The sequence below is a fragment of the Desmodus rotundus genome, chromosome 7 (assembly GCF_022682495.2).
Source record: "Desmodus rotundus isolate HL8 chromosome 7, HLdesRot8A.1, whole genome shotgun sequence".
Lineage (NCBI taxonomy): Eukaryota > Metazoa > Chordata > Mammalia > Chiroptera > Phyllostomidae > Desmodus > Desmodus rotundus.
In genome coordinates this window covers 65421142-65493230 of record NC_071393.1, presented here as the reverse complement: position 1 = coordinate 65493230, position 72089 = coordinate 65421142, and the positions used below count along the sequence as shown (strand labels likewise).

Below are 72089 nucleotides of genomic sequence, written 5' to 3'. Positions count from 1 at the left end.
GATTGGATTCTTTTTCAGGTTACTTCAGTTCAAATAAAAAATACTTTTTGCATACCTAGTGTTTGCAAGGAACCATGCTAAGTGCTATAAGGGTTAAGTCATATGCGGTTATTGCTTTTCAAGGAACTTTCAATTTACTGGGAGCAAAGCCAAATATTTCATTTTCCTTTGCAGTTAAGTTCCATGTAAAAAAGGCAGAGATAGAATTTTCTTGTGTCAGGAAAGTTTTCTAAAGGAAGAGTGTCTTTGAGACAGACTTGAAAAATGAACAGTACATAAACAGTCACTGATGAGGTGAGAAGAGTATACTTGATTAGAGGGTTTCCTCTGAGCTGAGAAAACAGACTAGATAGAGACAAAAATTTAGGAAAGTGAGGAGGTGGAGGTAGCATGGCTGAAGCATAGTAACATGCTTGGCTGGAGACAAGAATTCATGGGTAAAAATTAATGTGCAGCAGACTGTTACAGGCTTTGAAGGTACATTTAATTTGATAGAGTCAAATAGTGAATGATTTTTATGAGGGAGTTGTATTTTGGAATATTAATTTAGTGGTATCTGTGGATTAGATTGAAATGAAAGGAGCCAGCTAACTAGAAGCTAAAGGTTTTGGCAACTTATTTATTCTTAAACAAAAAATTTTATTTACTTATTTTTAGAGAGAGGGGAAGGGAGGGAGAAAGAGAGGAAGAGAAACATTGGTGTGAGAGATGTCAATTGGTTGCCTCTTGCACGCTCCCAACTGGGGACCTGCCCTGCAACCCAGGCATGTGCCCCGTCTGGGAATTGAACTGGTGACCTTTTGATCTTCAGGCCATTGATCAATCCACTGAGACTCACCAGCCAGGGTGTATTCTTATAAGTCTCATTTATCTCATCTGCAAGACAGGCTCAATCATGCCTGTGCCATGATGTAGTTTTGGTTAAATAGAACAGTAAACGTAAAGTACCTGGTATGGCTCTTGATACATGGTGGGTACGTTGCAACAACTGTTATTAGATTGGTTTGAATTATATAAGCTCTCTTATATATTAAATTATATAATATAATAAGTTCATATGATATATAAACAATTCAGATAGGAATAAAGAATCACTTCAGTTAGTTCCATTCCTATAATATTAAAGCTAAACTAGTTTTTATTCTCCACCCCCACCCCAAGGTCCTTTGGAAAACTCAGTGGATGGATACATTTAACCAAACAAGGGTGACTGAATTTGTCTTCTTGGGACTTGCTGATAACTGGGTACTGAAGATATTATTTTTCATGGCCTTCTCAGCCACATATGTGCTAACTCTATGGGGGAACATTCTCATCCTGGTTACCATAGTCTTTACTGAACGTCTCAATATCCCCATGTATTTCTTCCTGAGCAATTTATCATTTATTGACATCTGCCACTCATCTGTCACTGTGCCCAAGATGCTGGAGGGTTTGCTTTTAGAGCGAAAAACCATTTCCTTCGACAACTGCATTGCACAGCTCTTCTTCCTATATCTCTTTGCCTGTGCTGAGATCTTTCTGCTGACCATTATGGCCTATGATCGATATGTGGCCATCTGCACTCCATTACACTACCCCAATGCAATGAACATGACGGTCTGCACACAGCTTGTCCTTGCTCTCTGGTTGGGGGGTACTGTTCATTCTCTCGTGCAGACCTTCTTGACCATTCGTCTGCCTTACTGTGGCCCTAACATTATCGATAGCTACTTTTGTGATGTGCCTCCTGTCATCAAGCTGGCCTGTGCAGATACATACCTCACAGGAGTGCTGATGGTGTCCAATAGTGGGACCATCTCCCTCACCTGTTTCCTGGCTTTGGTCCCCTCCTACACAGTCATCTTAGTTTCTCTTAGAAAACAGTCAGCTGAAGGGCGCCGGAAAGCCCTGTCTACCTGCTCAGCTCACTTAATGGTGGTTGTCCTCTTCTTTGGACCATGTATCTTCATCTATACTCTGCCTGACACCAGCTTCCCCTTTGACAAGGTGGTATCCGTCTTTTACACAGTGGTCACCCCTTTGCTGAATCCCCTCATTTACAGTTTGAGGAATGAGGAAGTAAAAATTGCCATGAAGCATCTTAGACAGAGACAAGTTTTTTTCATGAAATCATATACGTGATGGTCTTGGGATTGCAGATATAATTATGGCCAAATCTTTAATCAGAGAGCAAAAGTAAAGAAACAAAAACATTAGGTGAAATGGCATGGGGCAGGGCAGAATTTTGCATCAGAGAGAGGGACTTGTTACCGTATTTTCGGACTATGAGACGCACTAGACCATAAGACGCACCTAGGTTTTAGAGGAGGAAAATAGGAAAAAAAATTTTGCTCCACCGCCACCCGCCCCTCCCACCCCCCAGCAAGCCAGGTAAGCTACATTTCATACTATAAGATGCACCCCCATTTTCCTCCCAAATTTGGGGGGGAGTACATCTTATAGTCTGGAAAATACGGTAACTATTACATAACTGAAAAAAAAACACACCCATGGTAGGGCATGTAAGGAAAAAGAACCTGGAAACCTTTAAAGAAGGCTTCTGATTTCACAAATAAAAAAACACAGTTTGGGGCAGAGACTCATTTTCAAGAGCAGGTACAGTTGCGAGAGAACCTATTTTCTTGATTTGTACTGTTCTGTGGGTTATTGACTCTGAGAACCTAAAGATCACACATGTATATTATGCAGTTTAGTGATTTCAATCTTTAAAATAGTTTTTATTGTTATTCAACTACCATTGTCCTCATTTTCCCCCCACCACTGTCCCCCATCGCATCCACCCCCACTACCCACATTCAATCCTACCCCGCTTTGGCTTTGTCCATAGGTCTTTTATACAAGTTCCTTGATGACCCTTCCCCTTCTTTCTCTTGTTACCCACCCCCCCTCCCCCCGCTCTGGTTACTTGCTCTCAAATATATTTTCAGGCTTATACTTCGGAAGATGGCGGCAACATAGGTGGGAGCGGAGTCCACTTCCCCTCAACGCCAGGGAAATACCTAGCTGATCTGAGGAGCAGAGCGAACAGCCAACAGTATTCCAGCATATACGAAGATCAGAGACCAAAGATAGAGGACACTGAAAGATCTGACGGTAAGAAGAGTGCTGAAGGACAATAAGGTCCACGGGACCCAGGACCGCGCGGTACAAGGGCGGCAGAAGCGCCAGCCCTGGCGCAGGGGCTGCGGCAGGAGTCTTGGGAGAGGGCCAGGCTGCGCTGTGAGCAGCCAGGTGCTTGATTAGACCAGGGGGGCTTGAAAAGGAGGAATTTCTCAAAAAGAAAAAGAAAATAGAGACACTCAGGGGCTAATTAGAGAACTCTCGGTAGTAGCCGAGGGCCCTGGCGCCCCTCCCCCTCCACCCCTGGACTGCTACGCTCACCTGAGGTCCGGTCGCGCGCGCGAGCAGATTAGCCGGGACCCACACTTGAAACCCCGGAGGGGCGCCCACACCTGAAACCTCCGAGATAATTTGGAGCAGAGACTAGCTGCTCCACCCACAGGCCCAAAACCTCGGAACCGAGTGCCGCGTGATTCAGTCCCAGGGCGGCCCCGCCCGCCCGAGAGACTCAAGCCCAGGGCGGCTGGATCGGGCCCCCAAGCACAGAGCCTGTGGCTCAGCGGGCTGCGCGCGCTCACCAAGCACAGGGCCGGCTGGGTGCCTGTTTTCCAAATACAAAGCTGCTGGCGAGTGTCCTAACCCCAAGGCGGCTGAATCCGCCACCTGCGCGCCAGCGTTCCAAGCCCTGGCGGCTCTATTGGTCCGCCGGCTGTGCGCTCAGGGCACAAAATAGCGTCACAACCCAAAGCGGCTGGATTCCCCTGCTGCGCGCGCACGCGTCACAAGCCAAAGCGGCTGGATTGGCTGATCAACGGACTGATTGACTGCCAGGGACCACACCTACAAAACAGCAAAGAGTGTGACCCAGGAAGAGAGAAAAGTGAAACCAATCCTTCCAACCACCCCCTCCCGTTGCACAGACAGGACACCAGCAGAAATAACCTGACCGGTTTAAAGCCAACAGAAGATTTTTTTTTTTTTTATCCTTTTTCTTTTTTTTCCTTTCCCCCTGAATTCCTTCTTCCTCTCTCTTTTTTTCTTTTTTTTCATTCCTTCTTCCTCCCATCCTTTACCATTTTTATGTCTTCTTCCTGCCTTCTTTTATCTATTTCTATGTTTTAATTTTTTCTAAAATTCCTTCTTATCTTGCCTCCGATCTTTCTTTATTCCTTCTTCCCTCCTTCCTTCCTTTCCTCCTTTCCTATTTCCTTTTTCCCTCCTTCCCATCTTTGTTTTGGTTTGTTTTGTGTGTGTGTGTGTGTGTTGTTTTTTTTTTCTTTTCTTTCGCCCCCCCTTTCTCTTTTTCCCACAGGTGAGACAACAAAACCTGGAGTGCTGAAAAGACTAGAGTTAGACTGTGTTAAACACATAAACGTCAGCTCAAGACCAGTGAGCACAGGAGAGTAAGGAGACAGCACCACCGAATCCCATTGGCATTCTACCATAGAAGTTCATATCATAAATCCAGGGAGTCAGAACAAAGCAATTTAAGACGCAGAGGCCAACAAGAAGAGCCTCACAAACAATGGGAAGACAAAGAAACAATTCCCAAATGAAAGGAAAGGAGGAAGTCTCAGAAAGAATACTAACCGAAAAAGAGGCAAGTCAACTATCAGATACTGAGTTCAAAGCAATGGTCATCAGGAAACTCACTGAGCTCTCTGAGCTCAAAGAGAACTACCAGAAACTACAAGGAAACTACAATGAACTCACTGCAAACTATATCAACATGAAAAAGGAAATAGAAAATATCAACAAGAGCCAAGCGGAAATGAAGAATACAATTTCTGAATTGAAGAACATAGTAGAAGGAATTAAAAGCAGACTTGATGAAGCAGAGGATCGGATCAGCGAGCTGGAGGATAAAGTAGAAAAAAACACCCAGAAGGAGCAAGAAAAGGAAAAGAGGCTCAGAAAGAATGAAGAGGCAATAAGGGAAATGCAGGACAACATGAAACGTAACAATACCATATAATAGGAATACCAGAAGGAGAAGAAGAAGATCAAGGGATAGAAAACCTGTTTGAAAAAGTAATGATGGAAACTTTCCCTAATCTGAGGAGAGAAAAAGTCACCCAAATCCAGGAAACACAGAGAGTCCCAAGCAAGAGGAACCCAAAGAGGCCCACTGCAAGACACATCATAATTAAAATGGCAAAATTCCAAGACAAAGAGAGGATCTTAAAGGCAGCAAGGGAGAAAAAGGAAGTAACATACAAGGGAGCCCCAATAAGGTTAGCAACTGACTTCTCAATGGAAACGCTCCAAGCCAGAAGAGAATGGCAAAAAATATTCCAAGTACTGAGAACCAGAGGCCTGCAACCAAGACTACTTTACCCAGCAAGGCTCTCAATCAAGATAGAAGACCAAATAAAGAGTTTCCCAGACAAAAAAAGTCTAAAAGAATACAGCTCCATCAAACCAGCTCTGCAAGAGATGCTAAAGGGACTGCTTTAAGGAAAGGAAGGAAAAGAGAAAGACAGAGGAACACAGGTAGGAAATAATGGCAATGAATAACTACCTATCGATAATAACCTTAAACGTAAATGGATTAAATGCTCCAATCAAAAGACATAGAACAGCTGAATGGATAAGAAAACATGACCCACACATATGCTGCCTACAAGAGACCCATCTCAGGACAAAAGACTTACACAGACTGAAAGTGAAGGGCTGGAAACAAATTTTCCAAGCAAACGGACAGGAAAAAAAAGCAGGGGTAGCAATACTCATATCTGACAAAATAGACTTCCAAAGAAGGGCCATAAAGAGAGACCCAGAAGGTCACTTCATAATACTCAAAGGAAGAATGCACCAAGAAGACATAAACATTGTAAATATATATGCACCCAACATAGGAGCACCCAAATACATAAAGAAAATCTTGGAGGATTTCAAGAAAGATATTGACAGAAACACAATCATAGTAGGGGATTTTAACAACCCACTATCAAAAATGGACAGGTCTTCCAAACAAAAGATCAACAAAGATATTGTGTCACTTAACAACACCTTAGAGGAAATGGACTTAACTGATATATACAGAGCTTTTCATCCCAAAGAAGCAAAATACACGTTCTTTTCAAGTGTCCATGGAACTTTTTCAAAGATAGACCACATGATAGGACACAAAGCAAGCCTCAACAAATTCAAGAAAATTGAAATCATATCAAGCATCTTCTCTGACCACAAGGGTCTGAAACTAGAAACCAACGCCAAGGGTAAAAACCCAAAACACTCAAAAGCATGGAGACTGAATAGCATGCTATTAAACAATGAATGGGTCAAGAACGAGATTAGGGAAGAAATCAAAAACTTCCTGGAAACAAATGAAAACGAACTCACAACAACCCAAAACCTATGGGACACAGCAAAGGCAGTCCTGAGAGGGAAGTTCATAGCAATACAGGCCTACCTTAAGAAGTTAGAAACAGTTCAAACAAACAACCTAACCCTATGCCTACAAGAACTGGAGGAACAACAACAAAGACAGCCCAGAGCAAGCAGAAGGAAGGAAATAACCAAGATCAGAGCAGAATTAAATGACATAGAGACTAAAAGCACAATTGTAAGGATCAATGAATCCAGGAGCTGGTTCTTTGAAAAGATAAACAAAATCGACAAGCCTTTAAGCAGGCTCATCAAGAAGAAAAGAGAGAGGATCCAAATAAACAGAATTAGAAATGAAAGTGGAGAGATTACAACTGATACCACAGAAATACAAAGGATCGTAAGAAATTACTATGAAGACCTGTATGCTAAGAAATTTGAAAACCTAGATGAAATGGACACATTTCTAGAAAAATATAATCTTCCAAAACTGACTGAAGAAGAAGCAGAAAACCTGAACAGACCAATATCAGCAAAGGAAATTGAAGCAGTCATCAAGAAACTCCCATCACACAAAAGCCCTGGACCAGATGGTTTCACAGGAGATTTCTACAAAGCATTTAAGGAAGAACTAACCCCTATCCTTCACAGACTATTCGAAAAAATCCAAACTGATGGAAGACTCCCAAACTCTTTTTATGAAGCCAACATCATCCTAATCCCAAAACCAGATAAAGACACAACGAAGAAAGAAAACTTCAGGCCAATATCGCTGATGAACATAGACGCTAAAATTCTCAACAAAATATTAGCAAACCGCATCCAGCAATATATTAAAAAGATCATCCACCATGACCAAGTGGGATTCATCCCAGGGATGCAAGGATGGTACAATATTCGCAAATCAATAAACATAATACATCACATCAACAACAGCAAAGACAAAAATCACATGATCATATCAATAGATGCAGAAAAAGCATTTGATAAGATACAGCACCCATTTCTGATAAAAACACTCAGCAAAGTGGGAATAAAGGGAGCAGTCCTCAACATAATTAAGGCCATATATGAGAGACCTACAGCCAACATCACACTCAATGGACAAAAACTTAGAGCTTTCCCACTAAGATCAGGAACAAGACAAGAATGCCCTCTCTCACCATTCCTATTCAACATAGTATTGGAAGTCCTAGCCACAGCAATCAGACAAGAAAAAGCAATAAAAGGCATCCAAATTGGAAAGGAGGAAATGAAACTGTCACTGTTTGCAGACGACATGATAGTGTACATGGAAAACCCTATAGACTCCACTCAAAAACTACTCGACCTAATAAATGAATTTGGCAAAACAGCGGGATACAGAGTCAATACCCAGAAATCAAAGGCATTCCTCTACACCAGCAACGAAACTGCAGAAACAGAAATCAGGAAAAAAATCCCATTCGATATAGCAACAAGAAAAATAAAGTACCTAGGAATAAACCTAACCAAGGAGGTAAAAGAGCTGTACTCAGAAAACTACACAACACTGAAGAAAGAAATTAAGGAAGATACAAACAAATGGAAGCATGTACCATGTTCATGGATTGGAAGAATCAACATTATCAAAATGGCCATACTACCCAAAGCAATTTATAGATTCAATGCAATCCCTATTAGAGTACCCATGACATATTTCACAGATATAGAACAAACATTGCAGAAATTCATATGGAACCATAAACGACCTCGAATAGCTGCAGCAATTTTGAGAAAGAAGAACAAAGCAGGAGGGATCACAATACCTGATATCAAACTGTATTACAAGGCCACTGTAATCAAAACAGCCTGGTACTGGCATAAAAACAGGCACATAGACCAATGGAACAGAATAGAGAGCCCAGAAATAAACCCAAGTCTATACGATCAATTAATATTTGACAAAGGAGGCAGGAGCATAAAATGGAGCAAAAACAGCCTCTTCAACAGATGGTGTTGGGAGATCTGGACAGCTACGTGCAAAAACATGAAACTTGATCACCAACTTACGCCATACACGAAAATAAACTCAAGATGGATAAAAGACTTAAATATAAGCCGTAACACCATAAAAGTCCTTGAGGAAAACATTGGCAGGAAAATCTCCGACATTCCACGCAGCAACATCCTCACAGACACATCCCCTAAAGCAAGGGACATAAAGGAAAGAATAAACAAATGGGACCTCATCAAAATAAAAAGCTTCTGCATGGCTAAAGAAAACAGCACCAAATTACAAAGAGTACCAACAGTATGGGAAAACATATTTGCCAACGATACCTCAGACAAGGGCCTGATCTCCAAAATATATAAAGAACTCACACGACTCCACTCCAGGAAGACAAACAACCCAATTAAAAAATGGGCAAAGGACTTGAACAGACACTTCTCCAAGGAAGACATACAGAGGGCCCAGAGACATATGAAAAGATGCTCAGCATCACTAGCCATCAGAGAGATGCAAATTAAAACCACAATGAGGTATCATCTCACACCAGTCAGAATGGCCAACATAAACAAATCCACAAACAAATGTTGGAGAGGATGTGGAGAAAAGGGAACCCTTGTGCACTGTTGGTGGGAATGCAGACTGGTGAGGCCACTGTGGAAAACAATATGGAATTTCCTCAGAAAACTAAAAATGGAACTGCCCTTTGACCCAGTAATTCCGCTGCTGGGATTATACCCTAAGAACCCTGAAACACCAATCCAAAAGAATCTGTGCACCCCAATGTTCATAGCAGCACAATTTACAATAGCCAAGTACTGGAAGCAACCGAAGTGCCCATCAGCAAATGAGTGGATCCAAAAACTATGGTATATTTACACAATGGAATTCTACGCAGCAGAGAGAAAGAAGGAGCTTATACCCTTTGCAACAGCATGGATGAAACTGGAGAGCATTATGCTAAGTGAAATAAGCCAGGAAGTGAGGGACAAGTACCATATGATCTCACCTTTAACTGGAACATAAGCAATAGAAGAAAAAAGCAAACAAAATATAACCAGAGACATTGAAGTTAAGAACAATCTAACAATAGCCAGGACGGGGGTGGGGGGTGGGGGCGGGGATAGTGGGAAGAGGGTATTACAGGAACTACTATAAAGGACACATGGACAAAACCAAGGGGGAGGGTGGAGAGGGGGGAGGGAGGTGGGTTCACCTGGGGTGGGGTAGAGGGATGGGGAGAAAAGGCATACAACTGTAATTGCATAACAATTAAAAAAAAAAAAAAAAGAATTACGCTTAAAAAAAAATATATATATTTTCAATATGTTTAGGCCTTATTTATATTGAATTACATTTTTGTGCTTTTCATAGTAATTTTATTTTGACAACATCAAGGTCAATATATATAAAGTATGCATTTTAAAATGAACCTAATCTACCATAGTTTTTGGATCCACTCGTTTGCTGATGGGCACTTAGGTTGCTTCCAGTACTTGGCTATTGTAAATTGTGCTGCTATGAACATCGGGGTGCACAGGTTCTTTTGGATTGGTGTTTCAGGGTTCTTAGGGTATAATCCCAGCAGTGGAATTGCTGGGTCAAAGGGCAGTTCCATTTTTAGTTTTGTGAGGAAATTCCATACTGTTTTCCACAGCGGCCTCACCAGTCTGCATTCCCACCAACAGTGCACTAGGGTTCCCTTTTCTCTGCATCCTCTCCAACATTTGTTTGTGGATTTGCACAATGGAATTCTATGCAGCAGAGAGAAAGAAGGAGCTTATACCCTTTGCAACAGCATGGATGGAACTGGAGAACATTATGCTAAGTGAAATAAGCCAGGTGGTGAGGGACAAATACCATATGATCTCACCTTTAACTGGAACATAATCAATAGAAGAAAAAAGCAAACAAAATATAACCAGAGACATTGAAGTTAAGAACAATCTAACAATAGCCAGGGGGGAGTGGGGTGGGGACAGTGGGAAGAGGGGATTACAGGTACTACTATAAAGGACACATGGACAAAATCAAGGGGGAGGGTGGAGGTGGGGGAGGGAGGTGGGTTCAGCTGGGGTGGGGTGGAGGGATGGGGAAAAAAGGCATACAGCTGTAATTGAATAACAATAAAAAATTTAAAAAATAAAATAAAATAAACCTAATCTAGGTAAAATTTAATTACATAAATTACACCAATTTTAATTGTAAATTTTGACAAGTTTTTACAAAGGCTTATATACACCCATATAACTACCTCCCTAGTCAAGATACAGAATATTTCCAATACTCCAAAAAGTTTCTTCAGCCCCTTCTCAGCAAATCTTTCCATCCTACACAAGCATCCAAGAATCTAATTTTTGTCTCTAAACATTAGATTTGTCTTTTCTAGAGTTTCATATAAATTACATCATGCAAAGTGTACACTTTGGTGCCTTTACTTTTTGCTCTGCATGCTGTTTCTGAGGTCAGTCTGTATTTTTCTGGTATCAGTAGTTTGTTCCTTTTTATTGTTGAGTAACATTTTATTGGTAGACACAATTTGTTTATTCATTCATATATTGATGGACATTTGGGTGGTTCCAGTTTTTTTCCTACTTTTTTTCTTTTTAAATTACAGTTGACATACGATACTATATTAGTTTCAGGTACATAGCTCCTTGTTTAGATATTTATATGACATAAAGACAAATATTAACTTATAACTGATAAAATGTAATCACTCCAATAACTCTAGTACCTATCAGACACCATCTATAGTTACTGAACATCATTGACTATATTTCCTATGGTGTACTTTACATCCCTGTGGCTATTCTGTAACTACCAATCTGTACTTCTTCATCCCTTTACCTCTTCCCCCATTCCCCCAGATCCCCCTCCCAACTGGCTACCATCCCAATGTTCTCCATATCTATGATTCTGCTTCTGTTCTGCTAGTTTGCCTAGTTTGATTTTTAGGTTAAATTGTTACAGTTATGTATTTATTGCCATTTTAATGTCCATAGTTTTGATCTTCTCTTTCTTAAATAAGTCCCTTTAACATTTCAGGTAATAAAGGCTTGGTGATGATGAACTCCTTTAGCTTTACCTTGTCTGGGAAGCACTTTATCTGCCCTTCCATTCTAAATGATAGCTTTGCTGGATAGAGTAATCTTCATTGTAGGTCCCTGCTTTTCATGACTTTGAACACTTCTTGCCAGTCTTTTCTAGCCTCTAAATTTCTTTTGAGAAATCAGTTGACAGTCTTATAGGAACTCATTTTTAGGTAATTATCTGCTTTTCTCTTGCTGCTTTTAAGATTCTCTTTTTATTTTTATCCTTTGGCATTTTAACTATAATATGTCTTGGTGTGGTCCTCTTTATATCCATCTTGTTTGAAATCCTTTGATTTTAGCCCAGTGAAATTCATATTGAATTTCTAACTTGCAGGCCTGTAAGATAATAAATTTGTGTATTTTTAAGCGTCTCAGTTTGTGGTATGTTATTAGAGCACCAAAAAGGAAATTAATTCAGATTATTTATATGGGATTTTTTTGGCCAATAAAGGAAGCCTATGTGCCTTATGAAGAACAAAGACTACAAAGCTCTGCCGAGAAAACTTGGAGGGATAGGCATTTATACATGCTCCTCCATGGGAAGAGAAGCATTGTCACAGGGGGTGGGGGGAGGTTATCAGAGTGTAGAGGGAGATAAGTGGTGAGGAAAGGAGACTTGGGGCAGTGAACACCCAGTATAATATAGAGATGATGTATTATAGAATTTGTACACCTGAAACCTATATAATTTTATTAACCAATGTCACCCCAATAAAATCAATAAAAAATAAACACAAATTTCACTAAGATATTAAAAACAGTATTAGTATATTGGACCTTCTTAAACAATTATAAATTTAATATACTTGTAAAAAAACACAAGATTTTTTTAGTAAGTTTTCCTAATATATAAAGTTTATTTGAAGAAATAAACAGGTGAAAATAGCTAAGAGAATATGTGTATTTACATAATTTTTGAGCTGTTGAGTTACTGAATTAACTAGTATCACTCATTAGACTAAAATATATGAGTTTATTGTGGAATGGGCAAGTCCGTATCAGGAAGACTGCACAACACATCACTTAATAAAGAGGATGATGATGTACTGTGCCCAAAGAGAATAGGATTAGATCCCACTACACATGGTCAGAGAGCTGCCATATAAAATTAATGTAATATCAGCTTTAATGGGGTAGCAAAATAGTATAGAGTACACTTAATACTAAAAATATATCTAATCTTTCTTTGCTTAATATGAAAGAAGTTTAGAATTGATTGGGGCCTTTGGGTCACTATTCTACCAAGTTCTGTTAACTTGTAGAAATAATGCTTATGAGCACTCTGGAGAATTGGCTGGCAGACAATATGAACATCTGCACATCAACAGAGAATGAGTGATTCACTAACTCTGGCTAAAGGGTAATAAACAGTTGAAATATCAGAAAGTATGCAAAAGGATGAAAAATTAGAAATGGTTTATAAATAAACCAGGAGATGCTCATAAAAAACCTAAATATCATTGCTTAAAAATTGATAGATAAATGTAGCATGTCAATCCCTTACAATTTTCATATGAAATCAAAGTCAAAATCAGAGTTTTATATATTCATGGTAAAATGAAGTCAAGATATCACTGTTACACACACTTGAAAAAATTAGAAAAATGAAGTAATTATGCCTTTACTTCTGGACTTTCATACCCATGGATTTTTGTGCCCTTTAGTATCTTTTATACAGAAATAAATCACCAATGTTTTATTTGTTTATTTGTATTATGGCAATATTAGTTATTCTATTGCACAGAAGATGGTTGTGGCCAGAGGAATTTATATAACTATTGAATACAAAGTTGCAGAACAGATTTCTGTGTGGGTAATGATCCATGTCTCTCCTTTAAAGTAAGTCAACCAGAGAACCAAGAGTCAAGATATTTTCATGTTATTCTTCTATGTATTCAGTGAGTAGCTAAGTACACTTTATCTTTTCCCCAAGTCTTAAAAGTTTTTTCTGTGAAAAGAAAAATGAATGTTTTATTTTACCTCCCCAGAGAGCAGTGAGGACTAATGCAATTGGAAATGGGCAGTATTAGAAATTTGCTTGCAACTGTGGAAAACAAACAAGCATGGCATTGTTGTTCTATGGTAGTTTAACCAGCTGTGTAGTTTAACCAGCTGCCACCCTGAGGACTGCCACAAAGCATCATCTTGTCTGTCCCGTTGTATGTGTGACTCTGCATGACTGATTCCTGAACAAGGCGGTTCTATTTGGGCTCTTGAAGAGGCTATGTCTCCTATTGCCTGCCATTGCCTCTCACAAAAGTTTTCCACACAAATTCTCTAATTCGGGTCAGTATTCCACCAACCAGTTCCAATGGATGTAGCTTTAGCCTATACAAAGAATCATCTTTGGGAAGGAGACTACTCCATTAATTTTTAGATTTGTCTGTTGCAAGTTAACTTGTGCTACCCAGAAACCCTCAAGGATGCTTTTCTAATCATGCTTCTGTACAACTGAAATGGTTTGCATGGCATGACTTTCCCTCCTAACACATTCCCTGGCAAAAATACTATAAAAAATGAGATGGGTCTTGTGACTTGCAGGTTTATTAATCACAGGCTTATTGTTAACACCTTCACCGATTGCCAAGGAAATCCCAGCTGCATCTAAGCATGCCGTTCTCTCTGATGGAGTCAGAGTGAGTGGTTGGGTCCCAATATGCCCTGCTGTTGGTGTATGGTATGTGAGACAGTGTTGCCTGGACTAGCTTTCTCACATCTCCAATTGTCCCAGTGCATTTAGCACTCTTAGAACACTTACCACAATGTTACAATGTGTGTCCCTGCAGGTAGATTGAAGATGCTGGATTATAGGCTATGTTTTATTCAACTTGGTATTTTCTCCCAGAAGTTAATACAAGAGTGGGTGACTATTAGGTGTTTAGTAATAAGTGCTTAGTTGGATGAATTCTCTACATAATTATTGGAATACTTTCATTAGAACATAAGTTATATCATGCCTTTTCTGTACTTAAACCATTCTGGTGGCTTCCAACTGTACTGAAACAGATTCTAAACTCCTTGAGAGAACAGGAGAATGTATTTATACCTCTCAGTATCATCTCTCACCATTCTCTGCCTCACAGCCTAAGCTGTAACCACACTGGTCTTCAACTTCTGGAACCAAGCCAAGGTCTTTCACAGCATAGGTCTTCACACCTGCCATTTCCTCTGCCTAGAGTGTTCATCACCTCTCTTTTCTTATGGATAGCTCCTTTTCATCTTTCAGACCTTAGTTTAAATGTCATTTCCTCGGAGAGGCTCTTCTTGACCACCCCCTGTGAAGAGAGTCTCTCTTCTAACTCTAACAGCATTCTCAGCATTTGTCACCATCTGTAATTAAAATTTATTTATATTTTTGTTTTCTATTTTTACTAGACTCTAAACCACATGAAGGAGGAACTATATGACTATATATATGACTATATTTATGACTATAAACCTAGTACTTAGCACATAATAGATGACCAGTAAATATTTGTCAAACGAGTGAATAATAGGACATCCCTATTTCATTGCTCTGATAGCAGGCTTTTTGTGGACACGTGAGGGTATCAATAATTTCAGTGGTTCAAAGTCTTTCTTCTAAGTCACCAAAGTCATATGCAAACTCACTTTGTCTGATTTACCAGCATTTGCTAGGCTGTTTAGGAAAGCTTCTGAATGAATGATGTAGGCAAGTGCTGCCTAGAAATCTGAAGGTTTCTTTAGACTTTAGTTATTGCCCTAAGACAAAAGCAGGGAGAGACAGCATGTTATATTGAAAGTAGCATGAGTTTGTGTTGATGCACTGAGGTTAACATCCTGCTTTTATCATCTCCTACCTGGTGACCTTGAACATGCTATTAGCTTTCTCTGAGCTGTGATTTCTTCATGTATAAGTAAGTATAATACCTACATCACAGGGTAGTTGTGAGAATTAAGTAAATGCAAAGTGCCTAGAACAATTTCCAGCATATGAAAGATATTAAAAATCATAGTTACTGATATGATTGTCAATATTGGGCCAGGAGATAATGTTATAAATCATACACAGTCATGTGTCAATTAATAATGGGGATACATTATGACAAATTAATTGTTAGGTGATTTCATCATGTACTTACACAAACATGGATGGTGTAGCCTCCTTACACATCTCGGCTGTGTGGTACATATAGCTTATTGCTCCCAGGTTACAAACCTGTACAGCAGGTTACTATACTGAATACTATAAACACAGTGGTATTTTTGTATCTAAACATATCTAAACATGGAAAAGGTACAGTAAAATATGGTTAAAAAGATAAAAGAATGGTATATCTGTATCAGGCACTTACCCATGAAAGGAGCTTGCAGGACTAGAAGTTGTTCTGTGTGAGTCAATAAGTGAGTGGTGTGTGAAGGTGAAGGACATTACTGCACACTCTTAGATTTTATAAACACTGCCCCATAGCCTCTCCTGCTTCCTCCTAAAAGGGACTGAAATTGAACATTAGAGCTGTCAATGCTGCTCCATGAACAAGGATGTGGGCTGGATTAGAGATACTGAGGAGAAACTGTCTGGATAAATCATAGATCGCCATAATAGTCTCTGTCGGGAGAGAGTGAAAGGTGGCCTGGAGATCACTAGGACTAGGAAATCAAGATGGAGAGATGAAGGAACACAGAGACTGTGTGGCAATGTGATTTTGACTATTACAGGTTGGTGCATTAGTCATATTAAAGAACTTTGTGGCATTCATAAAAAAAGCGGGTGTTTAACATGGAGAGGCTGTAGAACTGAGGATTCAGTAATTTGACTCTGGAAATTTGTTTTTGTTACTTTGACCCTATCTGGCACAAAAGGCTCTTTTTGGCATTTAATTGATGAAAGAAATAAAACTAATATATTCTTTCCATGATTACAACCTAAAAATATTTCCAAAGTCTGGGATAGGCTGGCTTCACACTACCACACAATGCTTTTACTAAAGTGGCAGTGATACTTAACACCTGTTAAGGTAGCTCCTGTGGACCTGTGTCTTGTACAGGACCTGAGGTCCTCATTGAAGACTCCACAGCAATGTGCTCTGAAGACCATCAAGCTGGATCTGGGAGGCTGTAGTGCCCTCTGAATATTTAGTGTTGGGGGACAGCACCTCTGTGCTGAAACAGGTCAGTGGCTGACTGATTGGGATGTAATCTGTACTCTCAAAAGTAAGGTGTTGTGAGTGAGAGGGACTATATTACCAAACCCCACAGTACTGCTTCCATCAGAGAAAAAAAATCTTCCTGAACCACATACCTTCCATTTCTTAGAGGAAATTATAATCTTATGGGACCACTGTTGTGTATACAGTCTGTTGTCGACCCAAACATTGCTATGTGGCACATGACTGTAGTCTGATCTTATCCTTACTAAGGATAAGTACCTTATCCTTAGTAAGGCATTTTGACCTGGAGCACAAAGCATCTTATGGGCATAGACATTTTTGTTTTGTTTCTTTCCTCTCCTTCCTACCCATTAACTTGTTCAAGGCATTCTTCATGTCTTTATTCCTTAGGGTATAGATGATAGGATTCAGCAGTGGGGTGACAGCAGTGAAAAACATAGACAACACCTTGTCCTCTGGGAGGCTGATGGATGGACGAGAATAAATGAAGATGCAATGTCCGAGGAACAGTGTGACTACAGTGAGGTGGGCTGCACAGGTAGATAGGGCTTTCCACCTGCCCTTGTGGATCTGCTGCCTCAGACTCACCAGGATGATGGTGTAGGACACCACGAGAACCACAAAACAGACCACAGAAATAAGCCCACTGTTGGAGATGATGAGAATCTCAATGATGTGGGTATCAGTGCAGGCCAGTTTGACCACCTGAGGTATATCACAGAAGAAGTTGTCGATCTCATCAGGACCACAGTAGGGCAGCCTGATGGTGAGGGAAATCAGGGCTGTAGAGTGAATGGTCCCTCCTGTCCAGAGGCTCACAGTCAGCAGCACACATACTTTCCAGTTTATCACTGTCATGTACTGTAAGGGTTTGCAAATGGCCACATAGCGATCATAGGCCATGACGGTGAGGAGAAAGATCTCTGTGCAGGCAAATAGGTGCAGGAAGAACATCTGAGTTACACAGGCATCAAAGGAGATGAGCTTCTTCTCTGACCAGGTATCTGTCAGCATCTTGGGGACAGTGACTGTGGAGTGGCAGACATCAATAAAGGACAGGTTGCTGAGGAAGAAATACATGGGGGTATGGAGCCGGCGGTCATAGGTAATAGTTATGACAATGAGGATGTTCCCAATAAGTGTCAGGACATAGAGAATGATGAACATGACAAATATGGCCACCTGCATCTTCTGATTTACAGATAAACCTTGAAGTTGAAAATATGTCACTAAAGTAGTTTGATTGAGCAGGATAGCCTCTTGCATTTTCTTTATTGGACACTCCTGTCAAGAATTAGGAAAAAAAAAACAACAACAGATCTGAATCAATTATTTGGTCACTTAATTTCTTCTATGCCCATGACTTTTCTTGTGCATCTAGAATTTATGGTAAAATATCTTATTTTAAAATCCCCATTGAGCATCTTAAATCATGCTGGACATATAGTAAGCGTTAAGTGCACACTTTTTTTGAATAACAGAATAGAGAATCTTGATTTACAAAGAGATTTAAAACAACCTTGGATAGGAAGAGACAAAACAAGTTATTTTTCCTTCATTGTGGTAAGATATCAGTGCTTAGATTTTTACAGGAGAAGAAATTAAAATTCTCTTTACTCCAAGTAAGTAATTTGTCCTCCAAGATCACATAAATGCTGGCCTTGAGCACAATTTTCTTGACAGTTCTGTGACTGAATTTTCTACTAACCCAAACTACTTGCTACCCTTTTGGCTCTGTCATGATGCCCTGATACAGTAATTTCAGTGATCCAGTTTTCAGAAGACAGAAGCTTTTCACCAGGCTACTGGCCAACTGGCAATGTGGCTAGGCATTTTAAAAACAATTCTTTAGAGGAACTTAGATAAAACCGTGGAAGCCTTGAAAAGTCTAGAGAGGGTAAGGAAGGCTTGCTTTTCCTCCACACTTCAGATGAGAATTGACTTGCTCATTCTCTAGCTGGAGGTCAAGGTTCAGGTCAAATAGTATCATTGTCTTGATTAGATTATCCTGAGACCTTCTAAAATCTAGTTCTGTTGCCTGGCCACAAGTAAAACAAAAGTAGTTGTTTTATTTTCTTTTACATTAGACTACCTTTGTCCCAAGTCTCATTATTTTTAATAAGAAATATATATTATATAGATCACAAGATTTTAGCCTTTAATGCACTTGAGAGTTTTCCTATTCTATTTTTTTTTTTAATTTTACAAAGAGAGAAAATGAGGCACAGAGAAGTAAAGAAACTGGCCCAAGTTCACAGAGAACTGGAGTAATGGCTGGGTCTAAAACTCAGGTCTCCTAATTCCTAGTCCAGGCTTGCTCCACTCTACCAGCACTCTGACCTGTCTTTTGGTTCTGATAGGTGTAATTGGGGTGTTAAATAGAATGGGTCTGTGACCTTCCACTTCCTTTCCTGGGTGTCCTGGGCCAGCTTGGGTGGGCGTCTGTGGGGAGCCTCTCTTATTTAGCTTGCCTCCTCCATGCTGCTGCCTTGATGCATGGTCTTTCAGGGGCGGCCCACCCAAGCAGGCTACTCATCTTGGTTCCTTGAGTCCTATCTTCTGGTGCTACCGTCTTCCCATCATTATCACGACTCATGTTTTATATCTTTTCTCAAGATATAGATATCAACTCCACATATAAATAAATCAACTCCACATTGCTTATGAAAAAAGACTAAACACTTTTCTCGTCTGCTTCTAGTTCTCCCTTTCTTTTAAAATATTTCCTGTATCTCATCATGCTGAACAATGGACCTTGTTGCCCATATCAGAAGAAAGACTAATGGTAGTGTAATATCAGGGAACTAGAAAAGGACATCTGTGACAAAGAAGGAATTTTGGGGACAGGAGAACTCTTTCAGTTAACAAATTAAACTCATGGTGTCCAGTGTTCAGATTCATATTTATAGTAACACTTAATGTAGCTATGGATTAATTTTACTATTTAAATGTTTTTCTTAGTGTGTCCACTTAAATCTGTTGCTCCAGACAACAGTTTTAAATGTTTAATGATTTACAGTTGTTACCTTTGTAATTTGTTAAGTTTTAATAAGGATGATTACAAAATTGAAAGTTGAAAAACTGACCAAGAATGGAGCTATGGATTTATTTTAAATTCAATATGAGAAATTCTAGTTGCACAGATAGGAAAGGGTATGAAGAGTGAGAAGTAGGTCTGAAATGAAGACGTTTATTCTATTATCATAATTTTTTTTCTATTTCTGTGGAGAAGTGGAAAAATGCTTTGAAAAATGGAGATGTGTCCAACTGCAGAAGAAATTTCATATTAGTTTATGTCAACAATATGGTGCACACAAAGAAGACCTAGTGTCTATCTCATATTTGTCAGAAAATGTGGGAAAACAGGAGCAAAAACAGAATAAAACCAAAGTGTCTTTAAAACTCACTGTGGGTTGTTCTTGATGCTTCGGCACCTCCAAAGGAAAGTGAACTGTCACGGTCTTGTAGCTTCAATTTCAAGAGTATTATTTTCCAGTAGAAATATCAATTTATTTGAAGTTGGACAAATCAAATAACCCCCCTCACCTTGATTTTTCTATAAAGAAGGTCAGAGTCCTTAAAGTTCCTTTTGGTCTTGCTCACAATTTTTGTAGTAAGTCACAGTAGCTATATTTAGTGATATTTTACCAGTGGTACTTCAGGATTTCTGCAAAAATCAGACCTTTGTACCTATATTATTGTCACATTTTTTTCAATATGTAGAGTATGTAACTCTGCACTAAGCTTTTCTAAAACTGGTTTTCAGTGAATTGAAGATGTGGTATAGGAATGGTTTATTTTTTGTACTTTGTTAGACTGCCTTGATGAGCAGAAAGGATTAAAAGCCACTATCAAACACTTTTGCAGGCTATGCTAGTTTACCAGGACACTTCAAATGCCAAACTTGAACAAATTGTTTAGGACCAATGCAACTGCAGCACTGGTGTTTTTCTACTGAATTATATAGGCTTTGTGTCCTTGGGAACTTTCAGGCAATGACATCAGCTTGCCTTAGCAACTAGTTAGAAAAAGTAAATTCTATGGGGACTGAAGTTATAGATTTTGCAAATATCACTAAGGGAATGTAATGAAAAAGTGAGTCTTTGACATCTAAATCTTTAGGATGTGTTTATATGTGATTACATAAGCTACAATTTAGTGATAGTTAACTCTGTATTAAATATTAGGCAAGGGGCTTTCATGTTTTCTTATTTGAATTCATATAAAAACACAGAGATGAGGGAAGCTTAATGGAGTTAAGACTTTAATCATTTTCCTGCCAGAGAGGACAAATGTTTGGATTCTAGAGTTAGATTGTCTAGGTGGGAATTTCAGTGTCCTAGATGTGTAAATTTTAGCAATTTATTTAGCCTCTTTGGGCCTCAGGTTTCTCATCCATAAAACATGAATAAAAATGATAAAAAAAATTTTAGAACTCTTTGCAAAGCATGTGGCACTTAGTAAATCTGTTATGGTATTAATATAATTTTGTAATATGCAGTTCAAACAAGCAAACAAACAAACAAGCCACCAACAACTACCAGCTGACTTTTTTGGCATCACTTATTCATTATTTGGATAACTGTGAAAATTTAGAACTTCATGAGTGAATTCCCCTTGTACTTTGTTTAGATATATGAGTTTGGTGGTTTAAATTGGTGGGAGGACTCAAAGGAGACAGATGAAGATAATACTTTCAGTTCAAATTTCAAGATCGAATAGTTCTGTGGAATGATTAGGATATTCTAAATAGAAGGTATAGAGCTAGAAGCAAGTCTCATAGCTGATTCTCCTCCATGTGACAGTGTGTAGAAGAGAAAATGGTAATAGAGGAAAAGTATCAGAAGTTGCCAAAAGTTCTTACTCCCAAGGACTGTGCTTTCGGTTCTTTTTCCCTCAGTTTTCTTTCTGGGTGTATTATCATTGATCAGAGGCCAGATTTTTAAAATTATATTTTATTGATTACGCTATTACAGTTGTCCCATTCCCCCCCCCCCCTTTATTCTCCTCTGAGTTGCACACATCCTCCCATCTGCATTCCCCACTCCCTTAGTTTATGTCCATGGGTCATACATATAAGTTCTTTGGCTTCTACTTTTCCTATACTATTCTTAACCTCACCCTGTCTATCTTGTACCTACCATTTATGCTTCTTATACCCTGTACCTTTCCCCTATTCTCCCCTCTCCCCCTCCCTGCTGTTAATCCTCCATGTAATCTCCATTTCTGTGATTCTGTTCCTGTTCTAGTTGTTTGCTTAGTTTGTTTTTGCTGTTGTTTTTTTAGATTCATTCATTGGTAGTTGTGGGTTTGTTGTCATTTTACTGTTCACTCTTTTGATCCTCTTCTTTTTCTTAAATAAGTTCCTTTAACATTTCATATAAGGGTTGGGCGACAATGAACTCCTTTAACTTGACCTTATCTGAGAAGCACTTTATCTGCCCTTTCATTCTAAATGATAGCTTTGCTGGACAGAGTAATCTTGGACGTAGGTCCTTGCCTTTCATGACTTTGATTGCTTCTTTACAGCCCCTTCATGCCTGCAAGGTTTCTTTTGAGAAATCAGCTGATAGTATTATGAGAATTCCTTTGTAAGTAACTGTCTCCTTTTCTCTTGCTGCTTTTAAGGTTCTTTCCTTATCTTTAATCTTGGGTAATGTAATTATGATGTGTCTTGGTGTGTACTTCCTTGGGTGACACTTCTTTGGGACTCTCTGAGCTTCCTGGACTTCCTGGAAGTCTATTTCCTTTGCCAGATTGGAGAAGTTCTCCTTCGTTATTTTTTCAAATAAGTTTTCACTTTCTTGCTCTTCCTCTTCTCCTTCTGGCACCCCTATGATTCAGATGTTGGAACGTTCAAAGTTGTCCCAGAGGTTCCTAAGCCTCTGCTCATTTTTTTTGAATTCTTTTCTTCATTCTGTTCTGTTTGGATGTTTATCTCTTCCTTCTAGTTCAAACCGTTGATTTGAGTCCTGGTTCCTTCCCTTCACTATTGGTTCCCTGTACATATTCCTTTATTTCACTTTGCATAGCCTTCACTTTTCCCTTCATTTGAGTATGGTATGCTACCATACTCAACCATTTCTGTTAGCATTCTGATTACCAGTGTTTTGAACTGTGCATCTGAAAGGTTGGCTATCTCTTCATTGCTTAGTTGTATTTTTTCTAGAGCTTTGATCTGTTCTTTCATTTGGGCCTTTTTTTTTGTCTCAGGAGGCCTGTTATGTAGTAAAGGGTGGAGCCTTAGGTATTCGCCAGGGTGTGGCAACCCACATTACTGCGTTTGGTGCTGCATGTGGGGGAGGTGTCTGAGAGGGAATGGTGCTGCTTGCTGAGCTCTCGGTGGCTTTTGGTCACTTTCCCCGTTTCCCACAAGCAAATTGAGCCCTTCTGGTGATGATTCCCAGCTGGGTGGTTTTGTGTACATTCTAGTACCCTTTGGGTCTCTCCAACAGACTCTCCTGTGAGGCCAGGAATTTCTCTGGCTACCTCAACCCCTACAGATTTTTTCAGTCCGAAGTTTTGAGGCTTTATTTCCCTGTGCTGGAGTGCTGGGTTGCATGGTCTGTTTCATTCCCCAGTTGTTTCTCCTGGTTTATCTGCACGCAAGTGTGGGACTGCCCACTCTGCCAGCCACCACCTTGCCAGCATCATACTCCAGCTGCTGCCTTGCTGTGAGTCCTCTCTGCCCTGGCTGCCTGTCTTCACCCTCTAACCAATGTAGATTAGTGTTTCTTCTTTAATTCCTTGGTTGTTGGACTTTCATACATTTTGATTTTCTGGCAGTTCGGGGGGGGGGGGTTGCCATTAAATTTATGGTTTTTATTTTATTTTTTTTCTTTTAATTAATTAATTTACTTTTATTCAGTTACAATTGTCTGCATTTTCTCCCCTTCCCTCCACCCCACCCCAGCCAGTCCCACCTCCTTCCCCCACCTCATCCCTCCCCCTTGATTTTGTCCCTGTGTCCTTTATAGTAGCTCCTATAGACCCCTCTCCCCACTGTCCCTTCCCCACTCCCCTCTGGCTATTGTTACAATGTTCTTAATTTCAATGTTATTTTTTATTTTAAATTTGTTGTCCTTTTTTTTGGTTGTGAGAGGAGGCAACGTGTATCTACCTACGCCTCCATCTCGGCTGGACACATGTGTGATCTTTTTAATGCCTTGCTATATTCTGTTCGCTAATATTTTGTTGAGGATTTTATCATCTGTGTTCATTAGGGAAATTGGCCTATAATTTTCTTTCTTTGTATTGTCTTTATCTGGTTTTGGAATTAAGATAATGGTGGCCTTGTAAAATGAACTGAGGAGGCTTGCCTCCCTTGTATTTTACAAAACAGTTTGAGAAGGAGAGGTGTTAGTTCTTCTTGGAATGCTTGGTAACATTCACCTGTAAAGCCATCCAATCCAGGGCTTTTATAAGTTGCGATTTTTTTGATTACTGCTTCAATTTCACTGGGTGTCATCAATGTATTCAGATTCTCTGATTCTTCTTGATTTAGTTTTGGAAGGTTGTACATTGCTAGGAATTTATCCATTTCATCCAGGTTGTTCAATTTGTTGGCATATAGTTGTTCATAATATTTTCTTACAATCCTTTGTATTTCTTTGGTGTTAGCTGTTATTTTTATTTCATGTCTGATTTTAATTATTTGGGTCCTTTCTTTTTTCTTGATGAGTTTGGTTAAAGGTTTGTCAATCTTGTTTATCTTTTCAAAGAACTAGCTTTTGGATTCATTGATACTTTATATCATTTTTTAAGACTCTATTTCATTTATTTCTTCTCTGAATTTATTATCTTTATAATTTTTGACCACAACTTCAAATAGGCAATTCTACATTTTCCATACTCAATTTACTTTCTTATTCTACATGGTGATTACTTTATACTGTCTTTACTGAAATCCTTAGTAACTACTACTTTCTTAGTTTCAGCTAAAGACTTGCTAAATCATCCACCAATTTGCATTTAAACCTGTAAACTCTGTCCATTCTTATAATGGAAATCCTCTTATATCTAAGGCCAACTCTTCCATGTGTACTTTGGATGCCATCCTTTCTTTGTTTTGAGGTGTCATCCTTTCTTGTCAAGGACTTTGCTTCTGCTATTGTCTGCCATCTGCACCAATTTTCTGACAGTGTTGAATAATTACTTCCAGCACCACAAACATGCAATAATAACTCCAGTACTGAAAAACCCTTCTTTGACTCCACATTTCTCTCCATCCAGCACATAATTTAATTTCTTTGTTCTTCCTTAGAGCAAAATTTTTCAGAAGAATAGCCTATACTCCATGCCCTTTCTCCATACCTTTCCTTATTTATCTCTCCCATCTCATCGTTCCTGAGTTATTTCCTTTTATAATAAATCAGTAATCTAGTAAGTAAAATATTTCCTGAGTTTTGTGAGCTACTCTAACAAGTTAATCAAGGACAGTTGTGTGTGCATGGTGGAGGGCAGTCATGAGAACCTCTGATTTATAGCCAGTTAGTCAGAAGTATAGGTAACAACCAGGACTTGCAACTGGCATCTGAAGTCCAAGGAAAGGGTTGGTAGAACTTCCAATCTATAGCTGGTGGGTCAGAAGCACAAATAATAACCTGGGTTTAGGCTTGTGACTGGCATCTGAAGTGGTAGAGATGGTGAGGGGGGGCAGTCTTGTAGAACTGAACTCTTCACCTGTGGAATCTGACACTATCTCCAGATAAATAGTGTCAGAATTGAGCTGAATCATACAATACCCAGCTGGTGTCCTGACCATTGCTCATTAGTGTGGACAAACTCTCCCATCTCTTCACTGAAATTGGTGATCAGAACACCTATATAAGACCTTTATGTACTGATAAGGAGGGTAGAAATTGGTTACCTGGGAAGCAAGTGTAGGAGGGAGAATCTATATACTTTTATACTTTTGGAGTTTTGAACCACAGGAAGATTACTGACATTTTTAAAGTATTGATTTTTTAAAAATAATTTTTACCAGATTTCTTTGAAGCCTTTATAAATTTTATATTGAAAACCTTTCATGCTAATTGTGTGTGTGTATTGTATAAAGACAATATATGGGCTAGTTTTACTCTTGGCTGTTAGATTTAACACACAGGTGCCCAAAGTGGGCAACACTTACAGTAAACGACATCCTTACAAGATGCACCGTGTGTTAATTCTGTGAGTGCTGTAACTTATTACATGCTAAAACTTAAAAGCAAGAAAATCATTAATCCAAATAGTGTATTTAGTCCCAGTCCAAATTTAAACTTATTTCATTTCCCTCAAATCCATATGTCTCCAATCGGTATTAAGTCTGGAAAACAGCTTAATAAGGCAAAGGAGATAAAAGTCCCCAGAACTGGTTTTAACTCTTGTCATCTTAAAGTATGGATTTTTAAAAATGTTTTTCAACACCTTGCTCTTCCTTGTAGGTGAAAATGAAGTTGGTGTTAAATGAATAGGTAATTTAAAGGAAACAGAAAAGCAAAAATGTCAGATGGCACATAAAAAATGAAGGCCTGAATAGTGGTAAGATTTTTTTAAAAAATTAGAATTTTGGAGAACCAAGATGGCGGCGTAGGTAGACACACTGCGCCTCCTCACACAACCAGAACTGACCGATAATCGAACGGCAAGGGGGACTGACACCAAGGAAATAAAAAATAAACATTCATCCAGACTGGTAGGAGGGGCGGAGATGGGAACCAGGGTGGAGAAGACTCGCGTGGCTGTGGCGGGACCAAGACTGGCGGAGTGTGGGACTAACGGCGCAGGCAGTCCGAGCACTAGCAGACCCTGTGGCCCCACATTGGCGCACAGATAAACCGAGAGGGCCGGACTCAGAGTGGCGGAGAGCGGGGCAGGCAGAGCAGTGGGTAGTACCCCGCAGCCCCACATTCGCTCATAGATAAACAGGACGACCGGCGGGGAGCGAAGCAGACCTCGCAACCCAGGGCCCCAGCTCAGGAAATAAAGCCTCAAACCTCTGATTGAAAACGCCTGTGGGGGTTGGGGCAGCAGCAGGAGAGACTCCCAGCCTCACAGGAGAGGTCGTTGGAGAGACCCACAGGGGCCTAGAGTGTGCACAGGCCCACCTACTCGGGAACCAGCACCAGAGGGGCCCAATTTGATTGTGGGTATCGGAGTGAAAGATTGAAGTCCGGAGGAGAGTGAAGGGGGCGCCATTGCTCCCTCTCGGCCCCTCGCCCATGTACAGCATCACAGCGCAGCAACCAACATTACCCCGCCCCTGTGAACACCTAAGGCTCTGCCCCTTAAAGTAACAGTCGTACTAAGACAAAAAAAAAAAAAAAAAAAAAAAAAAAAAAAAAAGGCCCAAAATGACAGAACACTTCAAAGCTCCAGAAAAAATACAACTAAGCGAGGAAGAGATAGCCAACCTATCAGATGCACAGTTCAAAACACTGGTTATCAAGATGCTCACAGAATTGGTTGAATCTGTTCGAAAACCAGATGAAAAAATTAAGCCTATGCTAAGAGAAACAAACGAAAATGTACAGAGAACCAATAGTGATGTGAAGGAAACTGGGACTCAAATCAACGGTGTGGACCAGAAGGAAGAAAGAAACATCCAACCAGAAAAGAATGAAGAAACAAGAATTCGGAAAAATGAGGAGAGGCTTAGGAACCTCCAGGACATCTTGAAACGTTCCAACATCCGAATTATAGGGGTGCCAGAAGGAGAAGAGGAAGGACAAAAAACTGAAAACTTACTTGAACAAATAATGAAGGAGAACTTCCCCAGTCTGGCAAAGGAAATAGACTTCCAGGAAGTCCAGGAAGCTCAGAGAGTCCCAAAGAAGCTGGACCCAAGGAGGAACACACCAAGGCACATCATAATTACATTACCCAAGATTAAACGCAAGGACCTACATCCAAGATTACTCTATCCAGCAAAGCTATCATTTAGAAGATAAAGTGCTTCTCAGATAAGGTCAAGTTCAAGGAGTTCATCATCACCAAGCCCTTATTATAGGAAATGTTAAAGGGAGTTACCTAAGAAAAAGAAGATCAAAAATAGGAACAGTAAAAATGACAGCAAACTCACAGTTATTAACGACCACACCTAAAACAAAAACAAGAGCAAACTAGGCAAACAACTAGAACAGGAACAGAACCATAGAGATGGAGATCACATGGAGGGTTGTCAATAGGGGAGGGGTAGGGGGAGAGGGGGGGAAAGGTACAGAGAATAAGTAGCATAGATGATAGGTGGAAAATAGACAGGGGGAGGGTAAGACTAGTGTAGGAAATGTAGAAGCCAAAGAACTTGTAAGTATGACCCATGGACATGAACTATAGGGGGGGAATGTGGGAGGGAGGGGGTGGGCAGGATCTAGTGGAGTGAGGGGGGGAAATGGGACAACTGTAATAGCATAATCAATAAATATATTTTAAAAATTAGAATTTTATATTTCTCTCACATAAAATAAGTCTAGGGGTAGTCATTCAAGGAACAGTATGATGATTTTGATATGAGGGACCTACCCAAAGTCCTTCTATGTCTCTAATTCACTGTATCTAGTTGTAGACCTTGTCCATGATGCCCCAGACGACTGTTAGAGCTTCAGCCATCACATCCACACTGATGCTGAGTTAAAAAACTTGATGTTTAATGTTATGATATAGATAATGGAAGAAGTTATATTTTTGTATTCCTTTTCATTTTAGTTTGTACATGTTCAAATCTTAGTGACTATTATTATTTGAAAGTTTAATATGTAATGGAATTTGCCCAACATTGTGTAGGATAATAAGGTTGAATATAAGCATCATGTGAGATGTTATGAAAAAGCAGAACTTCATATAATTTTATGGGTCATAGGATGTTATTGCCTTATCTACATTTAAGAGGCTAAATCATTCATCTTACCCACTGTGGTAAAAATGAGAATTTATTCTTAGAGACTAAAAATTTCAGGTTAATTATATGTAGGCTAACCTTCCCATTCATTGGTGTAGTTTTTCCATCTCCCTTTCCTTTATTCTCTCTCTCATTTTCTCTCTTGAGCCTGCACGTGGGCACATGCACACACGCACACACACAGAACACAAAACGCAGCCAATATTACTGTAAAAATCCACCAGATTAAATCTGGCTTTTGTTTCCTGTAAAATGTTGTTGGAGAATGATGAAGAAGAAAAGGAATGTATTATTCATCCAACTTTTAACAGTGTCCTCAGATTAAATTGTAACTGGTTCTAGGGATCTGTTTAAGCTTTCAAAAAATGGGCTTCAGAAGAGAAGCAAACACATTTAGATACATCTCTATTTTCTTCCTTCTCTTCACAGCAATACAATAGAAAGAATAGCCTATGATACAAAACCATGACCAATTTCAAAATCACAGATTCAGTACATACTTGAAGAGACCTTTGTGCTAGCTCTGCAGGAACTGGTTCAATTTGGGATTTTTCTCCCCTACTGATGGGTAGAGTGAACCAATGAGCCTGGGGAGGGAATCATTTCTCTCCTCTTCTAATATAAATAAAAAAGCGTTTGTGTCTGTGTCTGTGGAATCACTCTCTGTAGCTGGATCCCTATGATGAAGGAGTCTGCCTCCAGAATGAAATGGATGAGAGCTAGAATAGAGAGAAGTCAATGTGAAGGATTGCTTTTTGTGAAGGTGTTGGTGCTAAATGAGTCCAGTTGTTAGATGTTCAGAATTAAATATGCTAAAATTCTTACAATAACTTGGCTATTTTTCAACTCATGAGAATTCTTTTGTATGAAAACCATATGCTACTCTTTCCATTATTCTGTAAATCTTAGTTTTCTCTTCCATCAGTGTTGTGCAGACCTGTTATCTTTCAAGTTCTACGGTCTCCCCCAGTGATACTTCAGGAATGGGAAAATGTCTCAGTCTCCTGCAGCCACAGTTCAGTATGATGACAGCACGTTTTAATACCAGCAGTCCAAGGAAAGTTGGGGGACAGGGTTCCCCTTTCTAAGGAATTCAACTGATGCTATGTAGTAGCTGGAATTTTCCTCATTACAACTGGAATGTCCCCTAGACATCTAATCTCTTCTAGGAGGGGCAGAATAGAGTGAGAGCGGCACATATTTCTATGCTGTAACGGATAGTATGGGAAGAGCTCAGAGACCAATGTACACCAAAATCCTTTGCTTCATAGTGCACAGCAAAGTAAAGTGCTATCAGCAAAGCAGGTCTTATATTTAAGAGAAATTTGACATGGTTTTAAATTAAGTTTATGATATACTTCCAGTCAAGATAGTGGTGTAGGTAAACACAGCTCATCTCCTCACACAACCACATTAAAATTACAACTAAACTATAGAACAACCATCATTCAGAACCATCAAAAAATCAAGCTGAATGGAAGTCCTACAACTATGGAATTAATGAACAATCTACATTGTGACTGGTTGGAGGGGTGGAGACAAGGGGTGGCCTGGTCCCACAAAAACATATGATAGATAAAAATTAGCAGGGATATCTCAGGAGTGAAGGGTCCTAGTCCCACAACAGGCCCCTCAGACCAGGGTTCCAGTGGTAGGACGATAAGTCTCCATAACTTCTGACTGTAAGACACAGTGGTTATTGAGGCTGTGGAAAACAGAAATTTCTGGAATTCATGGAAGTTCCTCATAAAGGGCCATGCACAGACTTACTGAGACTCATTTGCTCTGAGCTCCAGCTCAAGGGCAGCAGCTTGAAAGGCACCAGAGACATATGAGGAGGAACTGATTTGTCCAGCAGCGTGAGAACTGGGGGAGGGGGCACATTTCTTCCAGACAGAAGTGCTGGCAGAAGCCAATGTTCCTTTTCTGAGTCCTTCCCCAACAGAGCCACAGAGTCAGCAGGCAGGCTCCATACCAGAGACTCTACAAACCTGGTTCACACTGTTTGTCCCACCCTGGTTATTCCCTGAGGCACTGCTCCACCCAACTTGCAGGCCAACCCAAGCTGTTTCCAGGCTTTTCCATATGGATGGCTTGGCTTGGCTCATGCTTCAGATTTTCCTAAATTTTCTCCAACAAGCAGCATCTGGCTTCAGTGAGTACAATACCTCTTGCTAAGTTGCCCCAGGCTGAGCACTAGCAGCAGCCAACCTTGATTCACAGCTTGGCTTCACCTGGGAACGTCCAGTCCAGCAGAAGTAGCACCAATTCACAGATTTCTTTGTAGCTTATGTTGTGTGACACTGGACAGAACACAGTCAGTGGCTGATGCTGGGCATGTGAAGAGCAATCAAGTTTCAACTACAATAGGAGGATGTACACAGCCCACACAGGGGGTGCACCTTGAGTACCCAGCTTAAGTAATAGAGGAGGCTGTGCCACTGGGACCTACAGGGCACCTACTATATTAGGCCACTCTACCAAGCTTGGGAGATGTAGCAGCTCCACACACAACACAGGGAAGCTGCCAAAATGAGGAGACAAAGAAACATGACCCAAATGAAAGAACAGAACTGCAGAAATAAACCCTAAACAAAATAGATACAAGGAAGCTACTAGATGCAGAGTTCAAAACACTGGTTATAAGGATGTCAGTGAACTTAGGGGAAGAATGGATGAACTCGGAGAGATCTTCAGCAGCATAAAAAATGACATAGAAACCATAAAACAGAACCAGTTACAAATGAAGGATATACTAACTGAAATTAAGAACAATTTACAGGGAATCAACAGTATAGAGGATGAAGCCGAGAACCAAATCAGCTATTTGGAATATAAGGAAGCAAAAAAAAAAAAAAAAAAAAAAAAAAAGACCAATCAGAACAGCAAGAAGAAAAAAAGGATAAAAAAAAATGATGATAGCATAAGGATCCTCTGGGACAACTTTAAATGTACCAACATTTTCATCACAGGGGTGCTGGAAGGAGAAGAGAGAGAGCAAGAAATTGGAAACCTATTTGAAAAAATAAAGAAAGAAATCATCCCTGACTTGGTGAAAGTAATAGACTTATGAATCCAGGAAGTGCAGAGAGTCACAGACAAGCTGAATTTAAAGAGGTTTAATTACCTCATGACACATCATAATTTAAATGTCAAAAGTTAAAGACAAAGAGAGGAGCCTAAAAGCAGCAAGAGAAATGTAGTTAGTTACAGCAAGGGAGCCCCCATAAAACTGTCAGCTGATTTCTCAAAAGAAACTGCAGGCAAGGACTGGCAAGAAATATTCAAAGATATGAGAACAGGTACCTACAACCAAGATTGTTCTACCCAGCAAAACTATCATTTAGAATTGAAGGAGTGCTAAAGAGCTTCCTGGGCAAAAAATAATCAAAGGAACACATCACCACCAAACCAGGTTTATATGAAATGTTAAAGGCTCTTCCAGAAGAAGAAAGAAAAAGGGGAAGAAGAAGAAGAAGAAGAAGAAGAAGAAGAAGAAGAAGAAGAAGAAGAAGAAGAAGAAGAAGAAGAAGAAGAAGGAGGAGGAGGAGGAGGAGGAGGAGGAGGAGGAGGAGGAGGAGGAGGAGGAGGAGGAGGAGGAGGAGGAGGAGGGAACTATGAACAATCAAATAGCAACAAATACATATCTGTAAACAACTGAGCACTCTTGTTCTGCTGTGCATTTTGAATTGGCCAAAGCATGGCTATAGAGAAACCTAGACCCCTGCTGGTGGGACAGGAACTTGTGAGACAGTATTACATATTACTGAACCAGGCCCCAGACATATTACACAGATTTTATGGAAAGAACTCTTCTTATGTACATGAGGGATTGGATTAAAATATAAAGTAAGCAGATGAGGTCTATGAACAGAAAGAAACCTATAGGAAAGTGATGTCACAGAACTTTATCAATTGTCACACTAAGATTTTCTATGTTGATGCTTATATTTCTCTGAATGCTGGTGTGGTGGTCCAGGTGATAGGGTTTCTCTCTGATAACAAGCAGGCTTTGAGAAGATTCATGCAGACATTTGTCCTTGCTCCTGAGGGCTTTGTTGCAAATAAGTTCTACATTCACAATTATATCTTCAGATACCAAGATGAGGTCTTTGGTGGCTTTGTCACTGAGCCTCAGGAGGAGTCTGAGGTAGAAGTAGAGGAACCTGAAGAAAGATAGCAGACACCTGAGGTGGTACCTGACGATTCTAGAACTTTCTATGATCAGACTGTCAGCAATGACTTGAAAGAACATTTAGAGGAACCTGTTGCTGAAGCAGAGACTGATCTTGAACTGGAACCAGAGCAAGAACCGGTATTTGAAATCCAAGAGGCAAAGTGTGAGTCAGTTATTAGAAGAAATTGCTGTTGAGGATGCACAGAAGAGTTCTTCTCCAGCACCTACAGACATAGCTCAGTTGGTGCAGGAATACTTGAGACATTTTCCTGGGCATCTGTGACCAGCAAGAACTTTTCACCTAGTGGAGCTATTCCAGTTACTGGGATAACACCTCATTGTTAAAGTATCATTTTCCCAGCCTTGCCTGGAGTCTAATCCTGAATCTGAGATTCAACCACAGAGGCTTCAGAGGGATCAAAGAGTGTGTGAACAATGAATAAATATCCCTCCCCAGAGGATAATTAGACCATTCTGTGAGGCTGATGAGCAAGGTTATGTGAACAACCTGAAGAATTGTGACACCCTGACAGTGACCAACTCTTCACTGGCAATCTGCCTCATGAAGTGGATAAATCAGAGCTTAAAGATTTCTTTCAAAAGTATGGGAATGTGGTTGAACTGCACATCAACAATGGTGAAAATTACACAATTTTGGTTTTGTTGTGTTTGGTGATTCTGAGCCTGTTCAAAAGTTGTTTGCAGCAGGTCCATCATGTTCAGAGATGAGGTCCAAGTGAGTATGGTAGAGAAGACTCAAGCTGCCTGGGAAGGAGCCAGCAAAATAACTGCCTGTGGGGACCGAGAGGCCCTCCAGGGGCCTGGCTGGTGGAATGAGAGGCCCTGACTGTGGAGGCATGATGCAGAAACCAGGATTTGGGGTGGGAAGGGTAATTGCTCCAAGGCAGTGAATTGTTCTCCACTGACCCTCACTGAAGCAGTACAAACTCCTGCTCCTGCAAATGGTGAACATCTTCAACTATTGGTATCCTGCAGTATGACCCTGGCTCTTGTAAACTGCTTAAGTTTGTACAATTTTACGTTTTGTGTTAATGGTGTGTGTTCCCTCCCCTCCCCTCTTCTCACTTTTTAGTCCTTTACTTCTAATTTTATGGAACAATATTTTATAAAATAATATATTTTTTAAAAAGACAAAAAAGACTGAATTTCCTTGCTTTACTTTGCATAGATTGATTTTTTTTAGATAGTCACTTCCCCCAAAGTAATGTGTCTTGCTTATTATTGACATTTGGTATGTATTATTTGTTGGGATATTTCTTATCTTCTATATGTTTCAAAGCCTTTGAGAAATACGAGATACGATAAACATTTTCAAGACAGAAAAAAACCCAAATTATTTCTTCTTTGGAGAGTCATGACTACTTTCTGGTGTGGAGAAATAGACAGTTTCGATTCTCAATGGAATGATTAAATACTGAATAAAAGGCATTAGTGAAAGTTTTTTTCTTTTGATATATGATCACAAAACAATTCTAAAATTCACTGTTTTTACCTTGAGATTTAAATCGAGAGATAGGTTTTAAATATCTACAGTGCTACTGATATGCTTTTCTTGAGTTGTTAGGTTTTTTGAAGTAAGAGTTCTTTTTCATGTTTAATTTATATTTGTAAAAACAAACAAACAAAATACCAAAACCACAATCACAATCTGAAAACACAAAACCAGAAAAAAACTGTTGTGCCTTCTATTTAACTTTGATTCCAGCCTTTTTAATTGTTTAAAGAAAAATTAGGACTTCCGGCCAGTATGGAGGCATAGGTAGACACACTGTGCCTCCTCGCACAACCAAAAGAAGGTCAACAACAAATTTAAAAACAAAAACCAACCAGAACTGACAGAAAATTGAACTGTATGGAAGTCTGACAACCAAGGAGTTAAAGAAGAAACATTCATCCAGACTGGAGGAGGGGTGGAGATGGGCAGCTGGGGGGAGAGGACTCGCAGCAAGGCAGTGGCTGGCGGACCCAGTGAGACGGTGGATTGGGGACTGGGTGGTCCCACATTCTCATGCAGATAAACTGGCAGGAACAACTGGGGAGCAAGACAGACCACACAAACCAGGGTTCCAGTGTGGGAAAATAAAACCTCAAAATCTCTGACTGAAAACACCCGTGGGGGTTGAGGCAGCAGTGGGAGAAACTCCCAGTCTCACAAGACAGTTCTTTGGAGAGACCCACAGGGTCCTAGAATGTACACAAACCCACCCACCTGGGAATCAGCACCAGAAGTGCCCAATTTGATTGTGGGTAGTGGGGGAAGTGACTGAAAGTCGGCTGAGAGCTGAGCAAGGGCACTGTTCCCTCTTGGACCCCTCCCCCACATAAGCTCCAGAACACAGCGAGAGTGGGTTGCCCTGCCATGGTGAACACCTAAGGCTCTGCCCCTTACTACGTAACAGGTGCACCAAGACAAAAGAATATGGCCCAAATGAAAGAAGAGGTCAAAGCTCCAGGAAAAATAAAACTAAGCAATGAAGAGATAGCCAACCTATAAGATGCACAGTTCAAAACACTGGTAATCAGAATGCTAACAGAAATGGTTGAGTATGGTCGCAAAATAAAGGAAGAAGTGAAGGCTATGCAAGGGAAATAAAGGAATATGTACAGGGAACCAACAGTGAAGGGAAGGAAACCGGGACTCAGATCAATGATTTGGACAACAAGGAAGAAAGAAACATTCAACCAACAGAATGAAGAAACAAGAATTCAGAAAAATGAGCAGAGGCTTAGGAACCTCTGGGCAATCTTTAAATGTTCCAACATCTGAATCATAGGGGTGCCCGAAGGAGAAGAGGAAGAGCAAGAAGGTGAAAACTGATTTGAAAAAATAATGGAGAACTTCTCCAATCTGGCAAAGGAAATAGACTTCCAGGAAGTCCAGGAACCTCAGAGAGTCCCAAAGAAGTGTCACCCAAGGAGGAACACACCAAGGCACATCACAATTACATTAGCCAAGATGAAACAGAAGGAGAGAATCTTAGAAGCAGCAAGAGAAAAGGACACAGTTACCTACAAAGGACTTCCCATAAGACTGTCAGCTGATTTCTCAAAAGAGACCTTATAGGCAAGAAGGGGCTGGAAAGAAGTATTCCAAGTCATGAAAGGCAAGGACCTACATCCAAGATTGCTCTATCCAGCAAAGCTATCATTTAGAATGGAAGGGCAGATAAAGTGCTTCTCAGATAAGGTCAAGTTAAAGGAGTTCATCATTTCCAAGCCCTTATTATATGAAATGTTAAAGGGATTTATCTAAGAAAAAGAAGATAAAAAATATGAACAGTAAAAATGACAGCAAACTCACACTTATTAGCAACCACACCTAAAACAACAAAAGCAAACTAAGCAAACAACTAGAACAGGAACAGAGCCACAGAAATGGAGATCACATGGAGGGTTATCAATAGGGGAGTGGGAGGGGGAGAGAGGGGGGAAAGGTATAGGGAATAAGTAGCATAAATGGTAGATATTAAATAGACAGGGGGAGGGTAAGAATAGTGTAGGAAATGTAGAAGCCAAGGAACTTATAAGTATGACCCATGGACATGAACTATAGGGGGGGAATGTGGGAGGGAGGGGGTGTGCAGGATGGAGTGGAGTGAAGGGGGTGGAAATGGGACAACTGTAATAGCATAATCAATAAAATATATATTAAAATATATAACAAATACTAGTAAAAAATGAGACAGAGGTCCTTTGACTTAGTTTGCATTTTATTTCAGTATTTTCAGAATCTAATCAGCCCATAAGTAGAAATTTGATTTTAATAATGGACTTTGCTGATGTGCTTGAAGATGCTATTCTTTTTCCTTAAATCATAGCCATATGGTAAATTTTCTTTTTGTTAATGGTTCTCTTTTGTCAATGGGCACACAGTGGGTGCTTCTTGGAAATGGACAATTTTTGCTAAAATATTTCTGGAAGAAAGTTTAAAAAAACAATTGAATCTAAAAAAACAAAAATAAACAACCAGAACAGAAATAGAATCATAGATACAGGGAACATTTCGATGGTTGCCAGGTGGGAGGAGGATGGGTGGTTGGGCAAAAAAGGGAATTAAGAAGTACAAATTTGTAGTTACAGAATAGTCATGGGGATGTAAAGTACAAGCATAGGACATAGAATAGCCAAAGAATATATATGCGTCATGCATAGACATGGACAACGGTGTGGGAATTGCCTGAAGGGTGGGGGTAGGGCTGGGTGGAGGAGGGCAAAGGGGGAAAAATTGGGACAACTGTAATAGTATAATCAATAAAATGTAATTAAAATAAATTAAATTTACCATCACTGTGCCCTTTCCAGAATTGCTGGAATGTTATGTGTATGGACATTATATATTGTTTTTGGTTTGTGTTCTTGCACTTAGCATAATATTATTTTGAGATCCATATATATCATTTCATGTATCAATGGTTTATTACTTTCTAGTGCTGAGTAGTATTTGAATATACCACAGTTTTTCCAATTTATAAGATATGGTTGGAAGGTGGAACACACATAATTAACTGAAAGATGTAGCTGTAGATGGAACATCTACAACAAAATCCCAGAAATAAATGCTGTTATACCCAAGACTTTGATATGTGATTAAAATGGAGAGTGTAAGTCTCTTTTCAAGATGGTGCTTTAAAGTGAACTTTGTGAAAAGTGGCCATGCTTTTGAAAAACATCCTAGAAGTAGAATTGGTGTGAAAGACCACTGGGCAAATGCATATAGATTTCAATGTTGATAAGGAACCTTTCAGAAACATATCTTTTTCTCATTTATTGGTGGTCATCTCCCAAATTTTTTGTTCTGGGGGGAAGGTTCTAATTTTTTTGTGGTAAATATACTCCATTCTCCCTTGGGACTTTAATCTATCATTTACTGCTTCACTCATTCACATCTTTAATTTCGTTCTCACTGTTTCAATTCCCTTAGCCTATAAACATGCTTAGAACTTATCTATAATTAAAATTTTTAATCTTGGTCTTGCTGCCTTATTGGGTTGCTATTCTATTTATTCTTTATTTCACCAACAAATTATTTGCTTTTGGTACCTGACTATCCATTCACTCCAGTTTGCAATTGGGTTTCTCATGTATATCTTAGTCTGTTGGGCTGGTATAACAAAAATTCCACAGCCTGAGTGATTAAAAAAGAAACATTTATTTCTCACAGTTCTAGAGGCTAGGAAGCCCAAGATCAAGGTGCTGGCATATTTAGTGTCTGGTAATAACTTTCTTCCTGTATCTTTACATGGCAGAGAGGGGGGAGAGAGAGAGAGAGAGAGAGAGAGAGAGATTCTGTGTCTCCTCCACTTTTATAAGGGCATTAATCTCATCATGAGGGCTCCATCTTCATGATCTAATCTAACTCGATTACCCCCCCCACCCCTCCAAATACCATCACATTGAAGTTTAAGATTTTATCATATGAATTGGGGTGGGGAGAACACAGACATTCAGTTCCTAATACCTATCTCTGGTACTTGTTCCCTTAAAGGTCACCAGTGACCTCATAATGGTTAGTGAAGAAAGCCTTTTCTCTTTTTCATAACAACCTTATTGAGGTAAAACTATCATATAATAAACAACATTTTTTAATCCTTACCTGAGGACATGTTTATTAATTTTAGGGAGAGGGAAAGGGACAGAGAGAGGGCGAGAAACATTGATGTGAGAGAGACACAACGATTGGTTGCCTCTTGCATGCACCCTGACTGCAGACTGAACCTGCAACCTGGGCATGTTCCATATTCCCTAATTGGGAATTGAACTGGTGACCTTTTGGTTGACAAGCGGATGCTTCAACTAACTGAGCAACACTGCCCAGGGACATGATCTTTTATTTATTTATTTATTTTTTATTGTTGTTCAAGTACAGTTGTCTATTTTCACCCCACCATGGTGCTCTGCCCCATCCATCCCCACATCCCACACTCCAACCTACTCCTTTCGGCTTTGTCCATGTGTCCTTCATACATATTCTTTGATGGCCCCCGCCACCCCATTATTCCCTATTATCCCTCTACCCGCAGCTCTCTGATTACTGTCAATTTGTTCTTTATCTCAATTTTTCTGGTTGTATTTTTTTTTTTGATTAGGTTGCACTTATAGGTGAGATCATTATAGGTGAGATCAAGTGGTATTTGTCTTTCACTGCCTGGCTTATTTCACTTAGCATAATGCTCTCCAGTTCCCTCCATGCTGTTGTGAAGCATAGGAGCTCCTTTATGCTGTGTAGAATTCCACTGTGCAAATGTACTGTGGTGTTTCGATCTATTCACTTACTGATGGGCACTGTTTCCAGCACTTGTCTATAGTAAATAATGCTGCTATGAACTTTGGGGTGCATAGGTTCTTTTGAATTGGTGTTTCTGGATCCTTAGGGTATAATCCCAACAGTGGTATTGCTGGGTCAAAAGGCAGTTCCATTTTTAGTTATTTGAGGAAATTCCATACTGTTTTCCAAAGTGGCTGCACCAGTCTGCATTCCCACCAATAGTGCACTAGGGTCCCCTTTTTTTCACATCCTCTCCAACACTTGTTGTTTGTTGATTTGTTTATGTTGGCCATTCTTACCGGTGTGAAGAGGTATCTCATTGTGGTTTTAATTTGCATGTCGCTGATGGCTAGCTATACCAAGCATCTTTTCATATGTCTCTGGGCCCTCTGTAGAGACATGATCTTTTTTAAGGAAGATTATTTGTCAGTGATATGAAGCATAGATTAGAAATAAGAATTGCTGGAATATGGAAGTCAAAGCAAGGAGTCTATGGAAGCATTAGGAGCATGAGTTGATAAGACCAAGGCAATGAGAATGGACAGGAAATGAAAACTATTAGAGATTTCAAAATTTCAAAGGAAGAAATAATAGGGCATTATATTGTCTTAATCAAAATTCAGTGAAAGCAACCTCTTATTTTCTCCAGACTTCTCCTCAGGTGGCAGACACTCTTACAATTTTTGTCCAAACACTGAAAAGGAGAATAGTGTTGTAGGCCTGGTTCGAACACAAACTCTCTGTATTACCTTCCTTACACAAGCCACATAACCTGGAAAGCCTGCTTTTCTCTCCTGTAAAATGAATGGCCTACAGCAGGTAGACTCTAATTAAAAACTTCTTCCAGTTCCAGATTTCTCAGATGATGAGAATTTATTATCTTGAATTTCATCCCTAGTTGGGCCTGAGATGACAGACAAACTCAGCTGGAAATGAAAAGAGTAAGTGAATCGTATGGACTAACTACTCACACAGTGCCCTGCTGAAGTACTTAACCACAGTCTAAGATAGAAGTCCTCTCTGCACAATCTAACAATAGCCAGGGGGGAGTGGGGAGGGGACAGTGAGGAGAGGGGATTACAGGAACTACTATAAAGGACACATGGACAAAACCAAGGGGGAGGGTGGGGGTGGGGGAGGGAGGTGGGTTCAGCTGGGGTGGGGTGCAGGGATGGGAAGAAAAGGCATACAACTGTAATTGAATAACAATAAAACTTAAAAAAAATAAATGTAAAAAAATAAATTAAAAAAAAAAAAGAAATCCTCTCTTCATACTGTGCTTTCTCATAATGATACAAAGGAATTGGGTTGTAGGGTAATTATTTCTTTTGCTCTGTTGGGTCAAACTGAAACACACATAAAGTTCATGGAAGGAAAAAGCCTAGAGTCCTGTTACTTTTGACAAACTACAGGTCAATAGGGACTGTGTTTTAAGATGACCCAGAGAAAAATTCAACTTTAAAATTAATCTCCTGTGTTCCTCTGGCCCATGCCAACATCACACATAAGACCAGAGGATACCTCTAGCCCTTCATTATAGCTGTTGCTCTCTCTGATTACTCTCTGGTCTCTAAATGCTTCTCTGTGGTGAGAATAGCAGTTAATAAAAGGAGTAGGGTTTCCCAGTGGACTTTATTAAAACTATTGTGGTTATAAGGTGATTAACTTATGTAAGTCAGTTAATGTGACAATGAACCAAGCTATGCATACAGAACACATCCAAGTGGGGGAAGGAGAGAGAATTGCAAAGTCTAGTCATACTCCAGAGAACTGTTTAGCATTTAAAGGTGAATTCTGGGAGAATAAAGAAAACCCAAAAATCTCTGAGAATTATGGCTTTGATTTCAGAGCCCTGTCAGGTTATTTAAAAATTAATGTTTCATCTACTTCCCCAAAGTTTTGTCTTTGAAATGACAGGTACTGATGAAAGATAAAAAGTAGGAGATAGAGGTCTGGAAATAGAAACTTATGGAATGCCCAAGTAAAGGGAGAAAAGCCAGGAAAGAAGAATGAAAAGGAGTAGTCTAAGAAGGTTTAGAATTAGTCCTGGGGAGAATTCTTAAAGTTCTCTGCATTGTTCTCCTGTAATTGTAATGGGAAGTGTTCCCTCCTGTCCTGTGTTTTGGAAGTTTGTGCAGGATTGGGTTCATTCTTTAGGCATTCAGTACCATTTACCAGTGAAGGCATCTGGGCCTGGGCTTTTCTGTGTGAGATTCAAAAAAATGTTTTTCAATTAAAGTTTAATTCAATATTATTTAGTATTAGTTTCAGGTGCATGGAATAGTGGTTAGATAATCATATTTTACAAAGTGGCCCCCCCCCCCCCCAGATATTTCAAGTACCCGCCTGGCACCATACATAATTAGTACAATGTTGTTGACTATATTGTCTACGGTATATTCACATCCCTGTGACTGTTTTGTGAGTATCAGTTTGTACTTCTCAATCTCTTCACCTTTTTCACCTAGTCCTTGACCCCCACCTCTCTGGCCACCATTAGTCTGATCTCTGTATCTATTTTTTATTTTCTGAGTCTGTTTCTATTTTCATTTGTTGCTCTTTAGATTCCACATATAAGTGAAATCATATGGCATTTGTTTTTCTCTGTCTGACTTATTTCACCTAACATAATACCTCTAGGTCCATTCATACCATCAAAAATGGTAACATTTCATTCTTTTTTATGCCCAAGTGATAGTCCATTGTATATATGTACCACATCTCTTTTATCTACTCTCTATTGAGAGGTACTTATATTGCTTCCATTTCTTGGCTTATGTAAATAATGCTGCAATGAACATAAGGTAGATATATTCTTTCAAATTAGTGTTTTGGGTTTCTTAAACGTATACCCAGAAGTGGAATTGCTGGGTCATAAGGCAGTTCCATTTTTAATTGTTCGAGGTATATCCATACTGTTTTCTACAGTGGTTACTCCAATCTTCATTCCCACCAACTGTGTTGGAAGGTTCCCTTTTCTGTTTTTTCTTTCTTTTCTTTTCTTTTACTTTGTTTTGTTTTATTTTATATTTTATTTTATTTTATTGTTCTTCAATTACAGTTGTCTGCTTTTCTCTTCACCGGTCTCCCCAACCCCAGTGAAACCCACCTCCCTCCCTTGCTTCCACACTTCCCCTTGGTTTTGTCCATGTGTCCTTTATAGTAGTTCCTGAAAACCCTTCTCCCCCTTACTCCCTGGCTATTGTTAGATTGTGCTTAACTTGAATGATTCTGGTTATATTTTGTATGCTTTTTCTTTTGTTGATTATGTTCCAGTTAAAGGTGAGATCATATGGTATTTGTCCCTCATCTCCTGGCTTATTTCACTTAGCATAATGTTCTCCAGTTTCATCCATGCTGTTGCAAAGGGTATAAGCTCCTTCTTTCTCTCTGCTGCATAGAATTCCATTGTGTAAATATACCATAGTTTTGGGATCCACTCGTTTGCTGATGGGCACTTAGGTTGCTTCCAGTACTTGGCTATTGTAAATTGTGTTGCTATGAACATTGGGGTGCACAGGTTCTTTTGGATTGGTGTTTCAGGGCTCTTCAGGTATAATCCCAACAGAAGAAGTGCTGGGTCAAAATGCAGTTCTATTTTTAATTTTCTGAGGACATTCCATACTGTTTCCCACAGTGGCTGCAGAAATCTGCATTCCCACCAACAATGTGCTAGGGTTCCCTTTTCTCCGCATCCTCTCCAACATTTGTTTGTGGATTTGTTTATGTTGGCCACTCTGACTGGTGTGAGATGGTACCTCATTGTGGTTTTAATTTGCATCTCTCTAATGGCTAGTGATGCTGAGCATCTTTTCATATGTCTCTGGGCCCTCTGTATGTCTTCCTTGGAGAAGTGTCTGTTCAAGCCCTTTGCCCATTTTTTAACTGGGTTGTTTGTCTTCCTGGAGTGGAGTCGTGTGAGTTCTTTGTATATTTTGGAGATCAGGCCCTTGTCTGAGCTATCATTGCCAAATATGTTTTCCCATACACTTGTTTCTCTTTTCATTTGGATGCTGTTTTCTTTAGCCATGCAGAACCTTTTTATTTTGATGGCACCCCATTTGTTTATTCTTTCCCTTATGTCCCTTGCTTTAGGGGACATGTCTGTGAAGATGTTGCTGCGTGTTTCCTCTAGGGCTTTTATGGTGTTACGACTTATATTTAAGTCTTTTAATCACATAAATTTATTTTTCTGTATGGCGCAAGTTGGTGATCGAGTTTCATTTTTTTGCACATGACTGTCCAGGTCTCCCAACACCATTTGTTGAAGAGGCTATTTTTGCTCCATTTATGCTCCTGCCTCCTTATCAAATATTAATTATCCGGAAAGACTTGGGTTTATTTCTGGGCTCTCTATTCTGTTCCGTTGGTCCATGTGTCTGCTCTTATGCAAGTACCAGACTGGTTTGATTACAGTGGCCTTGTAATACAGTTTGATATCAGGTATTGTGATCCCTCCTGCTTTGTTCTTCTTTCTCAAAATTCCTGCAGCTATTCGGGGTCATTTATGGTTCCATCTAAATTTCTGAAATGTTTGTTCTATGTCTGTGAAATATGTCATGGGTACTCTAATAGGGATTGTATTGAATCTATAAATTGCTTTGGGTAGTATGGCCATTTTGAGGATGTTAATTCTTCCAATCCATGAGCATGGTACATGCTTCCATTTGTTTGTGTCTTCCTTAATTTCTTGCTTTAGTGTTGTGTAGTTTTCTGAGTACAGGTTTTCTACCTCCTTGGTTAGGTTTATTCCTAGGTACTTTATTTTTCTTCTTGCTCTATCAAATGGGATTTTTCCCCCTGATTTCCATTTCTGCTGTTTCGTTGTTGGTGTACAGGAATGCCTTTGATTTATGAGTATTGACTTTGTATCCAGCTGGTTTGCCAAATTCATTTATTAGGTCAAGTAGTTTTTTGGTAGATTCTGTAGGATTCTCCATGTACACTATCATGTCATCTGCAAACAATGACAGTTTTGTTTCCTCCTTTCCAATTTGGATGGCTTTTATGTCTTTTTCTTGTCTGATTTCTGTGGCTAGGACTTCCAATACTCTGTTGAAAAGGAGAGGTGAGAGAGGGCATCCTTGTCTTGTTCCTGATCTTTGTGGCAAAGCTCTAATTTTTGTCCATTGAGTATGATGTTGGCTGTAGGTCTCTCATATATGGCCTTTATTATGTTGAGGAATGCTCCCTCTATTCCCACTTTGCTGAGGGTTTTTATCAGAAATGGGTGCTGTACCTTACCAAATGCTTTTTCCACATCTATTGATATGATCCATTGGTTTTTGTCTTTGCTTTATGTGGTGTATTATGTTTATTGATTTGCCAACATTGTACCATCCTTGCATCCCTGGGATGAATCCCACTTGGTCATGGTGTATGATCTTTTTAATGTACTGCTGTTTGCAGTTTGCCAATATTTTGTTGAGGATTTTAGCAGCTATGTTCATCAGCAATATTGGCCTGAAGTTTTCTTTCTTTGTTATGTCTTTATCTGGTTTTGGGATTAGGATGATGTTGGCTTAATAAAACGAGTTTGGGAATCTTCCCTCTTCTTGAATTTTTTGAAATAATCTGTGGAGGATGCGGGTTAGCTGCCCCTTAAATGTTCTGTAGAATTCTCCTGTGAAACCATCTGGTCCAGGGCTTTTGTGTGTCGGAAGCTTTTTGATTACTGTTTCAATTTCATCAGGCATTACTGGTCTGTTCAGTCTTTCTGCTTCTTCTTCATTCAGTTTTGGAAGGCTATATTTCTCTAGAAATTTGTCCATTTCATCTAGGTTTCAAATTTCTTCGTATATAGTTGTTCATAGTAATTTCTTACAATCCTTTGTAGTATCAGTTGTAGTCTCTCCTCTTTCATTTCTTATTGTGTTTATTTGGGTCCTCTCTCTTTTTTTCTTGATGATCCTGCTTAAGGTATGTCGTTTTTGTTTATCTTTTCAAAGAACCAGCTCCTGGATTCGTTGATCCTTACAACTGTGCTTTTATTCACTATGTCATTTAATTCTGCTCTGATCTTGGTTATTTCCTTCCTTCTACTTGCTCTGGGTTGTCTTTGTTGTTGTTCCTGGAGTTCTTGTAGGTGTAAGGTTAGGCTGCTTGTTTGAGCTGTTTCTGTTCTTTTCAGATAGGCCTGTATCAGTATAAACTTCCCTCTCACGACTGCCTTTGCTGTGTCCCATAACTTTTGCATTGTTATGAGTTCATTTTCATTTGTTTCCAGAAACTTTTTGATTTCTTCCCTAATCTCATTTTTTACCCATTCATTGTTTAATAGCATGCTATTTCATCTCCATGTTTTTGAGTGTTTTGGGGTTTTTTCCTTTGGGGTTGGTTTCAAGTTTCAGTCCCTTGTGCTCAGAGAAAATGCTTGATATGATTTCAATTTTCTTGAACTTGTTCAGGCTTCTTTTGTGTCCTATCATGTGGTCTATCTTTGAAAAAGTTCCATGGACACTTGAAAAGAATGTGTATTTTGCTTCTTTGGGATGAAAAGCTCTCTATATATCAGTTAAGTCCATTTCCTCTAGGGTATTGTTAAGTGACACAATATCTTTGTTGATATTTTGTTTGGAAGACCTGTCCATTTTTGATAGTGGTGTGTTAAAGTCCCCTACTATAATTGTGTTGCTGTCCATATCTTTCTTGAAATCCTCCAAGATTTTCTTTATGTATTTGGGTGCTCCTATGTTGGGTGCATATATATTTACAATGTTGATGTCTTCTTGGTGGATTCTTCCTTTGAGTATTACGAAGTGACCTTCTGGGTCTCTGTTTATAGCCCTTCTTTTGAAGTCTACTTTGTCTGATATTGGTATTGCTACCCCTCCTTTTTCCCCCTGTCCGTTTGCTTGGGAAATTTGTCTCCAGCTGTTCACTTTCAGTCTGTGTAGGTCTTTTGTCCTGAGGTGGGTCTCTTGTAGGCAGCATATGTGTGGGTCATGTTTTCTTATCCATTCAGCTATTCTGTGTCTTTTGATTGGAGCATTTAATCCATTTACGTTTAAGGTTAGTATTGATAGGTAGTTATTCATCGCCATTTTTTCATACCTCTGTTCGTCTCTCTTTCTCTTTTCTTTCCTTTCAGACCCTTTAGCATCTCTTGAGGAGCTGGTTTGGTCGAGGTGTATTCTTCTAGACTTCTTTTTGTCTAGGAAACTCCTTATTTGGCCTTTTCTCTTGATTGAGAGCCTTGCTGGGTAAAGTAGCCTTGGTCACAAGCCTCTGGTTCTCATTACTTGGAATATTTCTTGCCATTCTCTTCTGGCTTGGAGCATTTCACTGAGAAGTCAGCTGCTAACCTTATTGGGGCTCCTTTTATGTTACTTCCTGTTTCTTCCTTGCTGCCTTTAAGATTCTTTCTTTGTCTTGGAATTTTGCCATTTTAATTATGATGTCTCTTGCAGTGGGCCTCTTTGGGTTCCTCTTGCTTGGGACTCTCTGTGATTCCTGGATTTGGGTGACTTTTTCTCTCATCTAATTAGGGAAGTTTTCCATCATTACTTTTTCAAACAGGTATTCTATCCCTTGCTCTTCTTCTCCTCCTTCTGGTATCCCTATTATATGGATATTACTTTGTTTCTTGTTGTCCTGCGTTTTCCTTAACCCCTCTTCATTCTTTCTGAGCCTCTTTTTTCGTGCTCATTAGAGTGTTTTTTTCTACCTTGTCTTCCAGCTTGCTGATCCTATCCTCTGCTTCATCAAGTTTGATTTTGATTCCTTCTACTGTGTTCTTCAGTTCAGAAATTGTATTCTTCATTTCCTCTTGGCCCTTGTTGATACTTTCTATTTCCTTTTTCATTTTGACATAGTTTGCAGTGAGTTCATTGTAGTTTCCGTGTAGTTTTCGGTAATTCTGTGTGAGCTCATTAAGCTTCCTTATAACCAATTCTTTGAATTCACTATCTGATAGTTGACTTGCCTCTTTTCCATTTAGCATTGTTTCTGAGACTTCCTCCTTTCCTTTCATTTGGGGATTGTTTCTTTGTCTTCCCATTGTTTGTGAGACTCTTCCTGTTAGCCTCTGCTTCTTACATTTCTCTGTTCTGTCCCCCTGGGTTTATGGTGTGAACTTCTGTGGTAGAATACATGTGAGATTCAGTGGTACAGTCTCCTTGATCTCCCAAGCTTACTGGTCTTCTGACGTGGATCCCGGCCTGGAGGATCCATTGTGGTTGAAATATTCAAATACACATGGACGACAGAAATCCTGTGGAGGAAAAGGGATGGAGCAGCCACTCCCTCAAGAGGAGAGTGCCCTGACCCTTGCCTTGACAGTCTTTTATTGTTTTTCTAGGCCCCTTACATCAAAGAAGGTCCTCCTTTACTGTGCAAAGGTTTGTTTTGGGTGGTTATCTTTTGTAGACAAAGGAGAAGGTGTTGCTGAATACATCAAAGGAGGATATTTGCAATGTAAAAGGAGAAATGGTCCAAACGGCTATGTCCCATACCTGGAAGGTCTAGCCCAGATTTTGGGAAGATAAAGATACTCAGTTAACATTTGCTTGCCTCAGGGTGAGGGAGTTTTAGCAAGAGCAAGTCTCATAGCAGTCTAGGTACAATGCAGGCCTGATTTCCCACTGGAGAACCTATCCATGGACGTGGGTCCTGCCCGCCAACCTCGCACCCCACTGGCTTTTCCGATTGGGGGCTGAGCCACATTTCCCATAATCTTCAACTGTGGTTTATGTTGGCTCTGCGTATCTTTGGTTTTTGGTTGTTGTTGGGTCTTTCTTTGGTGGGTCCTTCCCACCAGCTGGTTATCTGAGTGTCAGTCTATCCCCCACCTCTTGTTTCTGTTGTGCAGGTGTTGGCAGGTTGTGTTGGCGCTCATTCTTCTGTATGTACAAGATTTTGAGGCTTTTCTCTTGCTCTTGTTCAGTTGTTTGTTCTTAGTAATTTCTTCATTATTTAGTTGTATTAACCGATAAGTCCTGTGTTGAGTTAGTGTGACTTCCACTCTGTTCTTCACCTTCTCCTGTTGTTAGCTGTTTGTGTTTCCTTTGTTGGTGTATTTCCTCTTCCAGGAGGTATCCTGGTATTCACGACTTCTACCTACTCTTTTTTATGGTAGGTTGTAGTAGGAAGGCGAAATGGTTTAAGACAGCAGGAGCATATTATATGATATTTAAAGAACTATCCCTTAGAGAATATATAGGGGATCCTTTGGATATATATAGTGTTAACTGTGATAATTCACCCACCTAGGCACTTTTTAGAAAGAGTGGAAAGAAGATATGACTCTTGTTGGGGGAAAGATTGTGAGTTGGATCTAGAAAGCCGTGGGAGGTCAGATTATGAGGTAAGGTGAGATTAAAGGGTAGAAAATAGGTGTAATGTGTGGGAGAATAGAGTTCACCACACCAGTAATAAAGTTCAGGAATCAGTGAAGTGGGCTGAGATCTGGGAGAAGTTCCGTGTAGTATTTACAGATGTATGGAACAGCTGTTATTTACAATAGTAATGGAGCAACAATCATATGACAGAATCTATGTGATCTGGATAACTAGAATAGGGAGTATAGGTCCTAGAGTAGTGTGCTAATGGAACCCAAGTGAAGTGAAAGACAATTAATTAACAATACACTGTGAAAGGGAGAACAAGGGGAAACCAGTCAAACAATGCAAACTAACCAGTCAAGTGAAGAAGACTAAACAGAAAGAAGAGAGGTACAGAAATATTAATAAAATGAGTGATGTAAGAATAATGAAAAAAATAATAATGCAAATATACAATAACTTTCAAGTTCTCTGGAGTAGCAAAGTGAAATTTGTTTCACTGTCTCAGCTGCTGGGATGCCCCCTCTTTGGGTCCAGCTTTGGTCTTTTCACAGTTCCCAGTTTTATTGTTTCACTTGTGGGGATTTAAAACCAAACAAAAAAAGATGGAAGGAAGAAGAGATGTAAAGGGGAGAAAGAGAAGGAGTAGAACAAGAAAGAAGGAAAGAGAGGAAGAAGGTATTAAAAGAAAGGAAAAAATAACAATAAAGAATTACTTAAAAAAAAACAAGCCTGCTCGCCAAGCCAGTTTTGCTGGTGTTTTTTGGCTGTAGGCAACTCAGGCAGCCTAGCCCAGCTCTTCTCTGTCCTGACTAGCACTCGGGCAGTCTCTGGCCCCTGGACCTACAGGTTCAGGCACTCACCCTCCTCCAGGCTATGGGTGTGTGTGCACAGGGCCTTCCTTGATTCGCACTCACCCCGGTGCCTTTGGTTTCACTGTGGTGTGCACTCCCTCCCAACCCGCCCCCCCCCCCCCCCCCCCCCCCCCGCCGTGCTTAGGATTTGGGCTCAATATCCCCCACAGCCCTGCAGGAGTGCCGGGCAGCTGGGCGGAAGAGATACTGGAACTGCTGCTTCAGGAGAGTTCCCCAAAGTGCCCCCGAGGGTCTTTTCCTTTTTGGGAAAATCCTCCTGCTCAATCGTGCTGCTCCATACAAAAAAAGGGCCTGTCCTCTCACACAGCCCACCTCTCCAGCTAGACTGGGGACTGTCTGTGTCAGGGCCCATTATGGCCCAACTCTCAACTCTCCTTGGCTTGTGCCCACGGTCTCCGTGTGTTTACCACACTTTGTCCTTATTCCCCTCCCTGCGACCTCAAGCAACCAGGTCTCTCTCAGTGCTGCTCAAGCCCTGTTTGGCAGGGGAGGGAGCTGTTAACACCGCTCTCTCCCAGGAATCATGCAGCAGGCCTGGAGGACGAGGGCCTGGGGCTGCAGGCCCTGGTTCCTGTGCTGGTCCCAGGGACCTTTTTGTCCTGAAGCAGTCCCCTTACCGTCTGTGTTTTCAGTGTCCTCTATACTTTTTGGTCTCCTATTTTCATAAAAGCTGGGGTGCAGTTGGCTGTTTGCTTTGTTCCTCAGTAGATCGGCTAGGTGTTTCACCTGTGTGCAGGGAGAAGTGGACTCTGCTCCCACCTATCTCGCCGCCATCTTTCCTCTCTTCTAAATAAAGTTCTTGACACTTAACATGAAGAAATGTTGAAGCCACTGTTAAATGACAAATCATAGCCTACATTTCACCAGGTAATGTGTTTTTGTTTGTGGTGGGAGGCTGCACCCCCTAGTGGGCAGGTACTGAAATGGCATGCTTTTCTAAAAATTATATTTTATTGATTATCTTATTACAGCTGTCACAATTTTTCCCCCTCTGCCTCCCTTCACCCAGCACCCCCCACTCTCTCAGGAAATACGCTACCATTGTTCATGTCCGTGGGTCATGAATATAAGTTCTTTGGTTACTGCATTTCTTATATTGTACTTTACATCCCCGTGCTATTCTAGAACTACCTTCTCGTACTTCTTAATCCTCTCACCTCTTCACACATCTTCTCATACCCCAATCCTATGTGACAACCATCAAAATGCTCTTCATATACATGATTTGTCTCTGTTCTTGTTTGCTTTGTTTGGGTTTCATATTCAATGGCTTTCTTTTCTAAGATTTATTTATTTAGTTTAAGAGAGAGGGGAAGGGAGAAAGCGAGAGAAACATTGATGTGTGCTCTCAATCAGTTGTCTCTTGCACCCCCCAACTGGGGACCTGGCCCACAACCCAGGCACGTGCCCTGACTGAGGCTCAAAAGAGCAACCTTCTTGTTCAAAGGCCAGCGCTCAATCCACAGAGCCACATCAGCCACGGATAGTTTTTAGATTCAATTGTTGATAGGTATGTGTTTATTGCCACTTTGCTGCTTATAGTTTTGATCTTCTTTTGCTTAAACAATCCCCTTTAACATTTCATATAATCATGGTTTGGTAATGATGAACTCTTTTAGTTTTTTTCTTCCTGACAAGCTCTTTATTTGCCCTTCAATTCTAAATTATAGCTTTGCTGGGTTGAGCAGTCTTAGCTGTAGATTCCTATTTATGAATAATATGTAGAGAGAACCCTAAATATTCCACTAAAAATCTATTAGGAGTATAAATGAATTCAGTAATATAGCAGGACACAAAATTAATATTAAGAAATTGGTTGCATTTTTATACACTAAACACAAGCAATCTGAAAGAGAAATCAATTATGTTTACAACTGCATTAAAAATATAAATAAGGGAGAACCAAGATGGCGATGTAGGTGGACACACTACGCCTCCTCGCACAACCAGAACTGACGGAAAATCAAACGGCAAGGAAGTCCAACACCAAGTAAATAAAAAATAAACATTCATCCAGAGCGGTAGGAGGGGCGGAGACAGGCAGCCTGGGCGAAGAGGACTCGCGTGGCCGTAGCGGGACAGACACCGGTGGAGCGTGGGATGAACGGGGCAGGCAGTCTGACCACTAGCAGACCCTGCGGCACCACATTCGCGCAGATAAACCGAGAGAGCCAGACTCAGAGTGGAAGAGAACGGGGCAGGCAGAACAGCGGGTAGCACCCGGCGGCCCCACACTCGCGCTCAGATAAACCCAGATGAAGGGAGGAGAGCGAAGCAGTCCCCCTAACCCAGAGCTCCAGCGAGGGGAAATAAAGCCTCAAACCTCTGATTGAAAATACCCGTGGGGGTTGGGGCGACAGCAGGAGAGATTCCCAGCCTCACAGGAGAGGTCATTGGAGAGATCCATAGGGGCCTAGAGTGTGCACAAGCCCACCTACTCGGGAACCAGCACCGGAGGGGCCCAATTTGATTGTGGGTAGCGGAGGGAGTGGCTGAAACCCCCGCGGAGAGTGGAGCAGGCGCCATTGCTCCCTCTCAGCCCCTCCCCCATGTATAGCGTCACAGCACAGCAACCAGCGTTACTCAGCCCCGGTGAACACCTAAGGCTCCGCCCCTTTAAGTAACAGCCGCTCCAAGACCAAAAAAAAAAAAAAAAAAAAAAAAAAGTCCCAAATGAAAGACACTTCAAAGCTCCAGAAAAATACAACTAAGCGAGGAAGAGATAGCCAACCTATCAGATGCACAGTTCAAAACACGAGTTATCAAGATGCTCACAAAATTGGTTGAATCTGATGGAAAACCAGATGAAACAATTAAGCCTATGCTAAGAGAAACAAAGGAAAATGTACAGGGAACCAATAGTGATGCAAAGGAACCTGGGACTCAAATCAACAGTGTGGACCAGAAGGAAGACAGAAGCATCCAACCAGAAAAGAATGAAGAAACAAGAATTCAGAAAAATGAGGAGAGGCTTAGGAACCTCCAGGACATCTTGAAACGTTCCAACATCCGAATTATAGGGGTGCCAGAAGGAAAAGAGGAAGAACAAAAAATTGAAAACTTATTTGAACAAATAATGAAGGAGAACTTCCCCGGTCTGGCAAAGGAAATAGACTTCCAGGAAGTCCAGGAAGCTCAGAGAGTCCCAAAGAAGTGTCACCCAAGGAGGAACACACCAAGGCACATCATAATTACATTAGCCAAGATGAAACAGAAGGAGAGAATCTTAGAAGCAGCAAGAGAAAAGGAGACAGTTACCTACAAAGGACTTCCCATAAGACTGTCAGCTGATTTCTCCAAAGAGACCTTACAGGCAAGAAGGGGCTGGCAAGAAGTATTTGAAGTCATGAAAGGCAAGGACCTACATCCAAGATTACTGTATCCAGCAAAGCTATCATTTAGAATGGAAGGGCAGATAAAGTGCTTCTCAGATAAGGTCAAGTTAAAGGAGTTCGTCATCACCAAGCCATTATTATATGAAATGTTAAAGGGAGTTACCTAAGAAAAAGAAGATCAAAAATATGAACAGTAAAAATGACAGCAAACTCACAGTTATTAACAACCACACCTAAAACCAAAACAAAAGAAAACTAAGCAAACAACTAGAACAGAAACAGAACCACAGAAATGGAGATCACATGGAGGGTTATCAATAGGGGAGTTGGAGGGGTAGAGAAGGGGGAAAGGTACAGAGAATAAATAGCATAAATGATAGGTGGAAAATAGACAGAGGGAGGGTAAGAATAGTGTAGGAAATGTAGAATCCAAAAAACTTATAAGTATGACCCATGGACATGAACTATAGGGGGGGAATGTGGGAGGGAGAGGGTGGGCAGGATGGAGTTGAGTGAAGGGGTGGAAATGGGACAACTGTAATAGCACAGTCAATAAATATATCCAAAAAAAAAGAGAGCTAACAACAGCAGAAGATGAAGGACAGAGTGGAAGTCACCCTAACTTAACCCAAGACCTATCTGGAAATACAACTAAATAGTGAAGAAATTACTAAGAACAAACAACTGAACAAGAGCAAGAGAAAAACCTCAAACCCTGTACATACAGTGGAATGAGCTCCAACACAACCTGCCCACACCAGCACAACAGAAAAGAAGAGGTGGGGGACAGACTGAAACTCAGATAACCAGCTGGTGGGAAAGACCCACCAATGAAAGTCTCAACAAGAGCCAAAATCCAAAGACATACACGGAGCCAACATGAACCACAGCACAAGATCAATAAGATTGGGAGATCAAGTAGACTGTACCACTGAATCTCACAGGTATTCTACCACAGAAGTTCACACCATAAACCCAGGGGGACAGAACAGAGAAATGTAAGAAGCAGAGGCTAACAGGAAGAGTCTCACAAACAATGGGAAGACAAGGAAACAATCCCCAAATGAAAGGAAAGGAGGAAGTCTCAGAAACAATGCTAAATGGAAAAGAGGCAAGTCAACTATCAGATAGTGAATTCAAAGAATTGGTTATAAGGAAGCTTAATGAGCTCACACAGAATTACCGAAAACTACACGGAAACTACAATGAACTCACTGCAAACTATGTCAAAATGAAAAAGGAAATAGAAAGTATCAACAAGGGCCAAGAGGAAATGAAGAATACAATTTCTGAACTGAAGAACACAGTAGAAGGAATCAAAATCAAACTTGATGAAGCAGAGGATAGGATCAGCAAGCTGGAAGACAAGGTAGAAAAAAACACTCTAATGAGCACGAAAAAAGAGGCTCAGAAAGAATGAAGAGGGGTTAAGGAAAACGCAGGACAACAAGAAACAAAGTAATATCCATATAATAGGGATACCAGAAGGAGGAGAAGAAGAGCAAGGGATAGAATACCTGTTTGAAAAAGTAATGATGGAAAACTTCCCTAATTAGATGAGAGAAAAAGTCACCCAAATCCAGGAATCACAGAGAGTCCCAAGCAAGAGGAACCCAAAGAGGCCCACTGCAAGAGACATCATAATTAAAATGGCAAAATTCCAAGACAAAGAAAGAATCTTAAAGGCAGCAAGGAAGAAACAGGAAGTAACATAAAAGGAGCCCCAATAAGGTTAGCAGCTGACTTCTCAGTGAAATGCTCCAAGCCAGAAGAGAATGGCAAGAAATATTCCAAGTAATGAGAACCAGAGGCTTGTGACCAAGGCTACTTTACCCAGCAAGGCTCTCAATCAAGAGAAAAGGACAAATAAAGAGCTCCCTAGACAAAAGAAGTCTAAAAGAATACACCTCGACCAAACCAGCTCTGCAAGAGATGCTAAAGCGACTGCTTTCAGGAAAGGAAGGAAAAGAGAAAGAGAGACGAACAGAGGTATGAAAAAAATGGCAATGAATAACTTCCTATCAATAATAACCTTAAACGTAAATGGATTAAATGCTCCAGTCAAGATTTGAACCAAGATGGCGGCATAGGTAGACACAATGCGCCTCCTCGCACAACCAGAACTGACAGAAAATTGAATGGCAAGAAGTCCGACACCAAGGAAATAAAAAATAAACATTCCTCCAGACTGGTAGCAGGGGCAGAGATGGGCAGCCAGGGCGGAGAGGACTCGCCATTCCGTGGCAGGACCAAGACTGGTGGAGTGTGGGACGAACTGGGCAGGCAGTCTGACCATTAACAGACCCTGTGGCCGCACATTCGCTCACAGATAAACTGGGACGACGGTGCAGAGTGAGGCAGACCACGTTGTAACCCAGGGCTCCAGCGCGGGGAAATAATACATCAAACCTCTGATTGAAAACGCTCATGGAGGTTGGAGTGACAGCAGGAGAGACTCCCAGCCTCACAGGAGAGGTCATTGGAGAGACCCACAAGGGCCTAGAGTGTGCACAAGCCCACCCACTCGGGAACCAGCACGAGAGGGGCCCAGTTTGATTGTGGGTAGCAGAGGGACTGACTCAAATCCGGTGGAGAGTGGAGCGGGCACCATTGCTCCCTCTCGGCCCCTCCCCCACGTCCAGTGTCAGAGCGCAGTGACCAGCATTACCCTGCCCCTGGTGAGCACCTAAGGCTCCGCCCCTTTAAGTAACAGACGCACCAAGACAAAAAAAAATGGCCCAAATGAAACAAGAGTTCAAAGCTCCAGAGAAAATACAACTAAGCGAGGAAGAGATAGCCAACCTATCGGATGCACAGTTCAAAACACTGGTTATCAAGACGCTCACAGAATTGGTTGAATTTGGTCGAAAACCAGATGAAAAAATGAAGCCTATGCTAAGAGAAACAAAGGAAAATGTACAGGGAACCAACAGTGACGTGAAGGAACCTGGGACTCAAATCAATGGCGTGAACCAGAAGGAGAAAGAAACATCCAACCAGAAAAGAATGAAGAAACAAGAATTCGGAAAACTGAGGAGAGGCTTAGGAACCTCCAGGACATCTTGAAACGTTCCAACATCCGAATTATACGGGTGCCAGAAGGAGAAGAGGAAGAACAAAAAATTGAAAACTTATTTGAACAAATAATGAAGAAGAACTTCCCTCATCTGGCAAAGGAAATAGACTTCCAGGAAGTCCAGGAAGCTCAGAGAGTCCCAAAGAAGCTGGACCCAAGGAGGAACACACCAAGGCACATCATAATTACATTACCTAAGATGAAACAGAAGGAGAGAATCTTAGAAGCAGCAAGAGAAAAGGAGACAGTTACCTACAAAGGACTTCCCATAAGACTGTCAGCTGATTTCCTCAAAGAGACCTTACAGGCAAGAAGGGGCTGGCAAGAAGTATCTCAAGTCATGAAAGGCAAGGACCTACATCCAAGAAAGCTATCTGTATCCAGCAAAGCTATAATTAAAATGGAAGGGAAGATGAAGTGCTTCTCAGATAAGGACAACTTAAAGAAGTTCATCATCACCAAGCCCTTATTATATGAAATGTTAAAGGGACTTACCAAAGAAAAAGAAGATCAAAAATAGGAACAGTAAAAATGACAGCAAACTCACAGTTATTAATGACCACACCTAAAACCAAAACAAGAGCAAACTAGGCAAACAACTAGAACAGGAACAGAGCCACAGAGATGGAGATCACATGGAGGGTTGTCAATAGGGGAGTGGGAGGGGGAGAGAGGGGGGAAAGGTACAGAGAATAAATAGCACAGATGATAGGTGGAAAACAGACAGGAGGAGTGTAAGAATAGTGTAAGAAATGTAGAAGCCAAAGAACTTATAAGTATGACCCATGGACATGAACTATAGGGGGGGAATGTGGGAGGGAGGGGGCGGGCAGGATGGAGTGGAGTGAAGGGGTGGAAATGGGACAACTGTAATAGCATAATCAATAAATATATCAAAAAAAACTATGAACAATAAAATGACAACAAACTCATAACTATCAACAACTGAACCTAAAAAACAGAAACTAAGCAAACAACTAGAACAGGAACAGAGTCATAGAAATGAAGATCATGTGGAGCATTATAAAAGGGCATGGGGGGACAATGGGGGTGAAGAAAGTACAGGGAATAAGAAGCATAATTGGTAGGCATAAAATAGGGGAAGGTTAAGAATAGTATAGGAAATAGGGAAGCCAAAGAACTTATATGTATGACCCATGGACATGAACTAAGCAGGGGTGGGGGGAATGCTGGAGGGTGGAGGACTGCAGGTGGAGGTGGATAAAGGGGAGAAAAAATTGGGACAACTGTAATAGCGTAATCAATAAAATATATATTTTAAATAAACCAGATATTTCCCATACTTAAAAACACACATTTTATAGATACACACATATTTATATGAGTTGATATTCTTCACCATAGCTGTCTTTCAATCTTTTAAGGGTGTGAGATATGAGAGAGCAGATTTATTCTTTGTAAGTTTAGAGGACCGGAGAGTTCAAATCACAGGAAAGAAGCTCCCACTTCTGGAAATGAGGTAGTCTTGGTTTCCCTGGAACCATTTCTCATGATCTGTTCTTTAGGGTCAGTTTCTGCTTGTATTATTCTCTGAGAAAACACAGGAAATATTTAGGCATACCTAGATTTATTCTTACATAGGTGATCAAAAAATCAATAAATTCAGCAGTTGAAAACTTTTTATTCTGAGCAGTAGTTTGATAAGGGTAGAATTGAACTAATAGCTTTGGTAAGTATTGCAATTATAACAATTTAATCTTCCCATTGTATAGGAATGATTTATCCTTTCCTTTGTTTGTGTTCTTTTCACATTTCTCTTTTCAATATCCTTCAATTTTGAGAACACAGGTACTTCACCTCTTTGTTTATTCCAATCACAGGCATTTACTTCTTTTCTGTGCAATTGTAAATGGGATTATTCTCTTTACTTCTTCTTTCATGGGTTATTAGTGCTATGAATGTGACAAATTTCTATACATTTTAGATACACACATATCTAAAGGATTCTTACCCGTCATTGGCTAACTGGCCAAGCTCAGGGCCAAGCAGGGTTAAGTGGGCAGGGGTGGCACACCTGCCAGGGAGATAAGCTTTGTCTCCTTAGTGGCTTATGGTCCCAACTCTGACTCAGCCTTAACCATGGGGTCATGGGGGGTTACAGCCTCTGAAACCAGGCAGGGCGGTTCCCAACAACTACACAAATGGTATCTCATCAAAATAAAAATTTCTCCACAGCTTAAGAAAAGAGCATTAGAAGGAAAAAGAACCAACAACATGAGAAAACATATTACCAATGATATCTCAGACAAGGGTTTGATCTCCAAAATATAAAAAGAACTTACATAACTGAATGACAGGAAGACATACAACCCAATTAAAAAATGGGCAAAGGACATGAAGAGACACTTCTCATGGAGGACACAGAGGGCCCCGAGACATATGAAAAAATGCTTAGCATCCCTAGCCTTCAGAGAGATGCAACTACCACTCTGATGCAAATATACAGTTGCAAATTAAAACCACAATGACATAACACTTCACACTGGTGAGAATGGCCATCATAACAAAGCAACAAACAACAGTGTTGAAGAGGATGTGTAGAAAAGGAAACCCTAGAGCACTATGGTGGGAATGTATACTGGTACGGCCACTGAGGAAAACAGGATGGAATTTCCTCAGAAGAATAAAAATGGAACTGCCTTTTTTGACCTGTCAGTTCCACTGCTGGGATTATATCCTAAGAACTTTGAAACATCAATTCAAGAAAATATATGCACCCCAAAATTCATTGCAGCACAATTCATAATAGCCAAGTGCTGGAAGCAACCCAAGTGCCCATCAGTAAATGAATGGATCAAAAAACAATGGTGAATTTACATGATGGAATACTATACAGAAGAAAGATAGAAGGGGGTTGTAACCTTTGTGACAGCATGGATGGTACTGGAGAACATAATGCTACGTGAAATAAGCCAGGCAGTGAAAAACAAATACCATATGATCTCACCTATAAGTGGAACCTAATCAATGAAACATACAAGGAAGCAAAATATAACCAGAGACATTGAAATTATGAACAAACTGACAGTAACCAGAGGGGAGGTGGGAGGGGATATTGGGGGGAAAAAGGGAAAAGGGTTTTCAGGAACATCTATAAAGGACACATGAAGAAAAGGATAAGGGGGTAGGATTGAGGGTGGGAAGTAAGGTTGGCTCCTCTGAGGGGAATGGTGGGGGGGGGAAATGGAGACAACTGTACTTGAACAACAATAAGAAAAGAGAAAAAAAGAAATTCTGTATAGAATCTCATGTCATCTACAAATACTCATAGTTATCTTTCTTTTTTATTTAGATGCAGGTCATTTATTTTTTGACTGCTCTGTCTAAATATTCCATTATTATTTTTAATAATAGTAATGAGATAGACATTCTTAACATGTTTTTGATCTTTAAAATATTTTCTTTTTTTGATTTAAAAATTTTTTTTATTGTTATTCAATTACAGTTGTGTGCCTTTTCTCCCCACCCCTCCACCCCACCCCAGCTGAACCCCCCTCCCTCCCCCACTTCCACCCTCCCCTTGATTTTGTCCATGTGTCCTTTATAGTAGTTCCTGTAATCCCCTCTCCTCACTGTCCCCTCCCCACTCCCCCCTGTCCATTGTTAGATTGTTCTTAACTTCAATGTCTCTGGTTATATTTTATTTCCTTTTTTCTTCTACTTATTATGTGCCAGTTAAAGGTGAGATCGTATGGTATTTGTCCCTCACTGTCTGGCTTATTTCACTTAACATAATGCTCTCCAGTTCCATCCATGCTGTTGCAAAGGGTATAAGCTCCTTCTTTCTCTCTGCTGCATAGAATTCCATTGTGTAAATATACCATAGCTTTTGGATCCACTCGTTTGCTGATGGGCACTTAGGTTGCTTCCAGTACTTGGCTATTGTAAATTGTGCTGCTATGAACATTGGGGTGCATAGGTTCTTTTGGATTGGTGTTTCAGGGTTCATGGGGTATAATCCCAGCAGCAGAATTGCTGGGTCAAAGGGCAGTTCCATTTTTAGTTATCTGAGGAAATTCCATACTGTTTTCCACAGTGGCCTCACCAGTCTGCATTCCCACCAACAGTGCACTAGGGTTCCCTTTTCTCCGCATCCTCTCCAACATTTGTTTGTGGATTTGTTTATGTTGGCCACTCTGACTGGTGTGAGATGGTACCTCACTGTGGTTTTAATTTGCATCTCTCTGATGGCTAGTGATGCTGAGCATCTTTTCATATGTCTCTGGGCCCTCTGTATGTCTTCCTTGGACAAGTGTCTGTTCAAGTCCTTTGCCCATTTTTTAATTGGGTTGTTTGTCTTCTTGGAGTGCAGTCGTGTGAGTTCTTTATATATTTTGAAGATCAGGCCCTTGTCTGAGGTATCATTGGTAAATATGTTTTCCCATACTGTTGGTTCTCTTTGTAATTTGGTGCTGTTTTCTTTAGCCTTGCAGAAGCTTTTTATTTTGATGAGGTCCCATTTGTTTATTCTTTCCTTTATGTCCCTTGCTTTAGGGGACATGTCTGGGAGGATGTTGCTGCATGGAATGCCTGAGATTTTCCTGCCAATGTTTTCCTCTAGGACTTTTATGGTGTTACGACTTATGTTTAAGTCTTTTATCCATCTTGAGTTTATTTTCTACAGGGTTTTCAAATTTATCATTTCAAAGAAGGAGCCATTGGTTTTATTAGTCTTTTCTATTATTTTTCTACTTTATTTGTTATGGCCATGATCTTTGCTTTATATTATTTCAACCTACTTTTTGTTTTGTTACTTCACTTCTTATGTATTTAAAAATAAATTCAAATGATTTTATTGAAATTTTCCTGCTGTTTCCGTAGAGTTGTGTCATTATAATATTTCCTCTTATAATGGCTTTTGTTAAATGCCAGTTTTCTAAGACTCTGCATTTTTATTTCATTCAATATACTTGTTTTTCTGTTTTCATTTTTTATTTATTGGGTGTTTGGTAGCCTGATGTGTAACCTCCAAAAATTTGTATGTTTTTTTCCTTTATTTATTTTCTGGTATCATACCATTGTGGTCAGAAAATCTGGTTAATGAAACTTCAGTTAAACTTTAATAGGAATTGTTTTTTCTCCTAGTACAAGAGCTATCTTGGGAAAATTTGCATGTGTACTAGAGAAGTATGTGTACCCTGCAGTTTTAAGTGCAAAGCTGTATAAATATCTGTGAAGTATACCTGGTCTAATATTGCAATTGAGTCTATTTTTATTTTTTAACTTATCAAAACACAGTGTTTTTAAATAACATTATTTTTGCTTAATCATTTCAGACTACATTTGATGTTTAAAAGGACCCTTTGAGATAAATGATTTTTTCATCTCAACATTACAAATAGGAAAGTAAATGTTATTATATCTACTTCAAATAACACATATCCTTGTTATTTCCAGGTTTTCAACCTGAAATAATGTATTTCCCCAGCCATCCCTCTGAGTACAGAAGGGACATTAAAAAATATTGAGAAAGCTGGAAAAGAGAAGGGGCTCTCAGCAGGGGGCTCTCACTATTGTATGTACAATGGCATTTGTGGTTCTGAACTTCACAGTCTATCTTGATGTTCTCTGTAAGCACAGGGTGAAGATGGTCCAGTTGATGGTGAAAATGCATAATGAAAACAGCATCAGTTAAAGGAAATAAAGGGTGTACTAGTGAAAAGTACTTTTGATACATTGCAAATGCCACATCCTCAACTTAGAGCATCTCAAAACCCACATCACATATAAATATTTTGAAAGCTAATCCCCAACATCCACAGTGTATGCATTCACACCTGGGTTCTTATGTGCAATAGGTAGTAGGCTGTACAGGAGTGTCTTAGTTGGGCTAAGATTTTCTACTGAAAAAATTTTGTAGGAGAACTCTCTACTATAGAAGCATATTCTCCTTTAATGATCACATATTCCTATGCTAATGTTCAATCATTTATTGAAGGAAAATAATTTCAGTAGCTTTTCCCCTATCACACATTCCACGGAACTGATATTTCAGAAAGATAGTTGAACAGAATGCTAAAAACAGTATGAACTATCTGGACATCACCCAATTCGTCTTCTACTGAAATGAATACCTGATAAAGTGTTCAACAGTGTAGATGGCTTTCGCTGAAACATCACTTCGCATGAAATATTTTCATTCCCAAGTGCATCAGAGGAGTGCAAACCTTCACTACTGTATCATCAGAGTGGAATGCACTTGGAGCACCTAAAGTGTACTTTTTTAAAAATTGTGCTTGATAAACACTAATTTTACTATTTTTTATTGAGGGTACAAAAATGAATGCAAAAATTTAGAGTATTTTTGACCCTAACAAAAATATATAATACACACATAAAACTTTCAGCTCTCTGCTCCAATGGTATGTCTACTATGTCAAGCAACACAGAATTTGTGGAAACGTGTACTTTTAAGTTCACATTCACATAGACATTCACAAACCCTTAGAGTCCAAGTTATATAGTACACTATACATGATTTCTTACTTAGGCTACGTTTTTCTCCTAGAAAGAAAACATTGGAGAAAACTGTGCTATAGATGCTCACACTATTTCAAAGATGATAGTCCTATGCGTGGGTTCACTCATTTGATGACAGAAAACTGATTCAGTAGCTCTTTTGCTATCAAAATTACCATGAAAGTTGTATTTTAGAAAAATACTTCCACAGAAGTGCTAAAAAACAGTATGTATTATTAGAGACACTATTGATTTCAACCTTTTCTCAAATGAGTACATTGAGTTTGCTAAAAACCTGCCTTGTTCAAAAAATGTTCATTCCTGAGTGATTTGGAAGGGTTCAAACAATTCTTTATTGTTCTAACAGAGAAGTGAACTTGGTTACAGAGGGTGGACTGTGAGCTTCATATTCATTTTGACATTCACAAAACTGTTTTGTACAAGTCAGGTACTACACAGTACATGCATGTTGTAGCTTTCCTATGCTTTTATACAGGAAAGAATACTTTGGATGAAATTGTACTGCAGAAGCTTATTCTACTTTAAAGATGTCATAGTCTTATGTATCTCTTCACTCATTTGATGGCAGTTAAGTGATTCAGTAGCTCTTTTGTTATCAAAATTATCATGAAAGTGGTATTTCGGAAAGATACTTCAACAAAAATGCTAAAAACAGTATATTTTCTAGGGACACATTTCATTTCAGCTTCTACAGAAATGTGGAAATTGACCCAGCATTTGCTAAATACTGCTTCGTACAAACATTCTCAAATCTGAGTGATTTAGAGCGGTTCAAACAATTCATTACTGTTTCATCAGAGTGAAATGCCCTCGGAGCACAGAGAGTAGACTCTTAGGTTCATATTCATTTTCACATTCACAAATTGTCCAAATCAGGTAGTATGCTGTACATGCATGTCTGAGCTTGACTATGCTTTTCTACAGAAAAGAATACTTTGGAGGAAACTGTGGTATAGAAGCTTACTATATCTCATAGACGTCATAGGCTTTTGCATGTATTCACTCATTTGCTGACAGAAAAGTGATTCAGCAGCTCTTTCGCTATTGAACTTGCCTCAAAAGTGACATTTCAGAAAAGTACTTCAACAGAAGTTTCTAAAAAGAGTACGTATTACCAGCCATATTAATCATTTCAACTTCTACTTTAATGAGCATTATAAACACTGCAGAGGGAGTCTCCTAAAAACCCGCTTCATACAAAACAGTATCATTTTTTTCCCCAGTGATCCAGAAGTGTGCAACTTACCATTTTATCTGAGAGAAATGCACTCAGTGACAGCAAGTGGACCTTTAGCTTCATTCACATTTTGCAATTCACAAAATTGTTTTGTCTAAATCAGGTAGTAGGTTGTACACGCTTGTCTTAGTTGGGGTACTTTTCTGCAAGAACAAATACATAGGAGAAAACTACTATGGAAGCTTATTCTCCTTCAAAGATTGCATAGTTCTATGCTAGCGTGTACTCATTTGCTGATAGAAATTGATTTCAGTAGCTCTTAACAATCACACTTAGGGTACATTTTTCTCCTAGAAAGAGCACTTTGGAGAAAACAGTGATATAGAAGCCCTTATGTAGTCCATAGACCCTTGCACGTGTTCACTCATTTGGTTATCGAAAAGTAATTCAGTAGCTCTTTCACTATCAAACTTACCATGAAGGTGATATTTCAGACAAATACTTCAAAAGAAGTGTTAAATACACTATGTGTGACTGGAGAAACCTTTCATTTCAACTTCAGTAGTAGATGAAATAAAGGATGTCTCAGATAGTACATACTCTTTTCAGCTTTCTGTTGAAGTACCTTTCTGAATATTAATTCCGTGGAATGTGTACTAGTGAAAGAGCTCCTGAAATTATTTTCCATCACGAAATGAGTGAATGCTAGCACAGGACTATGTGATCTGAGAAGGGGAATAACCTTCTATAGTAGAGTTTTGTCCTATGTATTTTTTCAAGCAGAAAAGTGTAGCCCAATGAAGTGTAGCCCATACATGTACAGCCTACTGCCTGATTTGGAGAAAACATTTTTGTATATTTCTCTTTGATAAAATAGTAATGAATTGTTTGAACCTTTCCAAATCACTCGCAAATGAGACTTTTTCGTACAAATCGGGTATTGAACAAACGCTTTCTGCAGTGTTTATAACTTCAGGTCAAGGGAGTCACTTCAGTAAAAGATGAAATGAATGATGTCTTTGATAATACGTACTGGTTTTAGAAATTCTGTTGAAGTACCTTTCTGAAATACCACTTTTCTGGTAAGTTTGATAGTGGAAGAGCAACTGAATCAGTTTTCTATCCTCATTAGTGAACGGATGCATAAGACTGTGGCATCTTTGAAGTAAAATAGGCTTCTTCAGCACAGTTTCGTCCAAAGTATTCTTTCCTGTATAAATGCATAAGGAAGGTAAGACATGCTTGTACTCTGTAATACCTGACTTGGACAAAAGAGTTTTGTGAATGTCAAAGTGAATATGAAGTAACAGTCCACTCTCTGTCATCAGGTGGATGTCACTCTGTTAGAACAGTAAATAATTGTTTGAATCCATCCAAATCACTCGGGAATGAGCATGTTTCCTACGAAACAGGTATAAATCAAACTCTGCAGTGTTTACAATACTAGGTTAATGTACTTATTTCCGTAGAAGTTGAAATGAATGATGTCTTTGATAATACGTACTGTTTTTAGCATTTCCGTTGAAGTGTTTTTCTGAAACATGATCACATCCATGGTAAATTTGATAGTGAAAGTGCTACTGAAGTTTATTTTCTATCAGCAATTGAGTGAACACACGCATAGGACTATGTGATCTTTGAAGGAGAATAAGCTTCGTTACTAGAGTTTTCTGTAATGTCTTCTTTCAAGCAGAAAAGCCTAGGTAAGACATGCATGTACAGTTTAGTACCTGACTTGGACTCTACAGATTTCTGAATGTGTAAGTTAATAAGAACCTAACAGTACACTTTCTGTGTTCCAAGATCATTGCCCTGTGGTAATACAGTAGTAAAGTGCTTGTACTCCTCCAAATCACTTGGGGATGAAAATATTTCAGATGAAGTGGGTTGTGGAAAAAAATCTATAGTGTTTAAAGCTTCGTCAATTTTTACAATTTCAGAAGACGAAATGAGTGGTGTCTCAGATAATACATAGACTTTTCAGTATTCTGATGGAGTATCTTTCTGAAACATCACATCCGTGATAAGTTTCATAAGGAAAAAGCTACTAAAATCACTTTTCTATCAGTAAATGAATGAAACAAGACATAGGACTATGTCATCTTTGAAGAAAAATAAACTTTTATACTACAGTTTTTCCAATGTATTCTTTCCAGCAGAAAAACATAGCCCAAATAAGGAATGTGTGTACAGCCTACTACCTGACTTGGGCAAAAAAGGTTGGTGAATGTCAAAAAGAAGATGAACCTCACAGTCCACTTTCTGTGCACTAATGGCATTTCATTCTGGTAAAACTGTTATGAATAGTATGAACGCCTCCAAATCACTTGGGAATGGGACTATTTTGAACAAATGGGTTTTAAGTGTCGGGAGGCTTTAACGCAGCCCCCCCACCCCCCACCCCGGTCCAACACGGATGAAGAAAAAGACTACCAAGACATGATCTGCTTGGGGAGGAAAGGTGGCCGCTTCTCTCAAAGGGGAAGGGCCCAGAGCCTCTCTCTCCAGGGGCTTTTATTAGGTTCATTCGCATAGGAATACAGATAAAGCTCATCAATCATTGTCAGCCAGTAAGGGTTAAACAATACATGATTTACAGAGAACTTTGAGAGCTTATTCTGAGTTACAGCCAATTAGTTAGAGGGCCATAAAACTTTAGGCACCAGACTCATCTCAGGTCTGGACCCTTATCTTTTAAGCTGAGGGTACAAATTAGGTAGGCTTCACAGGAATGTATGTATTTTTCTTAGGCCTGATTCCCCAGGGAATCCGCCCCTCCCAGCACAGGACTGCACTGCCCTCTGTCATTGTTCCAGGCTTAAGTCAGGCAAGGGAAGTAAGGCAGCCAAGAGATTAGGAGACTTCTTGCAGACAGAATGAGGACTCAGGCTATTTCAAAGCCGAGGGGCGAGGGTCCATCACCCCCTTTTCCACAGCCCCCCGAATCCTTCCCTGCGGGCCTCTTCCGTGACCATGCCTGTCTTAGGTTGATCCTCCCTTGAGGATTCTTACCCGTCATTGGCTAACTGGCCAAGCTCAGGGCCAAGCAGGGTGAAGTGGGCAGGGGTGGCACACCTTCCAGGGAGATAAGCTTTGTCTCCTTAGTGGCTTATTGTCCCAACTCTGACTCAGCCTTAACCATGGGGTCATAGGGGGTTACAGCCTCTGAAACCAGGCAGGGCGGTTCCCAACATCTCCCCCTTTTTTGTTTGTGAAATCAGTTGTAGTGGTTAAGCCTGTGAAACCTACCATTTGCTGTTTCCGAATGCGATCTCGAGAAAACACCCTCCAAATACATTGTAAGGCACAAATAAGGATTAAGACAAGGATGCACACAAGGGCTGCCATGACCCAAACTTGTAAATTCAGTCCATCAAACCAGTTCTTAGGGTTCAGCCACTGTAGATGGTCGTGGAGGATCTGGAACACTTTCTGTTCAGTTAAGCATTTGATGTCACCGAGTTGCTGGTGGAGCTCAAGCTGGAGCTGATCAATTTGTCCTTTGAGACTGGTAGAGAACGCGCCCTGCAGGCGATGACGAATATCTGCCCAGGAATGCTGACTGGAATTCCACCTTAATGGAGTAACACAGAGTTTAGAAAAACCAGGATCACAAGTAAGTTGTTGCCTTAGTGCAAGAGCATCTTGCCGCTCTCCAAGCCAGACAATAGCAGATTCTGTGGCAGAGAGTCGAGTAAGAATTTCCTGATCAATCTGGCTCTGTTGGATCATTTGCTGAGTAACATTAGTGAGAAGAACATCAACCACATGTGCGGTTTGAATGGATTCAGTAAGGGCTACAGATGCAGTAGTCGCAGCTCCAAGGATTACAATAGCAGAAACTATGGAGGCAATGAGCATGCCTATAAACCGGTGGGTCCTGACACGGGCAAGGGCCTTATTGAGAGCACTTATTCCTCCTGGCTCAGCCCACTCCTGAGTAAGATTAACAGGAACCCAGGCCTGAGCCTGTTGACGAATGACAAATATGGTGGTAAAATTTAATTAAGTGACATTCGCACAGGTTAAGCAGCTACTATGTAAAGTGCTGGGGGTAGTAATAAAAGTATATACAGTAGCAGTCTCATTATACATAAGTTGAGGTGTACCAGGGACGGCTACAAACAGATAAGGATGAGAAGTACATACAGTAACCCAAGTACGATTAATATTTCAAATGTTAAAGTAACCAAAGGCATAATCTCCCCTTTGGATGAGCTGAAATTTTCCTGTCTGACGGTCAATAAAGGGGAGCCCCATCTTCCAAGTAGAAGTATGCCATGGGCTGGTATGAGTGAGATTTTTTATCCTGAGAATAGGGGCTCCTGCTCCTCCACCATGCCAACTAAGTTTATTATATATTTGGAAGGGTGTTGGGTTCTCTGTTATCGAACCTGTTATGGCATATACCTTCCATTAGCACCCCAGTTTTCTGCTACTAAAGGGATGTTAGTAATATTGATTAATGATGGTGCTTGATCACGACACAACTTCCAAGTGACTAGTTTGGCTGATCCACCATCTATTTGACATAAAGGAAAATTGGGTGGTTTGGTACTTTTCCCTGGCCTTTCTCCTTTAAATCCTATTGCTCCAACTAAGGAAAGATTTACTGTAGGCAAAGACTGTTGAACAGTATAATTAGTCATTGCATAAGCATACCAATTAGACATAATAGGTAAACAGAGGGTATTGGTTAACACAGAAAAGCAAGCAGGTAAATGGTTAGAGACATATACAGTGCCTTCCGGAGTGAATAGCCAATGATGTTTTTCCTCTACTGGTCCATCTGGAGGGAGCCAGGTGCCTCCAGTCCACTCAGTATCATTACTAGACAAAGGAGGCTCAGGATTCCACCAAGTATGGAGCTTAAACATAGGTGGGTCTATAACATGGCTCCAATATATATGATTAGTTTCAGAGGCTAAGCCTAGCCCTCCGAGGCACGTGAGCAGGCCCAAGATTAGGGCCACCTTGGTGAGGTTAGAAGAACTAACTGACAAATAAGCTAAGACTCTTAATTGCTGGGCATACTGTTTTGCCCTTGTATTGAGAGTTTTTAGGTCACCCCAAATTACTCCCTGAGGTTGATCTGGGGAGTTGCTCCTCTGAGTCTGTGTCTTCTGGTGGCGACATTCTTCCACCTTGGTTCTCGGGGAATCTGTTCTGTCTGTCCCAGCTGTAAAATCCTGACGAACGGCCACATCTGTTGTTGGGGCAGGTCTGTTATGATATGGCTTCACTCTTTTTGCTGCCAGCTCTAAAGGTCCTTCTGGAGAGTAAACACAAGCATACCCTCTTCCCCAAGTTAATAGTTTAATTGCACCTTTCTATCTTCCTTCCCCTAACGGGTCTTTGTATAAGACCAAAGGGTGTGGGCCTGCAGGCCTGTTTTGCACAAAGTGTTTGTCTATGGGTGACTTTAGATTATCATCACAATTCAAAAAATTTTATGTACATATGGCTAGCATGGTTAAATTCCTGGAGGATATTTCCTGACTCCCCCTTTTTTCTTTGTTTAATAATGTTTTAAAAGTCTGGTGAGCTCTTTCAACAATTGCTTGGCCTGTAGATTTATAGGGGATACCTGTTTTATGCTGAATTCCCCATTTTTCTAAGAAAGCCTGAGTGGCTTATGCAATATATCCTGGGCCATTATCAGTCTTGATTTCTTGTGGATGGCCTAGGCTGTCTCTGCAAGCTGCAATGAGTTTGAGCAGTGAGTTAATTACCTTATTGTTCTCAGGACCAGGTAGTTTCTATGTCTAAAATTTTCTGTGTTTCAAAGACTTAGATGCTTATTATTCCTCTTATTTCCTTTCTATTTCTACTTCCTCTCTTTAGCTATTTACTCTAATGTAGTTTTTTTCCATGCTACACAAGAATGTGGTATCTATCTTTTTCCTTTATCCTTCTTACCCTCTTCCTTTATGATCCTACACTTTCCTTTACTTTCTTAATTCCTTCCTTACAGACTATCTATAACTCACTTGAACAGCATATATAATCCACATAATATTCTAAAATAAGCATAACAAGTCTTTTAAATTTTAAGTATGATTATATTACCAAATGTTTGACTTAAGGAGTATATTATGAATGAAGAAGGGGATAGTGAGTAATATCTGTTTGCCAAATTATTCGAGGTTGCAACCCTCTAGGGTTAATCCTAAGTGTAGGGGCACTTTTGCAAGCGCTTGACAATCTGGACATATTAGGCTAGTAGGTGTCCCCAGTGTGGGGAAGCAAAAGAGTCTGACAGATAATCGCCTGTTTACCCTAGTGAGCTACCTAGTGGAAGAAAGGTATTGGTTACTGAGAAGGCAAATCTCTCGCGGTCCCTTTCTGCTAGGGGAATGATAAAGAAACAGTCCCTTAACTTCTTCCTATTACTTTTCCTGTTTAGTCCTAGGGGCCTGATTCTCTGATTCTCGTCCTTCTGTGAAGGCTCCTTTTGACTTTAAGGCCGTAAACTTTGGCTTCCCCGAGCGCAATGGGAAGGCGGCTCTAAGTGGCTGCTGAAAAAATACCCTTAGTTTTAAAAGTGCCTCTCCTTTCTTAGTAAAAGTCCAAGGCGGGGCTTGACCCAAGACCCTAGGATTAAGGGTCTTATGCTTTACTGACTGAGCTAGCGAGGCCACCTGGGTGAAGACCCGGAACCCTAACCTCTAGACCCTGTGGGAAAGATGGTGGCAGCGGTGGTGGCCGCAGCGGGGATGGGGCGCTGCTGCGGTGGCAGTGGTGGCAGAGGCAGTGGCAGTGGTGGCGCGCTACAGCGGGAGACGCTACGGCGTCCTGCGAGCTACCGCTGGGGAGTGCTTCCCTGGCACAGCACAGCGCTGCGCGACTCAGCCTTGGCGCCAGCCAGCCCGATGGGGCTGAAGGGGGGTGGACGCGCTCGCTCTGTGGTGGTGCAGCACCGCCCCCCCCCCCCCCCCCAGGAAAACCGGGCTCGGAGCTGGGCCAGTGCGCGGGCGCCAGAGAAAAAAGCGGTTACGCGCTAAGGGCCTTATGTGACTTAACTAACCTTTTCCTCAGGGAGAATAGCCAGTTCTTCCCTAAGGAAATGATCAGTGTTTACAGGAACCGAGTTAAAAATTGGTGCTTATCTTCCGCGGAGAAGGGCTAGTTCTCCCCGGGAGATCGCACTCCTATATTTCATTTTTATATTAAAAGGTCACGGCTCTGGCATAAACAAGGAGGATTCTTAATATTTCTTTAGTACGTTATACCCCCTGTTGACTGAGGAGATCACGGCCCTAAATATTAAGGGGCATAGGTAAGACATATGGTTGAATTTAGAGCGGCATTCCTTTGCCTAATGCCTGCCTTTGCCACAGCACGGACAATCCCCGGGGAGAAGCTTGTCTTCTTTTTTAAGGTGGCCTAACAGTCCCTGGGCAGGTGACCAGCCATTCCACAATTGTAACATCTGGGATCTCCCTTAATTGCAGTAGCCAAGAGGGAAGCCTTAGAATCTTTGCCTAACCTGTTCCTAAATAACTAAGTCTAAAGATCCCTTACTAGGGAGACGTTCAGTAGCCTTAAAAAGCTGCTGAGTTAGCTTAAAACATTGCTCTTGTTCTTTAGAGAGCCCGTTCCCCATTGTTGAGGATTTTAAAAAACTTTTCAAGAAACTCCTTAACAATTAAAAGAACCTTTTTTTCTGAAACTCGCCCTGCCACAAGTGCGGCGGTTACAAAACCAATTTCGCTTTCAATCCATCTGCACCCTCGGACCCTGTTTCTTGCTCGGGAGGAGAGTGTAGTGGGTCGAAATGTGCTGTTGGTGGAACACAGTCAGGGCGGGTTACCCGATGTTTTGGGTACCCAAACCCCGCTTATGGGTCTCGGTTTCTCTTCCCAGCCGTCTAAATGAGCTGGGAGGGCTCGGAAGTGCTGGGTGACCAACCCTTATATCGCGCTTCCCCGGATGAGCCAAAAGTTAAATTACGTGAGATGGAATTCCCTATGAGGCCCCTGCATGTCTCAGGGATTCGACCCCAGACACCTCCGCGAGGCCCCCACTCACGTAGGGGCACCCGAGACCTCGAGCCGGAGGGAGGAAGTGCCTCTTTTCTTAGGCGCTCTGCAAGAAGCTGAGACGCTCATAAATACCTCACTACTAAAGCTAATAAAAGGGAAAGTCTTTGCTTTCTCCTCCCCAAGCCTAAACCTCAGCAAATGCTTGGGAGAGAGAAAGCAAGATTCCTATTCATGAAAGAGGGTGCAGGGGAGAGAAATGAGAAGAAAACCACTCAAGGGGCGGCCTGACAGAAACCTTTCCTCTGATCTGTAACACGCCTGGGGGCCTTACCATGTGGTGCCCCTGTCCCTGGGGGGGGATGAAAGCGCTAATTCCCGTCCTCTTAGGCATGCTGTCCATGGCGATGGTGGCTCGAAGCCTCTGGTCCGTGAAGGTCCTGAAAATCCTCAGGTCCCTGTTCCGGGCGCCAGATGTCGGGGGGCTTTAACGCAGCCCCCCACCCCACCCCAGTCCGCCACGGATGAAGAAAAAGACTACCAAGACATGATCTGCTTGGGGAGGAAAGGTGGCCGCTTCTCTCAAAGGGGAAGGGCCCAGAGCCTCTCTCTCCAGGGGCTTTTATTAGGTTCATTCGCATAGGAATACAGATAAAGCTCATCAATCATTGTCAGCCAGTAAGGGTTAAACAATACATGATTTACAGAGAACTTTGAGAGCTTATTCTGAGTTACAGCCAATTAGTTAGAGGGCCATAAAACTTTAGGCACCAGACTCATCTCAGGTCTGGACCCTTATCTTTTAAGCTGAGGGTACAAATTAGGTAGGCTTCACAGGAATGTATGTATTTTTCTTAGGCCTGATTCCCCAGGGAATCCGCCCCTCCCAGCACAGGACTGCACTGCCCTCTGTCATTGTTCCAGGCTTAAGT

The 72089-nt window shown here is 40.5% G+C and overlaps 2 protein-coding genes and 1 pseudogene across 4 annotated transcripts; 2 read left to right on the top strand and 1 right to left on the bottom strand.

Moving 5' to 3' along the window:
* Positions 1 to 1182: 1182 nt before the first annotated feature.
* Positions 1183 to 2124, top strand: OR4E2 (olfactory receptor family 4 subfamily E member 2). The gene has a single exon (XM_024567971.2). It carries the CDS (start codon positions 1183 to 1185, stop codon positions 2122 to 2124), a length of 942 nt encoding a protein of 313 aa, XP_024423739.1.
* Positions 2125 to 13119: 10995 nt separating this feature from the next.
* OR4E1 (olfactory receptor family 4 subfamily E member 1) lies at positions 13120 to 49817 on the bottom strand. Of its 3 annotated transcripts, none has more exons than XM_045201742.2 (2): positions 49704 to 49817; positions 13120 to 17873 (listed from the first exon to the last, which is right to left on the bottom strand). In XM_045201742.2, the coding sequence occupies exon 2, from the start codon at positions 17853 to 17855 to the stop codon at positions 16890 to 16892; it is 966 nt and encodes a 321-aa protein (XP_045057677.1). In that variant the 5' UTR covers positions 17856 to 17873; positions 49704 to 49817; the 3' UTR covers positions 13120 to 16889. The 3 variants fall into 3 exon arrangements, with proteins under 3 accessions (XP_045057677.1, XP_045057675.1, XP_045057676.1); XM_045201740.2 differs by lacking the exon at positions 49704 to 49817 and adding an exon at positions 19997 to 20481; XM_045201741.2 differs by lacking the exon at positions 49704 to 49817 and adding an exon at positions 20136 to 20481.
* Positions 32168 to 33555, top strand: LOC112311559 (ras GTPase-activating protein-binding protein 1 pseudogene; annotated as a pseudogene).
* Positions 49818 to 72089: the final 22272 nt, after the last annotated feature.

Excerpts from the sequence above, each read along its gene's own strand:
- OR4E2 (XM_024567971.2), top strand. The coding sequence starts at position 1,183 with ATGGATACATTTAACCAAACAAGGGTGACTGAATTTGTCTTCTTGGGA.
- OR4E1 (XM_045201742.2), bottom strand. The coding sequence starts at position 17,855 with ATGCAAGAGGCTATCCTGCTCAATCAAACTACTTTAGTGACATATTTT.